The sequence below is a fragment of the Pyrgilauda ruficollis genome, unplaced genomic scaffold (assembly GCF_017590135.1).
Source record: "Pyrgilauda ruficollis isolate IOZ18807 unplaced genomic scaffold, ASM1759013v1 scaffold16, whole genome shotgun sequence".
Taxonomy (NCBI): Eukaryota; Metazoa; Chordata; class Aves; order Passeriformes; family Passeridae; genus Pyrgilauda; species Pyrgilauda ruficollis.
In genome coordinates this window covers 1,104,265-1,173,835 of record NW_024514764.1, presented here as the reverse complement: position 1 = coordinate 1,173,835, position 69,571 = coordinate 1,104,265, and the positions used below count along the sequence as shown (strand labels likewise).

The following is a 69,571-nucleotide window of genomic DNA, read 5'->3' as shown; positions in this document are numbered from 1 at the left end:
CCTGGTTGCATTGGAAATTACAGCGTCTTCAATAGGAGAATTCACAGTGTCTCGATTTTCTCTCTGCAGCATGGACAAGGACAGCCAGGATGTTCACCAGGTACTGAATGAGCTCAAGAACAAGTTCCAGGAGATGAGGAAGCTGATCAGCTCCATGCCTGGCATCGGGGTGAGCCCAGAGCAGCAGCAGCAGCAGCTGCAGAACCTGCGGGAGCAGGTCCGGACCAAAAACGAGCTGCTGCAGAAGTACAAGAGCCTCTGCATGTTTGAAATCCCCAAGGAGTAGGAAAGACACAGCTGCACTCTCTGGATCTGAGATACCTCCTGTCCAGGCTGAACAGGGTGGCAGAAGTTGGCATTTCTTTCTTTAGGTTTTGTGGTTACAGGGCTGTGGCGTTGTGCCTGTGTGGACCATGGGTGTGTGACACTGGGCCAGGACACCGTGTGCTCTCCGGGGACGATGGCAGCAGCACGTTCCCTTGATCAGCTGCAGGACTGTGCACTTACATATCCCATCTCCTGTTTTCTCTCAGGGTGGGGTTCTTCTTTTTTACGTTTAAACAAGCAGGAGACATTTTGCTTTCTCTTGACTAAGGGTCAAAGTACCTGCTGGTGAAAAAGGGGGCATTTCTGCAATATTTTTTTACTTAAAAATGGCCAAACATCAAAAGGGAACATAAGAGGGAAGCATGAACTGTTTGGCCCTGCTCCTGGAAAGTCTCTCTGGTACACTTTCCATTCCCTGTGTGTTGGAAGAGGAATGATTGCTTTCAGTTACTTCTGTATTTCTCTTTTCAAACAATTGGTGATTGTGTCTGAGATGAGTCAAATAAAGATTTATAAATTCCAAACTGCCCCTCTTGTGTTCACTGAGTGGATGTGGGCAGAGCAGGGGCAGGATGCTGGCAGCACGTGGGATTCTGGGCCCAGCTCCAACTTTCCCTCTTAAAACAGAGGAAGGGCAGGAATCAAAACAAAGGCCATAAATGATAAAAGCTTTTAGTTATTCCATACTAAAGTCAGGCTCAACAGGACGGGTAAGTTCCACATCCAGGGGCTTCCCACAACCACAAACATTTGAGCAGCTGGAACAGGTAATTCTGCTGGGTGGGATGGTTGCAGCTCACCTGTAGCTCAGATATTTACTCTGTCCCCACTGAGATACTGTACTAGTACTTTCTTTGGGAAGGTGCCAGTGTGTAAACTCTGAGTAAAGCAGAACACCGAGATAAACAAAGCACAATGTACACATTTTTTATTACTGAAATTGCCTTTCCACCAGCCATTGCCTGTCCCAGCTCAATAAATTCCTGTGTCTCATGCCTGGACGATGTTTTCCATTCTTTTGCCAGTTGCTGTTACTGTGAAATCAGGCATAGGCAGAGCTGGAAGAAACAACTTGTTGCCAAAGAAATGTCTGGCACTTAGCTCAGGAGCAAGTTAACTCTGTCAACTTGAATCCAAGTTTCAAGTGAAACTGAGAGGTTTTGCTTTGCAGCCTCTCTCCCCCACCGTTGTTTTGTGGCTTCAATATGATTTTTTTTTTGCCATTAATATGTACTAAACACAGATTTGTGCTGCTGCATGAGGGGAAAGCGGAGGTTGAAAATGAGCTTTCTTTGAAGAGTGATCCTGTTTCCCTTTCACTTCTAGCAATGATTACTGCAACTTGTTATTGGGAAGAGATTAAAAACCATCAGATGTAAAGGTGACCTTTCGAGCAAAGTACTTCCTTTACTCATATTGCAGAGTAAAAACAATCTCCCAGCTGGGGTGCCAATGAATCAGTCTGTGTTGACATCATTAAAGTGTGCTTAGTTAATCGGCAAAGAGCATGAAACACAATCAGCTCTTTATAACGGAGTGATGTCAGTTTGCTGGGTGACTGCAGGCAGTGACATGCCAAGCCCGGCGTGTCGTGGGGCTGGCAGCGCCGTCACTCGGCGTAGCGGAGTGAGGAAAGAGTGCTGCCTCAGTGACCCCTGGGAGCGAGCAACTCCTGCGTGGCCTCTCCTTACCCTGTGTGGCAAAACCCCGGCGGCTTGCAGAGGCGGGAACCTTTGCACTGGGAGTCGGAGAAAATGGGGCAATACAGGGCTGCAGTGAGAGGCTGGTTTTGTCTCCTCTGAGCTCAGGCCTTTTGTTGAGCAGGATTTGCTATGGGATAGGGTAAGGAAGCAAAGGCAAACCCACAGGTGGAATTTTTAAAAAGATTTTATTAATTTGTAGAAAAAATAAAACATCAAGTTTCACCCACGGTAGAAACACTTGAAGATTTTTTTTTTTTTTGTTCATGTCAATGACAAACAATACCTACATAAAGTGCCTATTATTTTATTTTGTAAAACCCTTCCCGCTCCCCCCACCCTCCCCAAATCTTGCAAATCAAACAAGACGAATGTAAACAAGAGTCAGTTTTTTGGTCCATCGGGGCTGTAACTCTGCAATGTCTTTTGCAACAGCTTAGGAGTGTCTTCTGCATGTGTTTTGCAGACACAGATGAACACACAACATAGAGCCAGAGTCCGTGCACAGCTTCTCAAGTTGGAAAAAAAAATTAAAAAATCAAGAACCAAGCCCAAAGCCCCAGGCAGGTGCTGGCTAGGCCCCTGCCTTCCCTCTTGAAGGCAGTGCCTGAGGCTGGGTGGTTTGGGAGGGAAAGAAACACCAAGGTCTGTGCCCTCCACACTCACCCTCCCACCTGGCTGCCCAGCAGCTCACCCTTTCCCTGTCTCTTTGCCCAGAGGAGGAGGCTGTTCCCAGTGACATCCCCTCCTGCCCTCCAAAGCCTCCCCCTTCGCATCCCTCGCTCCCAAAATGCACCCCCGGGGAGGGAGGTGATGAAAACGGGAGGAGGGAGGCTGGGGGAGAAGCGACGCCCTCTCTGCCCGGCTGGGCACCTGCCCAAAGTCAATTCGGAAACGAGCATCTTTTTCCCCCTCCTTTCCTTCTTTCCTTTCTTCCTTCTTTCCCGTGGCGAGCGGGGGCTCCTAGCTGATCACGCAGCGATCCTTCTCCTTGCCGTGCCCGCCGCCGATGGCTTTCTCCCGGATGTACATGAGGTCGCTGTGCACGCTGGGCCGCCGGGCGAAGGGGGCCACGATGCCGTACGCCTCCTCCGTGCCGCCCCGGCCGCCCTCCTTCAGCAGCTTTTTGCCTTTCAGCGCCTTCTTGTGCAGGATGTCGCAGTACTGGACCGAGACCTTGCGGTGCAGGTCGGGGCTCATCTCGCTGGGCAGCTTGGCCATGGCGAAGAGCGCCTGGAACATCTGGTCCAGGCTGCTGTTCCTCTTGGCTGAGATCTCGAAGTAGGCACATTTTTTGGGGTCCCCTCCCACCAGCTGCTCGATCTCCCGGGGCTGCACCTCCCGGTAAAAGTCCCGGTCGCCCTTGTTGCCGCAGATGACCAGGGGCACCTCTATGTTCTCCTTGGTTTTGTTCTTCAGGCACGACTTGGTCTCCAGGATTTGCTGCTTCAGGCGCTGCACCTCCTCGAAGGAGTCTCGGTTGTCCAGGCTGAACACAAGGATGAACACGTCTCCTGGGGACAAAGAGGGAACGTGAGATGGTTGCAGGGATGGGGACACAGAGAGCCCCACTCCTAAGCCAAACACAGGCTTGGAGAAAGAAGGACCAGGCAGCACCAAGAAGAGCTGCCCAACCACTTGAACACACAAAATCGTACCTCCCTCCTCCCAGGACTGCAAAAACATCCCCAAACTGAGCAGGAATCTGGCAGAGGGACCTCCTGACAAGTACCTGTGAGGATGGAGAGGCGGCGCATGGCTGGGAAGGGGTGGTTGCCCGACGTGTCCAGGATGTCGAGCTGGTACACCTCACCACGGATGCTGTAGAACTTGCGGTGGAAGTCCTCGATGGTGGGCGTGTATTGCTCCTCGAAGCGGCCGGTGAGGAAGCGCGAGACGATGGCCGTCTTGCCCACCTTGGAGGAGCCCAGGATGACCATGCGGTAGCAGTTCTTGGCGGGGATGCTCAGCTCGGCCTCGCTGGGACACATCTTCTTGATCATCGCTGCCAGTTTCATTGACGCCGGCAAAAGCGCAGCTTGCGCCGAGAAGGAGACGGAGGAGGAGGAGGAGGAAGGCGCTGCCTGCCCGGCTGCTCAGCCCCTCTTCCCTCTCAGGAAGGGTCGGTGTGAGCTCTGCACGGCGGTCGCCGCGTTATATGGAGCCGGCAGCGACCGCCCCTCGGCGCGTCACGGCCCGGGGCGGCGGCGGCTGAGTCAGCGCCCGGCTCCGCGCCCGGCCCGGCCCGCGCCCCCCGCCGGGCTCCGGGCTGCGCGCCCCGCTCCCGTCCGCAGCCCCGTCCGCACTCCTGGGGCTCGGCTGCCTGGTCCCGTTCACAGCCCGGCTGGGGCTCCGGGTTCTTGGCAGCCCCGTCCCGTTCGCAGCCCCGTTCGCGCTCCCCGGGGTGCACAGGCAGATCCCGCTCCCATCCCGGTTCGCGCTCCCCGGGATGCACAGACGGATCCCGTTCCCATCCCGGTTTGCGCTCCCGGAGATTTACAGCCCGGTCCCGCTGGCAGCCCGGCTGGAACTCGGGTGTTTCGAACTCCCGCTCGCGCTCCCGGTCCCTTCCACAGTCCCGTTTGCAAACAGATCTCTCAGCACGGGGTCCCTGTGCTTTGTACCCGTCCCGTTCTCAGCCCGGTGCGGGCTCCGGCGCCCCGCAGCCGGCTCGGGGCTCCCGGGGCTCGGGGAGTGGGGTGACCCCGAGCTGCAGGAACCGGGGGCGGGGGGGGTGCAGAGGGTCCCACGCCACTCCCTGCCGTGGTTTCGCTCCGGTTTACACTTGCCGGGTGCAAACGCCCGGAAAACGGGAGAAAAGACCCCTTTCGGTGTGAGCGCCGGTGCGCGGGGCCGGGAGCAGAGAGAAGCCTCGGTCACACCGGGGGCTGCAGCGCGGGCTGGGGGCTGCGCGGTGACACCTTCACAGCGGCTCTTAGCACGGCGGCTTCCCTTGACCCCGACCTCGACCCTGATTCCGCTCCCTGTTCCTGTCCCGGTCCCCGTTCCTGTCCCGGTGCCGGTGCCGGGCGCCGAGCGCCGCCGCTGCAGCGCCGGTTCTCCCCGCTAGGGGACAGGCGAGAGCCCGGCCGGCGGCAGCGCGGGCAGGGCCGGGAACGGGAACGGGAATGGGAATGGGAATGGGAAGGGGAATGGGAACGGGAACGGGAATGGGAACGGGAATGGGACTGGGAATGGGAATGGGAATGGGAATGGGAATGGGAATGGGAATGGCAGCGGTGCCGTACTGGGAGAACTGGGAATGGTCAGCCTGAGGAATGGAAGGCTTCAGGGAGACCTCAGAGCCCCTTCCAGTGCCTAAAGGTGCCCGAAGAGAGATGGAGAGGGACTTTGGACAAGGGCTGGAGTCACAGGACAAGGGGGAATGGCTTCATGCTGATGGCAGAATTAGATGGGATATTGGGAAAAAATTCTTCCCTCTGAGGGTGGTGAGGCACTGGAATGGGTTGCCCCGGTGCTGGAAGTGTCCAAGGCCAGGTAGGAGAGGACTTGGAGCAATCTTGTTTAGCAGAAGGTGCCCTTGCCTATGGCAGGGGGTGGTACAAGATGAGCTTTAAGGTCCTTTCCAACCCAGCCTGTTCTATGATAAAAATGAAATAAGAATTAAAAAAAAATATTTAAAACCCACCACTAAAAAGAAAAAAAAATCTCAGCAAAAGGTGGTGCTTTAGTAAAGTTCAGGGCAGCAAAGCCTCACCTATAACACAGAGCCAGAACACACAGACTGGGGCAGAGCGGTGCCTTTCATCAGCACCACTTGGGAAAGGGATGGTGCTGAGCTCCTCATCTCCCCTGAGTGTGGTGTCACCCTCGGATAATTTAATTAGAGAGGGACCTCAGGGACAGCCAGAACACACAGACTGGGGCAGAGCGGTGCCTTTCATCAGCACCACTTGGGAAAGGGATGGTGCTGAGCTCCTCATCTCCCCTGAGTGTGGTGTCACCCTCGGATAATTTAATTTAAACACCCTCAGAAGGCTTAGGGAGGGGTTGTGGTTGTCTGTGGCTGTCTGGAAGGGAGCAGCAGCTCAAACAGCCCTGTCCCTGCCTGCAGGGAAACATCCTGCCCAGAGGCACAAGGACACTTGGAGGAGAGAAAGTGGGACAGTTTCCTGTGTTTATTCATCTGTGTGTGAGACAGCGGAGAAGTTTAATAGCCCAACACAAAGCCCAAATGTATCACCCCAAATAACAAAAAGATCATTTAATTGAAGTGGTTGATGGAAAACAACAGGGGGAATAGGAAGTGGCAACCTCTGGAGGACAGACAAATCGAATATCTCAACCAGCATTTATTGCTGGCCGTACAACTATTAATAGAGTCAGGAACAGGTAAAAATAGCCTGCTTGAAACCTGCTCCTGGCTGACAGGAAAAAAATCCATTTGCTCCTTCTCAACAGTTCTTTGGGCAGAGCATGCCAGGAGACAGATGTGCACTGGGATCCTGTGGGCTTGGTGGAGTGGGACCAGAGCCAGGGACCCCCTGAGAGCAAGGACAGGCTGTCAGGGACCTGGGGTGGGTGCAGGAGAGCTGCTGCTGGTGGGAGCTCTCAGAGAAGAGGTCGTGGGCACTGCCTGTGCCATCCCAGAGCCCAGCTCCTCGTGGAGTCACGCAGAGCCCGAGCAGGGAGCACTACACAGCATTAGCTGAGTCCTCCCAGGCTCATCCAGAAACTCATCTCCTGTAGGAGCAAAGCACATTTGCTGGGAGCTGCTGCCAGTGATTGATGATAAAGGATCCACCTCGCTGCAAGGCAAAGCCTTCGCACAGTTATGACTCTTTTACAAATCACCACCTATTTCTGACCTGACTGCAAATAGCCCAAGGCTTAAAGCAGAGGCAGGTAAAAGGGCATTTCCCCCACGGCTGCCAGAGTTTGTCCCTGCTGTTTGTGGGATGTTTCGCTCCTTGCCTGGTTTTGGGGGATAGAATCTCTTTGATGCAGCAGCTCAGCACAGCCAGAGGCACAGGCAGGACGCTCTGCACGAACCCCAGCGACACCTTTAATGGAATCACCTTCAGCACAGATCAATCCTTGTTTCCTTGCTATTCCCCTCCCTGTTTTCACCCTCCTCGGTTTACCAGCCACCTGCCAACCAGCAAAACCCACCCTGTGTCCGCGAGCAAGTGGCTGAGGAAAGGAAATTCCACGAAAGTCACACAAACATCCCGGCGACAGAACACGCGGCTCCCCAGGGCCTGCCTTGGACGAACTGTGCAGCAGCAGAACAGAGCTCACAGCAGCAGCACCACGGCAAAAAATGTAGGAAGCAAAATGTTCCAGGAAGCAGGAGCGGCACCGAGGTGCCCAGCGCGGGGGGATACTCGGAAAAGGACAATTACATCAGAACATGAGTTTGGTTTCTGAGCGTGCTGCGAAGGATCATCCCCCCGGGGCCGGGCTGGCCTGGGTTCACGGCCGGGTCTGAGCGCTGAAACAGGACTGGGAGAGCCTTTTGTGTCCTTCCCACCTGGCACACGCAGAGCCTGCAGCTGTCCCAGGCTCGGAGAGGGGCACATCCCACAGGAGCTCCTTGTCAGCTGCTTCCCATCCCACCAAGGGCTCATCCCCAGTGCAGCACACAGCATTCCCAGGCTCTGGAGCAACCTCGCACATGGAGCCAAGCCCAGCTCTCCTGGCTCCCCAATTGCTGCTTTTCTCCCCCAGGGCTGTCCCTTGGACAGGGCCCCTCTCCCTGGGGGCTGTACAGCAAGCTGGTGTCCAGCTCCTTACCCTGCTCCCAAAGAACCAGCGTGGGCTGTGCATTTCCCAGCAGCAGCTGGTGAACAGCAGGGACTTGTGGGACCCCAAATCCTGCCCTGGCTGCTCCCCTGGGGTGGGAGAGGAGTGAATGGCCAGAGGAAGAGGAGAGCAGCTGGGTAGGGAAGGGAAGGGAAGGGAAGGGAGGCTTTAGCCACAGCTCTTGCTTGTCCCCCTGAGGAAAAGCATCTGATTAAATCAAGATGCAGAATCCAGGGTTGCTATTCATTCCCTATATTATTAGCTTGTCTCATTTTATTAAATCTCTTTAAGGCTTTTCAGAAGAAGCACGTAATTCCCAAAATATAATTTTTCCCAGATGAGATATGAGGCAGAAGCTGCTCCTTCTCTGGGGAATGAGGGGTGGCTTTATTTGTTTCCCTCCCCCACCCCCTGCTTCTTTAGCAACACTTTTCATATCTCTTGACTCCTTTTAGCACTTGGGATTTGATTAACAGAGAATCTGAAAGCCTGAGATGTCTCAAATCCCCAGTTCCTGGAGTTATCCAGGCAAGGAGTGGCAAGAGGTCCCTCGAGACGCCATCCCTGGGCTCAGCACGGTGCAGCTCTCAGCCAGGAGCACCCTGGAAATCCCCTGCTCCCAGTTTCCCCCTCCTTTCATCCCATCCTCTTGCCCACAGGTCATGCAACAACCTGCCAGCATGAGCAAAGGTGTCTCCATGTCCTGGACGTGTCCCCAAACTCCAGCACCTTCTGCTCCCTTCCAAGGAGCAGAGTTTCCTTCAGCTGCTCTGGGATTAGAGAGAAATGTCACCTGTGACCAGAGACAGGCACCAACTGGGCTTGGGATACAAGGCACAGGGGACAGGGAGGCTTGGTGAGCCCAGGGGATGCACTGCTGCGGATTTCAGCAAGGTTCCCATGGAAATAGCCATGGTTGGCAGGGCTGGCAGGACAGAAATGAAAGCCCAGGAGGAGGCAGGGAGCAGGGTGGGCAGTGCCAGGCAGTGCTGGGGGCTCAGAGCCTGCAGATGTTTCCTGTCGGGTCCCACATCTGCTGCTGAGGCTCCAGAGGGGCTGTGCAGTGATGGAGAGGCTGGGATTTGGGGAGTTGAGCTGGGCAAAGGCTGAGCCCGTGGCCAAATCCAGGACCCTCGAGGCTCCCTTGGGGCAGAGCCTGGCCCTGACATCTTCCCAGGACTCTGGTGGCTCTGAGCCCTCCTGCAGCCCTGGCTGGGAAAGGAGCTGCGCTCCGTAAACAGCTCCTCCCGACGAAAATGCAACATGGAAAAAGCAGCACATTCCTACCATTTCTTTCCTTTGAAACAGGATCCGAGGAGGATCCGGCTCACCGGGCCGTCTCGGGGCGGCTTTGGAGTGTGAAAATTAAAGAAAACAGCCCGGTAACTTGTCCTCTGCCTCGTGGCAGGAGCTCCGTGCGTAAGGGCTCCCGGAGTGAGGGTGGAAATGGGCTGGGAGGGGTTGGATGGAGCCTTCTCCACCCTGCCCTGACAGGGGTGATGCCTGGGGCAGGGGGACAGTGGCCGTGGGGTGCTGCTGCTGCTGCTCTCCAGCACTGGGGGAAGTTTCAAAGCTTTCCCTGGACACCAGTGAGTTGGGAGCTGCCTGTATCCCAGATCCCTGAGTGTGGATGTGCCAGCAGAGCCCACGCAGCTCAGCCCTGGGATGCCCATCCTGCCCATGGCATTTGTTTGGGCTCCAGCACTGGGGGTTTCCCACATGGGAACAGTTTCCCACCGGGGTGTTCTCCCCACTGCTTTGTGAGCAATTACAGTCCAGATTGTTTTCCCTACACAGCAAGGATAGAACAGACTGGTTTATTCCCCTACAAATATAAATTCTGTCTTGTCCCCTGTCCACCTTCTCTGGATTAAGGGATCCCCAATAAAGCAGTGCCCAAACTGCCCCCAAAGCTGAAAGCTCATCTTTGCTTTTACAAAAGCATCTTTGATTTTTTCAAATCCCAACCACTGGCAAAAAAGCCGAGGTTCTGCCTCAGTGTTGGGATGGGTTTGGGAGCCCTGAGCCCCTCATTTGCTGCCAGCTTCCCAGCCAGCCCAAGTGCAGGCTCAGCAGGCTGGAGCGGGGTGGGAATGGAGAATTCCCGGCGCTGCCAGTGCCACACGTGCCGCCCGATTGCGCCACGTGTTTATTCTGTGTTTGTTTGCCACGGTGTTTATTCTGTGTTTGTTTGCCACGTAAGGGCTGCTGGCTGTCCCTCCCCTGGGGCAAGGCAGAGCAGCTTCCCCGGGCAGGGCAAACACGGGCACGGGGTTACAGGGGGTCACAAGGGAGAGAATGGCCTTTGGGAATGTGTCCCTGCTCCTGGATGTCACCAGCAGTGGGGAAAGGACCGCAGGATGCAGCCTCCACCTGCTGAAATGTTCCTGGATGAAGCATCCTGTGAGCGTGGAGCTGGGCTCCCATCCCCACTGCTGGGGTGTTTATTGTGGATTATTATAATGTAATTATAGAATTATACATATAATTATATATATAATTATATATAATTATAATTATTATATATATTATATATATTATATATATGATGTATATATGATCCTCTCATCCCAAGGAATTGCCACTGCAGTTCCATGGAAGGGAGATGTGTGTGGGGGAGCCATGGAAGCAAGCACGCAGAGAAAACCTCCATGAGGGTGGGCACAGAGGTTCTCTGCTGGAATGGGGGCAGCTGAGGCAGCACAGAGTGATGACCTGGCTGACCCAGCTGTCCCTGCCAGGTAGGAGTTGAGATTTAACTAGTTTCTCCTTTCCTGCTGTTTGCTCTGGAGAAATACCCCAAACTTCAAAGGAAGTGTTATCTGTGGCGTCAGCACACGGCATCACGTGAAGCCATTCCCAAGGCTGCAAACAACCTCCCTGGCAGCTCCAGTGGGCCCAGAAAGATCCATCCTGGATTTTGAAGGCATGAAGGCATGACAATGGCCCCATGACCCCATTTCCAGGGACCCCATTTGGTCCTTGATGTCCCTGCAGAGCTGGATGCTCCTGCCTGTGCTGCTGCAGAGCTGGGGCTGCATCCAGCTGGTCCTGGGGGTCCCACAGTGCAGGTCTGTCCTTTGGAAGCAGCAGGACTCACCTTCTGACATGAGATCCACCCCTGCTTCCATGCAGGATGTGTCCCAGCTGCAGACAGCAAGAGGGGAAAGCTGTGACACCACCAGCACTTTGTGCTCAGCCTGAAGGTTTCACCCCCTCCCTGTGTAATCTCCAATTCTTGGAAATATTAGGCAATTGGAGAGGAATCAGTTGGGTTTCTTTTTTTTCCTTATAACCAAGGAGAGTCCCCTAATTCCTTGCTGTTAAATACCATAAAACAACATAAATAATGGTGTCTCTGTGTTTCCCTCCCTGCAGCCCCAGGGAGCAGCACAGCAACACCTGGGACTCACCCCCTGCCCCAGGGAGAAAGGTGGGCTCAGAGCCCATGAGATGGGCTGAAACATCAACTCCCAGCTCCTCACCTTCCCCCTTCAGGGAACAGAGCAGGTGCCTCTAAACTATCAAACTCCAACCTTGTGGCAGCCAGAACCAGTTGTGTGAAGGCAGAGATGTTTAATCCGTGCTGGATGCTGTGGGAAGAGCTGCTAAAACCAGGGATGTGTCTGGCATAGCCCCCCAAAAAAAACCCTTGTTCTGGAAGTGGCAGATCACGGGGGAAGGAGTCTGTGAAGCCAGACCCAGCACAGCACCAAACCCCCGTGCTCATGGGGGATGTGGGCATGGCATGGGAAGCAGCTCCATCACTGGGGTTTGTGGTGACAGACACACGTTTTAGGAGGCTGATATTGGCTGGGGAGGGGAATGGCACAACTGGGGTCCCTCCTGGCCTTGCAGGAGGGACTGGGAAAGGCACACATGGTCCCCAGAGCGGGAATGAGACAGCACAAATACAGCCCTCGCTGTGTTCTCATTAGGAATAATTCTTCCCGTATGAGCACGTGCTTCTCCAGTAAATACTGATTTCACTTATCAACAAATCCAAGTTTATTGACATCAGAGACTTTGAGCCAGGACTGGCAACTCTGACATAAATTGTCTGAATAATGCAATGTATCCTCTCCTCGATGGTTGCTATGGGTACTGGGCCGGTTTAGCCTCCCTCTATAAACATTAGCTGTGAAGGGAATGTGGAAACTTATCTAAAAATAAAATACTATACCCAAATCTTTGAGAGGAAGGTGGTTGAGATGGCAATAAAAAAATAAATCTACGTGTAATGGTTCTGAAGTGATGAAACACAAACACAGCATTTGTGAGCCCTTCCGGAGGAAACGGAGGCCGGACTGAAAAGAGACCAACACTTTTAATTCTGCTGAGCAATGCCCGGAGGGTGAGTTAATTACAACGTGTAAAAGCAAAAGGAAATGGAACCGTTTCATGGAGGTGACACTGAGAAGAGAGAGGACCCTCTGTGGAGGGGACAGTGTGGCGCTGAGATGTGGTGCCACATTCCAGTGCCCGTGTGGAGCTGGCAGCAGCACAGCTCCCTTCTCCAGCACCTGCTCATTTGGTCGTTTAGTTTATTTCTCAAACTGTTCTGGGAATCTGTGAAAACAGAGCCTGGGGCTGGAGCATCACCTCTGGAATCTTTCTGTTCAAGGCAGGATTCAGCACTGGACAGTTTTGGGGCAGGCTGGTGGCAGGGGCAGAGGGGCACATCTGTACCTGGCTGCTGCACGGTGTGGAAGGCAGAAACAAACCTTGCCCTCTCTTCCCTCCCTCCCACTGCCCCTGCAAGACCGTGGAAAACAGCTGGAAGGCACTGGGTGGTGGGAAAGGCAGCAGGACCCTCCTGTGGACCCAGGGAAAAGGAGGGGCTGGGGCATCAACATGGCCAGGAGTGGGATATCTGTGAAGTGCAGACAGGGATTGACTCTTCCCCTGGGTCTTCTCCATGCTGGGGCTTCCCCACAGGACAGCTGCCATCCCTCCATGCCCCTGGGCTCTGGTTTAGGTCATACATTCACACTCCTGTGCTTTTCAGTCAATTTTCTCAGAGCCTTTGCAATAGTGTGGAGAAGCTGCAGGGCTCTGCATGGATGAGAAACTGCAGCTCTGGATGGGGAGGTTCCTGTCCCAAAAAATAAGGGGTTGCTTTTTGGTTTTGCAGCAGGTTTTGCTGTTGTTGAGCTCACAGCAGCTTTCCCTGTTCCTTTCCCATCTGTGTTTGAATCCTCAGGGGCTCCTGAGCTCTCTCCACTGCTGGACCTGAGCTTTGTCTGCTTCTCGTGGCTCTCAGGCTGCACCTTCAGATGATCTTCAGGACGCGCTGAGCTCACTTATGAAAGGCCCCTGGTGTTTCCATCATTACTCTGCTTTCCCTCCAGTCCAAAGGGAATTCCTTTTTGCCTGCAGATCTCCAGTAATCAGTGTGGGAGAAGAGGTGGGGAGGTCCCACACTGTGGAACTCCCGGGAGCTGCAGTGACCTGGACAGAGCCCTGGGGACAGGGACCTCCATCTCCCATGGGCTGTGGCAGGGAGCTGCCACCACGCTCAGGCTGTTCCTCTGGTCACTTCCAGTGCTGCAGGGAGCTCAGCTGGCTCATTAAGGGTTGCTGGGTTAATTAGTAGGATACATCTCAGTAGGAAAATGGGCAAATCAGACAGTGTGGGGACCGGAGAGGCACGAGGTACGCCAGAGAGTGCCCTGCAAAAGACAAAGGGACGAGAGTCCATTGGGGACCTCAGTGGTGCCACAGCAGCTCTGTCACAGCAGCACAGTTCAGTAAAACCTCAGCAGTGCCATGGGACTGTCCCAGATCTCCAAAAACCAGCAGGCAAAAATGTACTGGGGGCTCCCAGATGGCAATGACCCCCCAGGAAAGGAGCCTGGCCAGGAGCTTGTGCTGCTGGAGAAGCTTCTGGCCCCCCAAACAAGCCTGGGCTGAGGTTTTAGGGTGAGCCCACTGGCAGAAATGTTCCTGGCTCAGGCAAGGAGCAGCTGGAGCAGGGAGGCCTGATTTCCCTGAGGGATGAGCAGGCACACATGCCCTCTCACACCATCCCTGCCACTCTCTGGAGCACCTGCCATGGCCAATAGTTGTATTTTTCTGCCTGATTCAGATTAAGCCTGGAGCCTCAAAGCTTCCCAGCAATTTTCCCTCGCACTGATTCTCAAGTGTATAATCAAAACAATTTGGGGGCTGCTGGTCGGGTGCCAGGAGGCAGACACAACTGCTGCTGTGAAAAGCTTCTCTGCCTGGGATTTTGCAGAGGCTTGAAGCTCAAATGCTTTGAGAAGTGTGGGAAGGGCTCTGGAGGAGCCAGGGAAGGCAGGACTGGGCTGGGGTGCTCGTTGGTGGGGGAGCCCAGCAAAGCAGCCCCTGAAATGCCCCCATCAGCAAACCTACCTGGGGCTACTTGCTCTTCACTCCCTTCTGCTTCTTCCGATAGATTTCCTCTGTGAAAGGCCTGCAGTTGGGAGGATGGGAATTTGAGGAGAGAGGGGGGCAGAGACAAAAGAGAGGGGCAAAAGAAGGGAGGAAGAATTAAAATCAAGGCTACTGAGTGCTCACCTTTGGGCCTACAAAATTTGTCCTTCACAGGTTGGCACAGCCTGACTATTCCTGGTCTGTGGCAATCCTGGTTTCAGCCTCCCTGGATTGAGGAGCAGCTACAGCACCATCCCTGTGCCAAGCAGGACAAGGCTCAGCACACACCCAGACTCCCCCTGATGCAGACCATGGCTCTCTGCATCTCCTCCTCCCTTGCAAATACAAAGACCTTTCACTGCTGAAGTGCAACTGCTACTTCTGGGAGTTATTTTGTGCTGCTCCATCCTGTGCTACTTCTGGGAGTTATTTTGTGCTGCTCCATCCTGTGCTGCTGGCTGGGCTATTGTAGTGCAAAACAGCAGAGAAGCCCATCCAAGGAACTACAAAATGCAAGTGCTTCTTGTAGGGGGCTCTTGTGAAGACACAATGAGTCCTCTCACTGCCTTCCTTATTGTTCTTCTATAGACAGAATCTGGCACCCAAAAGGAAAAAAGGCCTCATTTTGATAAAAATAAACATGCAAACGTTCCTAGAACTCAGCAAATAGCTTCAGAGTGGAATTTGCCCATTATCAAAACAATTGAAAAAAAAATCCTCTGTTTTCCTTCTTCCCCGCTGAACTAATTGGAAAAAAACCATCCCTACTTGTGCAGTTCTCTGAAACCTCGAGAGTTAAAGCTGGTAGAAATAATTAGAAGCTCTCCAGTTCTGCACAGCTACTCACCCCTCGTACAGCACAGCGATTGTGTAGGAAATTGCCACTACAGCTGTCAGCAAAAGGCCAGCTGGGCTGGCGTGCCTGTTTTGAAAGAGAAGGGAAAGATCAGGTAAGTACAGGGGCTTATGCAAGACCTGGTTGAGAAAGTGAAATGAGACACTGGGCTGCAGAGAGCTCTGCTCGCTCATTAAACTGAAGCAAACAAAAGGGTTGGGGTTTTTTTTTGTGCTTAATGTTAACTGTCTTGGACAGATGTTACTTGGCAAAGGCTCTCCCCCAGCCGACTTCAGCGACTTCTTTTAAGTCTGCTCTCTGCTGTGAGAGCTCCTGCTTTGATGCTAAATCCTGAGATTATGGGGATGTTTAAGGGCTGAGCAGCTGCTGACACACAGCTGCAGCTCCCAGCCCATGCTCCGAGGGAAATGCCTGATGTCCCAAAAAGGTGGGCCACCCAGGGTACAGGGGACACCAGGCAGCCAGAGCAGTGCATGGCATCACACACATCCAAGTGGTGATGGATGCACTCAGCCAGTGCAGGGATGGGGATGGGAAGGGATGGGAAGGGCCATTCCTGCCCTGGAAGGGTGCTGGGGTGGGTGCTGCACTGGGGCTGGGGGCTTGGTTCACTTTTAAACCTTTTTCTAAGTGTTTCAGGAATGTGTCCTCCAGGCAGATGTCACCAGGCACAGCACGGGGCACAGATGCCACCACTGCTCCTCACTGGCTGGTTGTGGGGAGACATGACCAAGAACTGAGGCACAAAGGAGATGGCTGCTCCTTTTAGCAGAGGCCACAGCTTGGGGACCAAAAATCCTCGTCACCTCCTGCTCTGAAGAGAGATGTCACAGAATCATAGAATCACAGAATGGTTTTGACTGGCAAGGATCTCAAACCTCATCTCATCCCACCCCTGCCATGGGCAGGGACACCTTCCACAATCCCAGCCTGCTCCAAACCCTGTCCTGCCTGGCCTTGCACATTTCCCCACCAAGGACCAGCTAAACACTTTATTTGCTGACAGCCAGCCCTCATCCCTCTCAGAGCTGCCACCAGCAGTTAAAGGCAATCACCAGTGTCCTAATTAAGGGGGACAATTAAGATAAGCTTTAAGGTTTCTTCCAAACCAAACCATTCTGTGATTTTATGAGGATAAACATCCCACAAGCCTGGTGCAAGGTGACTTGTGCTGCTGGGAAAACACACCTGCAGAGAGAGACTGAACTACCTAAACCTCACACTGGAGCCACTTTCAGGTACCACCCAGCCTCATCAGTCCCTGGAGAGGCACCCACAAATCTCCATTTCTTCACCATTTTCATTCTGCAATAACTTTTTCCCTCATTAGGAAGCTTCGGGCAACTTCCTTCTCTCCCAAGCCCCTGCTATTACATGCTTAGTCATGTCTCCTTCTTGATTCCTATCAGAGAGAACAAATTTACATGATTGTTTGTTGACAGCAAGACCTCTAATTGCATCATTTGGCTGCAGCTCCAGCTCTGATTTACACAGCCTGTTGCTGTGAGTTAGAACACTTCCCTAGCTGTCCCCACACAGTGAATGCTCCATTTGTCTGCCAGGAGAAATGAGGCTGCTCAGCACAGGTGATGAGCAGCATTTGGGTGAACTCTTCCTGTCCTCTTACGAGTCTGACCTACATATTGGGACACATCTGATTGCAGCAGCGATGATGAATCAGTCAGGAAGGTTTTGTTGTCCTGCTAGGACTTTTTTTTTGGGTAGGAAGTCTGTCTGCCCCCAGCCTTGCTGCAGCTCCCCATGGCTGTGGGTTGTCACCCCATTTGATGCTTTTGAGGCTGGACTGGAGTCAGAGGCCAGGCTGGTTGGTGTGATGTGTTTTCATCCCTTATGGATGAGAATGGATCAATCCTTTGGGTTCTGATGCCACAATAAGGAGTGTGATGCATCCCCAGGAGAGGACAAATGTGCTCTGTGTTTTAGGTCTGGCCACAATCAGACAGCTGGAGGATTCCTCCAGCATCCCTCCTGCTGCCACCAAGATGGGACATCAGCTCTGGCCTCTGAGGGCAGACACCTGACATCTTCTGAAAGCCCTGGGACCTCAGGAGAAAGTGTGGACCCCCCTAAAAATCAGCCAATGGAGAGTGTCCAGAGAAGTGAACAGAGCTGGGGATGGGTCTGGAGCACCAGGAGCAGCTGAGGGAGATGGGTGGGCTCAGCCTGGAGAAAAGGAGGCTCAGGGGGAACCTGCTCACTCTCTCCAACTTCCTGGCAGAAGGGTGAATCCAGGGATTCAAAGAAAAGGAAATGGCCTCAAGGTGCTCCACACGAGGTTTAGGTTGGATAATGGGAAAATTTCTTCCCTGGAAGTGCTGTCAAGCCCTGGCACAGCTACCCAGGGCAGTGATGGAGCCACCATCCCTGGAGGGATCTAAAAGCCATGTAAATGTGGCATTTGGGGACATGTTTTAGTGCTGATCATGGCAGTGCTGGGTTAATGCTTGGACTCAATGATCTTATAATTCTTTTCCAACCTAAATGATTCTGTGACTGTATGAACTGAGGTCCCAGGGAAGAGAAACAGCCAAAAACCACCTGAACAGAGCTGGGGATGGGTCTGGAGCACCAGGAGCAGCTGAGGGAGATGGGTGGGCTCAGCCTGGAGAAAAGGAGGCTCAGGGGGAACCTGCTCACTCTCTCCAACTTCCTGGCAGAAGGGTGAATCCAGGGATTCAAGGAAGAGGAAATGGCCTCAAGGTGCTCCACACGAGGTTTAGGTTGGATAATGGGAAAATTTCTTCCCTGGAAGTGCTGTCAAGCCCTGGCACAGCTACCCAGGGCAGTGATGGAGCCACCATCCCTGGAGGGATCTAAAAGCCATGTAAATGTGGCATTTGGGGACATGTTTTAGTGCTGATCATGGCAGTGCTGGGTTAATGCTTGGACTCAATGATCTTATAATTCTTTTCCAACCTAAATGATTCTGTGACTGTATGAACTGAGGTCCCAGGGAAGAGAAACAGCCAAAAACCACCCTGAGAAGGGTTGTGCTGAGCTTCCCCCAGGCAGGTGGGTGGTGTCTTGGTGCGACTCTGCACAGCTCCAGCAATTTGTTCACAGCAATTATTTGTCACGCCTCGCTGGCCTTAATGGTGGCAGCCTTTTAACGAGAAAAAAGAGGCAATCACTGCTGTCCTGAGCTGCCTGGAGCTGCTCCTGCCCAGAATTGTGCTGGAAGAGCACAACGAGAGGGGTGAGGAAGGGATTCTGCGACAGAAACAGCTCAGGGGGTTTCAGTGGATTCTGCAAAGGTTTTAGGAAGTAGTTTGATGCTGATTTTAAAACAAATAAAGGTCTCTTTCCAACTCCTGCTGGTCAAAACCCTGCTTCTGTGCTGCTGTGGGGGTTGTGGTGTGGTGTGGGGGGACTCATCCTGTCCCAGCTCTGCCACTCCCCACAGCAATATAAACATTTCCAGGGTGCTGCTGCAGACCCTGTGGCCAGCTCTCGTGCCCAGCACTGCCTCCCTTTGGCATCTAAATCCTGCACCATTTCCCAGAATTTAAACCCCATCCAGTGCCCTGGCTCTGCCAGGAAGGGAAGCAGCCTCATGCAGCCAGCCCTGCCAGCACCTGGGGGGATTTCAAGTGCACAACTTGCAACAACAACAGCAAGTTGGAGAATGGATCAATCCTTTGGGTTTTTTAACAGCAACAAGGCTCAGTGGAGACAGGAGAGAAACCATCAGCTTTACTTATTACCAGGGGCTGCACACATGGCTGAAAAAATAACCAGAACGTGGCAAAGCACTTCATTTTTCCCACCCAAGCAGAGGAGAGGTGGTCACAGTCAGCAGCACCAGTGCAAAACACCCAGTGATAACAGCCTGCAACACTCCATGGGCTCCTCAAGTAACACAGCCAGGGTTGTTTTTTTTTTTTTCTCCCGGGCAAATAAATAAAATGTGATATTAAATGAGAACCACATCAAACTTGTTACACTGAATAGAGTATATTGCTCATTTGCTGCTAAATTACAGCCTATTCATTTCCTCCTAAGCAGGCTATTAAGCTGTGTTGTATCACACAAGGAGCGTTTCGGAAGTGTTTTCACCGTGGGCTGGGGGAAAGGGTGGCTTGGCTTGTTTTGCTTTTTTCAGAGTAATTGCAGGGTCACACTGCTCCCCAGTGCCAGTGCCCTGCCCCTGCCGAGTGACACCCTGCATGAATTTGGCCCTGAGTGTTGATTTTTCCACGTGCAGAGCCTGCCAAGGGCCTCGTTCAGCTGCAGAGCATTTGCTGATGCCTCCTCTCCCCCAGCACTTGGCCGCTATTTATTTTTCTACAACAAACGCCACGAGTGTTTCGAGACAGCGCAAGATTTTCCACGCACAAAAATAGCCAGGGAGCCAGAAGTCAGGGCAGGCTGCACTTTCTCTGCCATCACAGAGTGTCTTTTAGGCCCCAAATGCACCCTGGCACCTCATGCCCTGCCAAGAGACCCCAGAGTGACCCTACAACCAGAGGTGTTTGTACTCACATGAGGGACCAGCCCAGGTAGATGGCTGTGCTGCCCCAGTACATGGGGTTATCCAGGATGCTGAAGGGGAAGCTGGTCACTTTTTCCTCCATCAGGATGCCAAAGTAATCACCTAAGAGCAAGCAGAGAGCTTCTGGTTAGGCTCCATGAAACGTGGGGGGCTTTGGCACACTGATACCCTGCTCTGAGCCACAGGGAATCCCTGGCAGGGATTCACTGCAAAGGGCTTCAGCACTGACTTCCAGGCTGAGGAAACAGCAACAAAAAAGCTGTTTGTTTACTCTGTGTCTATCAGCTTTTCCAGGAATGGCTCTTTGCCCACGAGGAAGGCTCCTGCATTGCAATGAGGTGGTGGCAGCCACGTCCCTCATCAGGACACAGCTCTCCAGGTCCCAACTGGTTAATTCTGGTTTTTTTCATTTGTAAAATAGCCTGTCAAATGCCACTCCACGATGAAGCAAGTGCATGGGATCAAATCTGTTTAATGTGAAAATAAACCCAGTGCTGTGAAATGGTGTTTGGAGCTGTTTTCATCATGACCACCAAATGCCCTCACCCATAACGTCACCCTTATCTCATAGTTCAGAGAATTTCTCAGAATTTCAGAAAATAGCACCTCTGCCTACAAAACACTCAGTTATTGGCACAGTGATGATGATGATAATGGGTGATTGTCATCTGTAATGAGGAAAGCTTTCAGAACTGTCAGCATCCAACCAGCTTCCCATCTACCTTGGAGCAATCCTTCCACCCTCCTGAAAGGAGCTTGGGAAAGAAATGACAGGGAGATGTGCAGCTTGTGAGCAACATTTCAGAGGGGTAAAGGGGTAAAGGGCCAGGATTCAGATTCTGGTTCTGTTGGTCTTACAGGTGAGACCACAAAGCACCACATCTAGATGACTTTTAAATCCCTCCACTGCCCTGGGCAGCCTGTGCCAGGGCTTGACAACCCCTTTGGTGAAGAATTTTTTCCTGACATCAAATGTCAACATCCCCCAGTACAACTTGAGGTCATTTCTTCTTGCCCTGTCCCTGTTCCCTGGGAGCAGAGCCTGACCCCTCTCTGGCTGCACCCTCCTGTCAGGGAGTTGTGGAGAGCCAAAAGGCTCCCCCTGAACCTCCTTTTCTCCAGGCTGAGCCCCTCCCAGCTCCTCCAGCTACTCCTGGTGCTCCAGACCCTTCTGCTCTGCTCCCTTCTGCACCATCCATGCTCCATGGCCACTGCACAAGCACTGATCCATCAGGAGCAGCCTGTCCCTCAGCCACCACCCTGGGCTGAGCTCCCAGCTTTGCTGCCAGCCCCTTCCCTGACCTTGGGCAAGTCTCCTCTGTCCCTCCAGGTGCTATTGTGCACTGATCACAACATCAGTCTTTCTTAGAGCACAGAGGGTGGTGAGGATTAATGTATGGTGAGAAAGTGCTCACAAATCCAGATGAAAGGCATAACAGGAGTGCAAACTATTCAAGGTTATTATTATTACCTGGATCGTAGTGTAATTTCTTTGACCTCACATGGTGCTAAAACATTTATTTCTAAGGATAAACAGCCCCTGCCCAATTACACAATGCTTTTGGGTTTTAACTGCAGGCCACTAAGTGAGATAATTGCCTTGTATTCATACTATATGTTCTCACAGTTACTTGGCAATACATCTCTGAGATTGTTCTGGTAGAAAGAACACATCACCCCCTGCCACAGCCCGTTTCTGTGCTTTCTTATGTGTCAAAATGCTTCATTATCCCCTGCCCACCCTCGCCCTTGAGCTGAACACCTCATTCCCCACATGGCCCTGGCACTGAGGAGGTTCACACAAAGCCCTGGGCCCGTGGGGCTGGCAGGGGCTTATCTGTGCCCAGCACTGGTGGGGCTGTGCAGCCCTCCAGGCACGCTCCCCACGAGCAGCAGCACACAGGCAGCTCCCCAGGAGCTTTTCCAATGTAATCTCTGCCTCTAAACCTGCACAGGTCAATGAACATGACCACCAGAGAGGTGGTTTCTATGTGTTTATGTTCAGAGAGGTGCTTAGGGACAGGTCTGTGTGCTCTGTGTTGTGTTGCACAGCATCACCCTGGGCATCTCCTGTGCCTTTGCTGAGCCCTCAAGTCAGGAATCAGCTCCGTGCCAAGCTGAGGCACTTTGGCACCTAATAGGAGCTATTTTTTGCTGGAGTTTTGTGCAGCCATCTCACTGCTCAGGGTGGGATCACAGCAGCAAAAGCCACTCTGCAAGGTCCCCCAGAATGCCTGGAGCCTGACCTGGGCTGGAGCACCAGCTCTGCTTCACCCCAGAGAGTTGTCAGCTTCTCCAGGCCCAGCAACAGACTTTGGTCAAGTCAGATTGACTTGACATCTTGGTCAGTGCTGGAAGAAATGTCACTGGGGTATGAGGGTATGAGGCAGATGGGCTCAGACAGGCAAAGCAGCCTCTCCACTCAGTCCTCAGCCTTGAGATAAGCCCAGCCCTCCTCACTGTGTTTTTTGGGAAACGGGGCAAAAAAGGAGGGTGCTGAAGTGATGCTGAAGTGATGCCTGAATCCCTCTGAGGGCACAGCACGGAGACAGGGCACCAGGGATGGTTCTGCCAGGGAGAGAGGCCACATCCAGCTGCTGCAAATGGCATCTGGAGCTGGTGCTGCTGTGCTGGAGATGGGGTGGCACAGCCAGGCTGCTGGAGAAGGGTGACTCACACAGCTCCCACTGCACCACTGAGCCCACACTAGAGAGACAAAGTGTTCTGCAGCTGCTCTGAAGCCTAAATGTGCTGTAAGGAATTCAACAGGAAGCCCTGTGCCTTGCCTGGTTCAGCTGCCACTGCTGTAGAAAAACCCACAAGAGTCAAATCCAGCTCCAGTGATTTTTGAAGTGCCTGTTGTCAGAGGCTCTCTCAAAACTTCTCTTGAGCTCTTGAGACGTCAACAGTGAGAAGAAGCTGAATTCCCCTCCTTGCCAAAGCAGTGCAGCCCTTTGCTATGTGGAGTCCTTGCTCCTCCTGCAGCACCAGGGCAGCACTAAAACCCTGCATTGATGTTGGAAGTACCAATCCTGAGAGAGTCCTGAGCAAGAGAATATCCCACATGAGATCCTCAGAGACCTGCAGACCCGCTGTCTTCACCTTGGCTGGGCAACAAACCACGCTGAGGGACATTCTCCATTAAGAGTTTGCTGACTTGGACTCATGGGGCTTGTGTGGAGTGGAGAAGCTGTTACCAGTGCAAGGATGGATCCTCTGTGGGATCTCCTCTGGTCAAGGTGACCCTGAGGAGTGTTAAAAAGTCTCTTTTCCCCATCCCAGCTGTCAAAGAAGGAGTCAGAAGTCTTCGGCTGCTGTTCTCAAGGCTGTTTATTATTTCTTATCTAAAACATTTTCTGTCTGGACTGCCAAGCTGTGCTCTGCAGGTCGGTCTGAGGCACACTGCCCACCCCTGGGCTGGTGTTGTCTTTTATTGACTGTGCTCTGCAGGTTGGTCTGAGGCACACTGCCCACCCCTGGGCTGGTGTTGTCTTTTATACTACAAACGACGTATTTGATATTTACAGTTGTGTCCCAATACCTGTCACCTATGTTAGACAGTGACTTTCCACTCTACACCAATCCCAAAGTGCCACCATCACCAAGAAGATGGAGGCTAGGAAGAAGAAGGGAGAAGAACAGGACAATGCCCAAATTCCTCCATCTCGTACCCTAGACCCCCATAGTAAAAACCTTCAAAATTTTACCTTTCACCCTGCGACAACTACTGTTATGCTATCCAAACTTTGTGACTTGTAACTCTTCATATAAAGTTGGTAATTTGCTCCATGGGTTAAGATCAAAATCCCAAGTGTCTTTGGATTCCTGCCAGGGGCTCCAAGCCCCTGCCAGGATTTTGAGCATCCAGAGGGATGTCCTGGGTTCCGACAGGGCTCCAGCTGGGCCGTGCCTCAGTGCTGCAGAGGTCCTGAGCCAGCCTGACTGCACTGGCATGTGTGGCATGTCCCCAGCCTGACTCAGCTCTGCCCTGGTGCCTGTCATGCCCTGCTAGCAGAGAGAGCTGGTCCTTTCCGTGTCAGAGCAGGGCAGGGAGGATGGAGCAGAAATGCCTTACATGGACCACGAGCACCCACCTCTCCCCTGCCCTGGGGATGCAGATCTGAGGGCCAGGCCCTCTCACCTCTTACGCTGAGCCTGACTCACTGGTTTGCTTTTTCCCAGCGGTTCAAGTCCAGTGGATCCTCCTGGTCAGATGAATCAGGCTTTACGTAAACAACTCCAGATCTGGCTGAACTTCAGGAGCATTCAAGCAGCTCTTGCTGACGGGTACTCCTGTGCCTGGCCCTTCTGGACATGTCTCCACAGGCACAGCCTCACTTCAGGGGCTGCTGGTGATTTTGGAGGATGCTGGTGCCCGGTGGCTGAGGGACAGGGGTGTGTGTGACAGGGGGCAGGAGTGAGGCAACACAAAGGAGGGTGAGGGCACATGTTTAGGAGTGCTGAGCTCTATTTCTGGCAGCAGGATTTCGGCCAACTCAACACATTTCTTTGCAACTCCACTTGAAACCAGGAAGGCTTATTACATCCCTCTCTTCTTCCTAGCGACGCCACAGGAGCTAATTGAATTTGGTTTGTAAAGCACTTGCAAAAGCACAGCCTAAATGAGGTGTCAAAGCTGGGGCTGTGATTATTTCAGCCAGCAGGAGCTGCCCCTTTCCTTGGATATTTATTGTTCCTGTCTCTACTTTATTTTTATGAATTCCACACATACTGGCATGTTTTCAAAGTCAACAATGCTAACAGAATTACGCTCTAAATGTGAAAGCAGGCACAGTGGAAAATGCCTTCTGCCATAAAGCGGGAGATAAAAGGATCTGTCAACGAACATCAGGTTTATTGCAGAGGGGAGAGCAAACAACATCCTGCCTCAGCACGTGTGATGAGCAGGTGGGTGCTCGGAGCAGGGCTGCTGGACAGCTCACACATGCTGTGCCAGTGCCACTTGTGAGGTCTTGAATTTGGGGTCCCTTTCTGGAGGGTGTTGGAGTTGGCAGATGAGCAGCTGTGCTCCAAACTCCAGGCTTGATGCTGGAGGTGATGGGATTTGCTGTATAAAACCACTGTGCCATCCCCTCTGTGGTAACAGCAGGATTGGGTCCTGCTTTGGTATCATAATGACAAATCTAACAGCCCTGAAGGCAAGGACGAGGAAAGTCCTACAGGACTCTGCCCTGGCAAGAGATCCCTGCAAGGATTAAATGCACCTTCTGGTAAAGCTGCTGGATTTTCAGTGCTTACCCAGGAACGTCCCGGTGAATCCCAGTGCTAAGAAGCTGGAGATGACAAACAAGGTCCCCACAGCCGAGATGGCCAAGCCTGAGTAGTAGGTCCAGTGGCAGTCCCAGCCCTCCAGCTTTGGCTGGCTCTTCATGGCTTCTGTGAAGCTGTTGGGGAGACAACAAGGGCTGTTAAAAGCAGCAATTCATAATTAACATCATTCGTGTCTCCCTGGGAGACGTGGAGCTTTGGGAAGCTGCTGACAAGGTCCCCTCTTCAGATCCCTTTTTCCTACTCAACCTCCCAATGGGAGAAGCAATCAGCTGAAGACTGCGAGGAGCCAGGGCTCGATCTGGGGCAGCTATTTCTACTCACAACCCTTGCTCACTCCTGGAAATACCAGTCCCACTGACTTGTGATATCAAATGCTTTGCCTTATTCACCAAATCCCAGTTTTCATCCTGACTGGGAGCTCTGGGACAGACGCCCTTGCAAATGCTGGAGGCTGCGATGCCTCGGCACAGGACTCGAAGGGCTGGGAACAATTGGCTGGATTATCTCGTGCTCCCACCCCCGTTCCCCTCCATCAAAATATTTTGCAGCTTTCATGTGTTAGCCACGTGCCCAGGAGTGATTCACGGCTGGAGCCTGACAGTCAGGGGGAGGATTGGAACAGCAAAAGGAAAATACGAGAGACGAGGCGTTCTCGAGTGCGAGCACAGCTCCTCCCTTCCAGGCTGGGGCAGGCATTTCGGGTCTGACCTTCCAAATACTCATTTATGATTGGAATAATGGTGACCCCTCCCTTCAGCCCCCCGAGCTCTGCCCAGGGCAGGGCTTGGCAGGCTCAGCAGCGCACAAGGCTCCCACACGATGACAAAAGAGACAATGCTGTGATTAAAAAAACACCGTTAATAATGCGGGAGGAGGTAACAGACCCGCAGAGCTCTACACGGTGTTTCTCCACATGTTGTTGACACATGAGGTAGGAAACTTTGAGCCTTTTTTTAATGAGCACCCTGGAGGCTAAAATTCAAGTGGAATAACAGCTCTCCTGTGCCTCTGGCCACCACTGTCTGTCAGGGCCAGGAGAGTTATTCCTGCCCACAGTCCTGGTCTCCTCAGCTGGAAAGTGCTTCCACAATGCTACATGCAGGGCTTAGGATAGCTTTTTTCCCTGGTGTCCATCTTCCTGAAGCCCTGCAAACCTCTGGATTTTCCCTGTTGCCCAAATAAAAGCCAAGAGAGACAGTCCTGCCTGCATGGCTGAAGGCCAGGCAGATGGAAACACATCTTTCAAAGGCTTGATGGCAAGTTCATGCACCAAGCAAGCCCAGGATAATACTTAAACTCTGTGTCTTAGGAACCTGGATGACATCCTTTGTTCACTTTGAGCTTGCTCCCACTAGGCTTTCTATTGTTGAGGAGTTTTTAGGATCCCAGAACAAGACATTTAATCATCAGTTTGGATTGGAGCAAGGAAACAAAACATGGAATAAATGTAATATGCTCGGAAGTGAGCAAAACCACAGCATCTGGGTGATTTACACTCTGGAAATTACAGGGAAATTCCTTTTCCCAGGAGCCAAGCACAGACAGAGGAACAACAGCATGGCCCCGGGCGATGTAGGCACAGTCCCCAGGGCTGGCCCTCCTCCAGTGCCCAGCACAGCTCCCTGTGCTCACCAGGCTCACACTGCCTTTGCTTAAAATCATTTCCGATGGGAAGACGCAAATCTGGCTGCACCGTGAAGCAGCAGCAGCTGCACACCCCTTTGCATCATCTCCGTGGTGGTTATTTTTAAATGACACAAGTCTCCTCTACGAGGAAGCCAAAAAATCCATGTCCCTGCTACCAGCACTGCCTGGGTTTGGGAGGAAAGCAATCCCCCTGAAGGGATGTGCCTTTCTGCCCGAGGAGTCCTGGCCTGGCTGTGCACTCCAAACACACTCTGACTTCCCTGGGGATGCTCTGCAGCTCTCTCCTCACACAGAGGAGGATGTGCTTTTCACAGCATGAGGGTTTGGCTCCATGTCTGGCCAGGACCCATCCAGAGGGCACCAGCACCAGGAAGGATTTTACAGCAATTTGCTGATCCTCAGGGAGGCAAACCTGGGACAGCAATGCTGTGCTGGAAGCCACTTGGATCCCAGGCATTGGCAGAGAGATGAAAAGCAGAAAGAGGTACAGCAAGAGCAAAGCCCTCAGAGCCTGCTTCTTGCTCTGGATGAGCTGCATTCACACCCTCTCACATCCCTGGGGCTCCTCTGTCCGATGCTGATGACCTGACTCGGTCTTGGAACATTGAACAAAGGTGGCTTCAAGAACACAAACTGGCTGGCTGGGAATCAGCACTGGAAGTTTTGCAACCACCACATGGTATGGTTTGTTTTGGCAAAGCTGTCTCTCCTGCTCCAGATGATCCCATCCTTCCTTTCCATGGTTGGACAGGCCTGCATTAGTTATTCTCATCAGCATGTCTTGCTCAGTTCCCTGCTGTTTGGCTTAGAGCTAGGGAGGGAGGTGTTTGCACGGAGACAATGGACTGCCTTTCCCTCTAGGAATGGTTTATATCTTCCTAAACACACTCTGTATTTGCATTAAACATGATGCGCTCAGGAGTTTTCAGAATTGGTAAATAAACCTTTTAAGCATTTATGACGCTGGGCAGTGACAAGCAGCACGGAGCCATCAATTATTGCAGCATCCACGATGGTGAGGGAGCCTCCCTGGCCGTGTTTTGCCCTCCCTGGAAGGCAAGGACAAGGTTCTGGGCATTTCCCTTGCTAGGGAGCTGGTATCCTGAAATATGACATATTTCAGTCTGTCATGAAGCCAGTCCCTTCCTTCATGTGCCTCTGAGTCACGTTGGTGACAACATTTATTTCAGGCTCACGACAAGGCGGCGGCGCAGCTCAGCATCCAAGAGGACAGCAATTAGAGCCAGGCTTTGTCCCAGTACCTGGAACTGCATTCTGTGCTGAGCTGAGCCATTGCCATGGTGAGGAGCATCCAGCCCTCCTCCAGCACAGGGGAGGGTGGCGAGGCTGAGACCTACTTTGGTCACATCCCTGGCTGCTGTCATGAGGATGGCTGTCCCCACGGCAGGGCTTGGAAGATGCCCCCAGCTTTTGCAAAGGGAAAATGGGGTAATGGGGCTTCCTCTGACATCTCCCCACACTTGCATGTTTGAAGCATGATGCCAGAGGAACACACTGTGCACGAGCTGGGAAAAGCCCAAATCCTTCAACTCTGCTCTGGCCAAACTGGCAGATTTGGATAATTCCTGGCAGGATAGCAGTAGCCAAGACAGTAGGCATTGTTCTGGTCACCCTTCCCAAAAACAGAGAGGTGCTTGCTCAGACACTCAAAAGTCTTATTTGTACTTTGTGGGAATCCCAGAAGGTTTGGATTGAAAGGGACCTTAAAGCCAGTTCCAAAATCCTTAAATCTAATTCCAAACCCTTCCACTATCCCAGGTTGCTCCAAGCCCCACCCAACCTGGCCTTGGACACTTCCAGGGATGGGGAAGCCACAGCTTCTCTGGACAACCTGTGTTTCCTCATAAAAAATGTCTTCCTTATGTCTAGTCCGAATCTCTCCTCTTTCTGTCTGCCACATAAAATACCACATGAACTGGAAAATCACTCAAAGTGGCTCTGCACTATGGGGATGGACATGTCACACCAGGGGGTTCACAGAAGAAAGTGGCAGTGAGGGAAAGGGGCAGCAGATCCTCTGGCTGGGACACGGACAGGATGTGCAGCCAGGTTTGCACATCAGGTGCTGATTTATTCAACCAGAAAACTTAACAAGTACGAAACACATCCCCAAAGGCCACGTGGAGCAGGAAGAAAACACAGAAATATTGTACTAAAAGAGAAGCTGAGGTTTCTAGGTCTTGTTGGGAGCATCTCCCAGTGGCCCCCACCAAGTGTATTTTGTCATCCCTCTCCTCCAAAGGAGGACAAAGACCTCGTCCAGCAAACTGGGTCGCTGCAGGGAGCAGCCCAGCAGTGCTCCCTGACTGATCCCAAAAACCAGCCTGGAAACTGGGGCTGATAAGCACAATTGGAGCAGAATTGGGCCAGGGGCCAGCAGGCAGCAAGGAAGCAGCAGTGGTACAGGCAACCGGGGTTTCGGTGACAACAGCCACCACTGCAAGGTGCCACAGTCACTGCGTGGGGCGCCGCTCTGTCCCCCGTGCTGGAGGTTTTGTTCTTCTTGGCTAAAGGAGGCAACAGGGATAAAAATCATCCGGCGGTGCCCAGCAGCACAAGCTGCAACAAAAGATCTTGTTCATTAGAAAACAGCAACCTCAACAACACTGAAATCATCCTGCCGATACCACTGGCAATTGTCAGCCCGGTCATCATCCTCACAGCTTCCTCTGCCAATAATGACTTTGCTTTTCTGACAGCACTGGGGTGAGTGTGTTATTTAGGTCAGCTGGGGGCTGTGGCAGCTTCTCCCCCTGCCTTACATCTGAGCTGTGAGGTTTCCTCATCTGGATGCCGTGGGCAGGAGGTGCTGTTGGCTCCCTGGGGCTTTTCCTGAACAGGTATCAGATATTTCTGGCACTGTGGCTCACAGGGGGCACCAGCTCTGTCAGGCCGTGCTCAATTCCCATCATCAGCCTCGGTCACTTCTGCACACAGGAACCTGTGGTTCTGGGATCAATGCCATTTACAGCACACTCATTCATGGTGCCAGCTCACAAAATTAAACAGGGTTGAGCATAAGGCGAGAGGCACTACCTGGCAATGACAAACAACCCCTTTTCTGTGCAAAATCTCATCCCAGGGTGGATTTATTTTCTTGGAAGCATCAGCTCCAAGTGAGAAATCCACACAGGAGGCAGAACCCAGAGTGTGGTATCAATGCAGGACTTGCTGCCAGCCTGCAGCACGATGCCACTGAGACACTGCCAGTGGCACTGGCTGGCACAGCCTCTGTGGGACACACACTGAGCCCCCCCAGTCAAGGTGTGCACATGGACCCTTCAGGAGGGAGGCTCAGAACCTCCCTCTGTACCTTCCCAAGGGTGGGGAGTGTGCCAGGGTGTGCCAAAGGCAGTGCAGGGGGGTTTGGAGGCAGTGCCAGTGGCTAATTGTGAATAAACTGGTGCAGGGAAAGATACCAACAACGTGGTGAGGGAGGGGAGAGAGATACTGGATGTGAGTATAGAGGACAGTGAAGGTTGTCACGTCCCATGTCACACAGATAACAGCCACAAACTGCACACAGTTCAAAAGTTCACGAGTTGTTTTCACAGATTAAAACCTCGGTGATGGAAGTTCCTTGCTTCTTGCAGAAAGAAACTGTTGTAATGAAAATAATCATTGCACCAAAGCAATTAAGGATGCTTGTCTTGTGCACTTGACTAAGCAGGTCCCCTCTGGTCACAGGTCAGTCTGGATTGCAAGCCAAGGCTGATAATGAAGCTGAGAGCTGGGAAACATCTAATTGCTTAACTGAGCACAAAGACATCCCTCTTCTTACAGGCAAAGTATCCTCTTGGAGCCAAGCTGGCACGAGAGCATCAGGGTGCTGGGCTGAGGAAGGACCCCAGCACAGATCCCGTGTGGGGTGGGTGGTGAAGCAGCCACACATCCTGGCCCCCAGGTGCTGTCAGCTAAAACGCCAACCCACTCCCAAAGTTCTGTCTGCTCTGCCCTCCCCTCCTCCGCCTCCAGCTTGGAGCCTTTCAAAAAACTCAGCTGCAAAAAGGAAGGAGGCTTTTAAAACCAAAAGAAACATCCCCTGGGCTCCTCATCGCTCCCTGGCAGCCCCCACCCACGTAACAAGTCCCCAGAGCAGGAAAAGAGGAGTTTTAAAGGCTGGATTACAGCACTGGAGGTGGAGGGACCCCTGAGGCTGCCTTTTTGCTCATTATCAGCAGCACTCACGCTCTGCACAAGCCACCCTGGCCACCGTGCCAGGCATGGTCTCCAAGGGAGCAGAAAACCTGCTCAGAGAATAAAATAAAGGGAAAAGCAAAATAGCAAGAGCAGGTTAGATATGTCTCTCCCAGCATCACTGGTCACTGAGATGACAGTGACTGTCATATGAAGCCCCTCTGGTCAGAGGAACCCTGGGCTGGCCCTGGCTGGTATCATCCTGCAAGGGTAAGGGGCAGGATGAGCCCTTGCCAAGCAGCAAAAGCTCTCCAGGCTGGAGCAATAAGCCTTGGGCAGCCCTGGAGGGCTCACTGAGCTGGGAATGGAGGCAGTGAGGCTCCCAGGTGTGTTTTGGGATAACTCCAGCAGTTGCTGCTCTGATGATCACCCTGGAACCACCCAATCCCTCCCACAGTTTGGGGCTTGCCTTGCCAGAAGAGCCTCCAAAGCCTGCTAGTCATCACTCAGGCCAGCTTCAGCACCAAGGAAAGGGGAGGCAATAACCCAACCACGTGGAAACATCTGAGCAAAATAAACTTTCCACTGCAATAATTTGAAAGGCTTTGGCCCATTGGGATGGGCTGTCTCATCTGTGTTCTGCTGGGGCTGAGCTGCCCCATCTTCTAGAGCCTCTCCTCCAAACCCAAGGTGCAGAGGGGGCTTTTCCAGCCCCTGGATCCACCTTGCTGTTTCCTTCAGGGCCCAGCTGCTGGGCTGCACAGGCAGAGCCAAACCCAGTGAGTCCCACAGTCCCCACAGACTCATGGCACAGGGCAGAGCCAGCCCTGGTGGGGCTCTGAGGGCTCTGCAGTCTGACACAGAGCCAGGACACACGAGGACACTTTGGCTCTCCCAGCAGCTCCCTCTCACTGCCTTGCTGTGACCCACGAGCCTCGCTGACCCAGGAGCCAGCAGGACCACTGGAAATGAAGATTGTCCCTCCACCAGCTGTGTTTTTAATTAAAGGCAAGGACAAGGCTTTGCATTGCTTCCCAGACAACAAGTGACTATGTAATTTGTGCAAGAGACTGTCGAGACATTCTCCAGCAAAATCTGAGCCTGCTGTGTCACTAAGACATCAGCAGCACACACACATGCCCTCTGCATTCGATTATAGCCTTGTTCACTGCAAGCTTTCTTTAGTTTCTGCCATCAGCAGTAGCTGGGACAAACACAGAAGGGCAAGGGCAGGTCCTGGTGTCATTTCCAGGAAAGCAGAGCTCTTAAATACATGTGCAAATTCCAACCTGAGAACTCTTCGCCTGGGAAATTACCCAGAGTACTAAACAACCCATTAGCTGTGACCCTGGTATAATTGAATCTGGGAATTTAGTGAGTCTGTCTCTCCTAACAGCAGTGGAGATAAAGCCAACCAGATTGCAGATAAATTGCTGGCATTGAGGAAATCTTCTGCAGTAAAACCTCTCTGCTGCACTGGGAACGTTAAAGGACATATTCCCATGGAGTATGGTCTATCAGTCATACAATACTATTAGCTAGCACAGGTAGTGTTTAGAGATAGCAGATAAGAGTTTCAAGAGACTGATTGTTAAGGGCACAGGTAATCCTGCTCTTCTGCACAGGAAACTGCGGCTTCTTAAAAGCACCTTTAATTTTGTTTATGATTTTTACAAGAAAACAAAAAAAAAATCTGCTGTTACATATGATCCACCCTATGTAAACAGCCCTGCCACCTGGGCTGCTCACAGGAGAGAGGAAACATCCCCAGGGAGCAGAGCAAGGTAACCTGTGACACTTAACGACCGGTGAAACGGATGGGTTTGCCATGCTGCTGCATCCCTCATCTTTATTACAAATCCTGCAATAAATCTGCTGCTGCCTGAAGTTACCCAACCATGGAAAAGCAATACTCTGGGGTTGGATTTAACACTGCTGAGCAAATGTCCCTTTCCCCCCTCACTCCAGAGGGGCATTTCTTTCCGTGGATATACAGCAGCAGGGTGAGCTCCTTACCAGTGGCTGCGCACACAGTTCAGCACCAGGATCACAGCACCCAGGCAGTAACAGGCAGCACGGGGAGAGCCGAAGATTTGGCTGAGTGCTCGTGTTTTGTGCTCCCATCTGGCTACCTGGAGAGACAAGGGAAAACAAAGTGGGTGGTTGGGGTGTCTGGAACACGCTGCCCCAGCAGCACAAATCCCACAGCCTTGGCCTCGCACGCTCAGAACACTTTGTCTGTGTGGCTTTGTGCAAGAAACAAGTGGAGGCCACTGATGGGACATGGCTGAATCAAGCCTGGGGATGGGAGCTCTTTCTCCCACCTGTGCCAGGCCCTTCTTGCATTGCATATGCCCTTGCACACGAGATCAGCCAGCAGCACCAAAAAAAAGAGGCTCCAACAGGCTCAACGGGCTCAAAAAAAAGAGAAAAAAACAAACCAGAAAATACCCTACACATCAGTTTTAGGGAATACAAGGCTTGTATTCCAACATGTGTCCAACAAAGCTGAGAGCATTGCTTAGGCTGTCCCCTGGCCATCAGAAACAAGGTCCCTGTTGTGGATCCTAGTATTGCTCTCCTGAAAGGAAAACAGATCCCTGAGTAGGGGATGCACCACAGGGATGCTCAGCTCTTATTTTCTGGGCTGTGGCATCTCCCACAGCCAGCCTCAGGGATTATACCTGTCCAGAACAACCCCTCCCTCTGCACGTCCAGAAAAGTTTGCAAGCCCTCCCTCAAGCTTCCCCACGACAACATCTGCCAGCTTTGCCCAGAGAACTGTTTCCACTTTAAGCAGCTTAGCCTTCACTAGCACTCAGCACTTGTAGCCATTCAGGTTTAGTCTGCCCTCCTCACCCACCCCAGCCTGGCAGAGACAGCCCAGGACTGACACATCCACACCCAGCATCCCTGGGGAGGTGTTAGCATCCTTCACAGCACACTTTTCCCTGGTTGCCATGTTCAGCTCCCTGCTCTGCAGATGCTGATGGGTCCCTTCCCAAACCACCCCAGGGATGAGGAGGTGCCCTCTCACCCCAGGGGCTGCTGCATGCAGGTGGCTGGAGCTGCTCCCAAAATCTGCAGAACCAGATCCACCCCAGTCACCAAATCTAGACCCACAATTCCCAGCTGATAAAAACCCTTACAGCTGCTTTATCCTCTACCTTTCCTGCATCCCTCGGAAAGCTGCCACTATATTTATGGCCCCTCTCAGGCTCCACTTTCAGGCACCAAGCCAGAGGTTTGGATCAGACATCAGACCTGAAATTCCAGCCAAGGAGAGAGAGCACACCTGGGCAATGAAGCAGGAAGTGGGAGTCAGCAGAACATCTCAGCACCAATTTGCTTCTCAGACATGGCTGGCACTTGATTAGCTTCAAATGCACTTCACTCCCTCGCACGGAGCCTGGGCAGCTTTCAGGGGCACCTGCAACCCAGCTCTTCATCTACTCTGAATGTATTTGGTAATTTATTGGCTCAATTTGAGCAGAAAAAGGCAGCTTTGCAGGTCTCGCTTTCTTCCCAGGCTGCTGCAGAAGCACAAAGTGCTGCTGGTGGAGGGGGACTGCTGCCTTCAGGAGGGGGGAACGATGAAAACCTCTGATAAGCAGGGGCACTGATTTCACATGCTGAGAGCTGATTCAATTAGTTATGCAATGATTGCTCTGAAATTACAAATCCACTCATGACAGAGAGAGCTGCTTCACTGCCTTTTGCTGGCTGGTATAAATAGTTTGTATTCTAAATTGAATTTAAAACACCGTGCGTCACGCTGCTGCTAAAATCGGAGCTGCTGTTTGAGTGCTGAGAGAGTGGAAAAAGAAATATAAGGTGCATTACTACCTTTGGAAAGTAAAAAGAAGTGACCATACAGGTGACTTGAGTCACAGATGGAAAAATGCAGCCACCTGCCAGTTATCTGTACCAGCTTCCTAATTCCCTGGAAATTATTCTGGCAGCGTTTGCATGGATGGCAGCTCCTGCCTTGCTCAGGGAGCTTTGAAGAGCACCTCAAGAGCAGCAGAGCTGAAGCAAAAGGAGAAGGCAGAGCCACTGGGATCAGAGGGAAGAGCTGGTGTGCTTCTGGGAGCTGGGGAGATGGTCACTGTAATTACCCTCACCTTTAGAAAGGCACATCTGGGCAGCAATTCCGGGATGAGGGGTCGTGCTCCCGAGCCCTTCAGGCAGCAGCTGCCACGGCTGCGATGGGATCACTCCCAGCACAGCCCAGTTTGCGCTGCATCACACAGCTGGGACTGAGATGCCAACTCTTATTTAGCTGTCACAGCCTTCAGATGGGACCCCAGGCTCCTTTTCAAGCCCACACAGGAGCCATCCCAAGCAACACTGGGAGACAGAGCGGGGCTGGAAGCGGCGGCACCCACCGGGCCCTGCGGTGATATTGCAGTAACAATTAATTAGTTCCGGTTCTGGTTCTATTCCTTGAACAACTAATTAGTTCTGGCTGGGTTCTAATTTTCTAATTTTAGTCATTTTGAGCTAATATTAGCACTCGATCGACCCACAGCTACGCAGCAGCCTTAATGGCTTTATGAAATCGTGAGCCGGCGTGTTATTATTTACTGTGTGGTGGAAGCAAAATGCTTCCAGCATCTTCCACAGCCGGGTGTGGGACAGATCAGGGCTGAGACCAGCAGTTTCCCAGGAGGCTGCACTCACTCCTGGTGGGCTGTTTGCCCTCCCAGCTAAGGTGGGCACTGTGCTGACCATAGGCAAGCCCCATGTCAGGGCTGTGCGCCCTGGAAAAGGAGAGAGAGGAGCATTTTTATTTTTCTTCCAACTCCATGTTTGGAAATGGAGTTAATACAAAGTTTCCTGACTTACCCAAGGGTCAAAGCAATAGAAAAAATTCCTCTTCCAAAGCTCCCAGCACTCTCCTTTCACTTTAGGATACTTGGTGAGGGCTGCAAGTAATTTTTTTAATGTTTCCCCCAATGCTCGTTATTGAAATAAATCAACGAGCGGATGTGGCTGCAAAGCCAGGGATGCTCTTGGGTCCCATGTTCTGCCTTTGGCAGGCCATTCTGGGGGCAGGCTCAGCTGGCTGATGTTCCCAGGGAATTGCTTCCTTCTAGACGTAAATTTGGGGCTGATTTCTACGTAACCGATCCAAGACATTTCCCCAACCTCTCAGGCAAGTGCGTAAACAAAAATGAAAGCACAGGCACACATCCCCAGTGCCTGCCCTGATAGAAAATGGAAAAGCAGAGCATTTCCATTTTCTTCTCTTTTTTTTTTTGGGTAGGCAAACCACGAGCCACCTCGAGAAAGGCCAGAAACAACCATTCAAAAAGCAATTTCATCTCACGAACCTGCCTCCGCAGTGATCAACGGGAAATGCTCTTTCCAGCTCTGTGTGCATGGCAGACCACGGCCTCTCATTAATATTTAGTATTTGTTTGAAGGAAATTGATTCTTTTTTGTCTGCCATCCAGGGAAGCTGCTTTCTGAACACGCTACATTTTAATTGCTCAGCCCCAGCTCTGAATTAGAGCCTTTGTGCTGTTTCATGTGACTCCATTGCTATATCTGGCTGGCCCCAGAGATGGGCAACGAAACCAGATAGCCCAAAGGCTCAGGACAAAGGGACACCTTGCATCTCGATGCAAATCAGTCATGTTATGTCCTCACATTGCCCCATCACCATGGTACCCAAAGAAAAACGTGCAGGGACTGGTGAATTTAGCCTTGTGGCACTCCTGGGAGCCTGGGATGGATTAGCAGCTCCTTTCAAATCAAGGGAAACTGAGGCACAGGAGGATTGAGGTGAATGTCTGCTTCCAAGCTTTCCAGGGAGCAGGGTAGAGGGGCTGTGTCTACATCCTGCAAAATCCCTTCATCCACCCAGGGAGATGCTCTGCACACTTCTTGGGATGCCCTTGCCCTGGACAAACTGATGGCATGGAAATAGTCAGTATCCAAGTCTGGGTTGGAGAAAAGATGACAATGAACAGGATGTTATCCCTTCACATACCTATCTCATAGTATTTGACAGCATGAAGGATTTTCCCCCCATCCTATGGGGTCTAGGATGCCTGCTGAGGGGTCCATAAGTCAGAAATTCCATGAAAAGTCCAGAGGAAGAACAATGAGCTCTCCAGGGTACATCTGAGCCCCAGTCCCAAGAGGATGCAAGTTCACAGGGCAAACCCTGGATATATGGCTGATCCAGCCCCAGCTCAATAAAAACCTTCAGACAAAACTGACCTGAGCAAATTTATTTTCATAGAATCATGGAGTGGTTTGGATTGGAAGGGACCTTAAACTCATCTCATTCCACCCCCTGCCATGGGCAGGAACACCTTCCACTGACCCAGGCTGCTCCAACCTGGCCTTGGACACTCCCAAGGATGGGGCAGCCACAGCTTTTCTGGGCAGCCTGTGCCAGGGCCTCACCATCCTTATAGTAAGGAATTTCTTCCAACAGAATAAATTTCTCCTTCAGTCTGACCTCTCCTAGGCCAGCCATGGGGTAAGTTCTCCCCTGGGGTGCTAGGGCAGGAGAATCCCTGACTCTGGGCTTAGGTGGCTCCATGTGAGCATCCCCCACTGGGAAAGACATGCCCCAGCTGGCTCCTGACCTGCTGAAAGAGCACAAAACCTGATATTACCCTTATTTCACCCACAGAGACCAGAGGCATCGACCTGTTCCTGTTACAAAAAATCCATTTTTCCCTTTCTGCTTCCCTGTAATCCCTCATTAAAGCATAAGGACATTCTCTGCTCTCTGACACTGCTTGGATGCTGGAAAACAACCCTGCTCACAGCCATTACATTTATCTAAAGACAGGGAGGAAAAAGATAGACCTGAGCACCCAGGGCCTGGCTGTGGTGCTCCCAAGAGCAGGCAGGGAAGCAGAGCTGGCTGGAATGGAAATGCAAGCACTGGGGCTGGCTGACCTTTGCCAAATGCCAGAGGAGCCAGCCTTTCTGGCTGTCCCAAGTGGCTGGGGAGGAAATGAGTATGGCCTGACCTTATCCCTGCTAACTCAGGGCTCGAGCCCCACTGCAGCCAGCAGCACTCAGAGCAGACAGGGCAGTGCCAAAGGGGAGCACCAGCAGCACCAGGTGGACACTGCGGCCACCCTGACAGCCTGCATCACTTTGGCTGAGTGTGTCCCTCCTAGGTGAGAAGAATTCTGCATTTCCAGAAGGTTGCAAAGCTTAGGAGAGGCAGGAGGGGAAACTGCAGGGCTGTTCCTGGGGAGGATCGTGCATGCCACCCCATGGGATGAGTGGGGGCTGCTCCTGCAGCTCACCAGGACAGCACTGAGCCCCTGGCACAGGAATGACACCACCCAAGGCTGGCATGTGCCCATGTGCAGCCACATCAGCCCACCCCAGCACCAGGTACAGGCTTTCCAAAGGCATGTGCAGAAAATGCCCCGGGGACCTGCGTGCCACTGGCAGCAGGAACATGATTAGCAGGAGCTCTGGGCAGCGAAGGCAGGAGGAAAAGAACAGAACAAACCACGGTTTTAATTTGTACAAGCTGGTAATTATAGTTGCTATCTGTCTGAAATCTCTATTGAGTTTATTTAAATATGTTCTCCGTGAAGGCCATTCAGACAGGAATTATCAAGGTGTTGCAGCAGAGGAGATAATGCCATGCAGTTTTCAACAGATCAAGGGCTGATTAGGAGGAATTAATTAGCTGCTTAAACAGTCCTTGACTCGCTGCAGCAATTAGCCGTCACCTCCCTGCAGTCACGTTCCCGGCACAGCGGTGATACCAAGCACAAAACTCCTTCCCTGTGTGCTGGTGGGAGCACCAGGCCAGCCCTGGGTGGGCACATGGCCCTGGGAAGGCATCCTCAACCCACAAGAGCCCCAAAGCCACCCCTGGCAGACAGGCAGGGCTGAGCTGGGCTGTGTGCCCACCCCAGTGCCCACCGCTGGTGGGAGATTCCCAACACGGGGCACCATCGGGTGTCTTCCCTCCTCCAGCCTTTAGCAGGCCAGTCCCTCAGGCATTGCCCACCCACCACCTCTTCTGTCCTGTGAACCACCAGCTCTCAGCTGTGCTCCTCCACTGGGGCCAGCAGATCATCCAGCAGCCTTTATCCCACCTTCTGTCTCTTTGGTGCAGTGGGAGCATCGCCTCTCCCCTCTGCAAGCACTAAACCATGGAAAGCTGACGCTGCAGAGCTGGAGGCTGAGCCACCACCACTGGACACTGCCCAGCAGGAGAAGCTGGCATTTGGGGTGACCAGGAGAGCACCATGAGGCTCTGAGCCCCTGCTGCCAGCACAGTGCCTTGAGGAGCTGCTCACAGCTGCCAAGCTCCTGCCAGCATCCCAGTGGGCTCCATTTTGCTTAGCTGCTCCCTGCCTGCACTAGGAAAAACTGTGGCAGCTTTGGACTACCTGTTGCAGAGACTGAGTTACTTCTCTGAAGGTTTCTCAACTCACAGGCTCTTCCTTACAGAGAGCCATCAGATGGTAATGCAGCCTGAAAGCTTTTTAGCAAATTATTAAAGCCTTGTGAAGTTCCCCCACGAAGTACTGGAGCAGCAGCTCCTAGTTCATGCAATTAAAACACTGAACTGATATGAGAAGAGACAAGCAGCATCTTAATGGATTCATGTGAGCTGTGAGGCAAAACAGGCTGAGGACTGTGTCCATGGAGCTTGTAAAGGCTTTTTCATGGTAATACCCCAAGAAAAGATTCACCCAGAGATGGCAAGCAACACGCACTGGGGACAACAGGAGACAGTTTGTGCCTATGCACATGGAGGCAGAGCATGGCAGGGACTCTGGCAGAGCCTGGAGGCTCCAAGCACCCTGGTTTGAAGGCACTGGGGACAACAGGTGACAGTCTGTGCCCATGCAGGTGGAGGCAGAGCATGGCAGGGACTCTGGCAGAGCCTGGAGGCTCCAAGCACCCTGGTTTGAGGGCTGGCAAGTGTCCCAAGAGATGGGGACAGGCTGGCTCATCCAGGTCTCCCCAGCAAGCTTTACCAGTTAAGTTTTTCCCCTTTCCCATTCCCTCCCTGGTGTGATGGCAGTAAGAGTTGTCAGTGAGCCACAGCTGAGCAGCACAGCTCAGCTCCTCCACGTCTGCCAAGGGCTTTCAGTTTGGAAAGGAAGGCGTTGATTTGACGCAAGGAGGATTTTTCCATTGCCTTCCACTGGTTCTGGATGGGGGGTTTGTTGTTTGTTCCAGCCAAAAGAAACAGGAGAGGGATTTTGGAGAGACAAGGAGATGTGTGGCCTGGCTGTGCAAGGACACTGAGGTGAGGAACAGCCAGCTGGAACACTGGGGCTGCACACCCAGGTGACAAAGAGCTGCACAGAGGGAAAAACCACATGTTTGCAGGCTCTCACAGTGGAACATGGGGTTTGGAACACACAAAGGGCTTCAAAAAAAAAAAGGAGAACATCCAAGTGCTGAAGAAGAGAACTACCTAGAAGCAGAGAGCAGGGTGGGCTGCTCTCCAAAACCAAAAAGCTGAAGTGAGATGAGACAGCATGGCAAACCCTCAGTGTCTACAGTCCCCATCATCCAAACCAGCAAGTTAAGAGGATGAAACATAAGCTGGAGTGCCTCTTCTAGTGACTCTGTCCTCATGAATGCTGCCAGCGAGGAGGTCAACAGGGTCCAGTCTGAGCACTTTGACACAGGGAGAAGAATAAAGTGACTCCACTTCTAAAGAAGCGGAAGGATATTGAAGTAACCCAGCCTGCCTTCACCACTTTTAGCCTAAAAAACAACCCTCCCTGCACCCATGCCTAGTGAAAGTAATTGGACTGAAATGGCACAGGTCACCTCAGCTAACAGCCTTGAGCTGGGGAAACAAAACAAGGTAAACAGATAAGGGTTTCATAAAGACTAGGTACGCTTTACCTCAGAGTTATCCCTCCAGATTACCTCTATATGAGCCTTTACCTTGAATCCACTCATGATAAAGAGTGAGATAAAAAATTTCATTTCTCTAATAGTGTTTATGTGATTTGTCAAAGTAGGATCTCATTAGCTGACTGCAATGAAAACAAGCCCTTGCTTAGTGTATGCCAAGGCAGCCTGGGTCCATCGATGTTCCGTGAGCCACATCCTCTCCTCTTCAATAAAAACAAAAATGACACAGAATATGGGCTGTATTTGCTAGCAATTTCCAACACAAAATCCGAACAGTTTCTCCTCAAAGCAAAGAGCTCATGATTTATGTCCAAAGAGCTGGAAGCTGAAGGCAGGTGATTTCAATAACCCAGAACGAGCTGTGTTAATTAATTCTGAGCGTGGGCATGGGGAGCCCTTATGATCAGCTCCCTGAGAGGGAAGGGGAAGGGCAAATGCATTCCCACCACAGGGAATCAGGCTCAGCCCAACCCGATTTTCCCAGCCAGCAAATCCCATGGAAAAACTATTTGTGAAATAATGATTTCTCCAGAGCACAGCACGGGATGGGGAAGGACCTTCCCAGGCCCAGCCTGGGCTGTGGAAGGAATGGCCCAACAGTGGGAGGGACACGGGCTGCATGGGGGAACAGGGGGCAGCTGGGACACACCCAGCTCTTCTAAACCAGGAATGCAACCAAATAAAATAATCTCCTGAGATTAGGGAAAGGCAGAAATTCCCTCTACACTAATATGTGGGGCTCTGCCGGAGCTCAGAGGGAAGGTAAGTGCTGCCAGATGAGCATCTCGTGAGCAGGACGGTGAAGCATTTTTCCAGATTTCTTTTCATCTTCCATGCCCAGATGACTTGGCCCACACTCAGCTTCCCACTGCACACAGTCCCCATCCAGAAAACCACAAGCCTTGTATTTTCACACGTTTCTCTGAAGCTCAGAGTGTTTTCCTTGGGGCAAACAGATTGGAAACAGGCAGCCCGTAGCAGCCACTTCCATAAACAAACCAGAAGCAAAGGTGTGTGCCAGCCTCCTGAGTGACTGAGAACATTCTGCCCACATCACATCCTGTATTTGCATGGGATTTTTTCCTGTTGCTTGTACTCATGCAGCCCTAAATAAAGCAAAGCTGAGGAAGAGCCTGAAGTGTTCTACACAGCTGCTTTCATTGAACCAGGCTGTCTACCCAACAGACCCATTTTCAAACAAAGCAGTCCAACAATAGCACTGACGATGTTTGAACTGGCACGGATTTAGGAAGACAAGCTCTTTGCTGCACCACACTGTCAGCAAGGACTCAGTACAAATGCCACGTTACAAGATAAACATTTCTTCGTTTTTTTTTTTTTTAAGACCTTTTACTTTCGCGCCTCCGTTGGGTTGTGTTATTTCCAAACGAGGCCCTGGATCCCAAAGGATCACAGTGCTGAGGTCAAGTCCCTCAGAATTCACTTCAGAGCCTCGGGTTTGGTTTAAAATGTGGAGAAAAAGCTTTATCTGCATCATGAAGCATCTATTCTGCTCCTCAAAGCTTCCCAGTGCTGCTGCAAACCTCTAGTTCCAATTGCTATCACTGTTGCAAATATGGTCAGCCTGATTAAAAAGCAGTTATTCTAGGTGGAGTGAAAATGCTCAGTCTTCAGCCAGAGTGTGCTGTGTAGGAAATATCCTGTTCCTGAACTGAAACAAGCCTTCATGGGCTCCAGGTAAAAGGAGATTGAGGTCACCTAACAACTGACATTACTTGCAGCCTCTGATTCATTGCAGGGACTGTGTAAAGCTATACTGGAGGTGTCAGCTAAATCAGGTGTTTCTTTCTCTCCTGTATGACCTGTATTTAATTGCAGATACAGGTTCAGGTACCACTGTGAGCAGCCAGTGTCCCCAGCCAGCCCAACCTGCAGATGTCACACTGCCCGCAACCAAAAACTAGGGCTGGATGCTGCAATATTTCAATTCAGGCAATTATTAAAGGAGCTGGGGCCCATGGGAGTGAAAATACTCTGGCTCTGTTGTCTTAAAGATTAAATCAGAAGCTCCAATTCACCCAATGCATGAGTAAGAAGGAGCTGGCAGGAGAGAAGGGATGGAGAAAGGCTGTGGGTGACAGCAAGCAGCAGCCTCCAGAGACACAAACCCAGCAGCACAAAAGCACCCAGCCTCACACAAAGGAAGATAAAGCAGCTGAGCCATCCCAGCACTGCCTGGATCCTGTGTTTGATGTGAAGGTTTTAAGGACTGGGCATCATCTTTGCAGTTTGCTCTCCTTAATAGGTTTGCTTGGATTCCAGCTCAGCCCAGCTCATTAGCCACACTGCCGAATCCCACACTAATTCTGCATCCCTTCTACTGCTACAGATAAATAACAAAATTGCCTCCACGCAGGGGTTGTTTTCTTCCTCTCTCCCCCTTATGCAGGTCTGGTAGCATCTCATGTATCTGTTAATGAAGTCCATAATATCCAGAGTTTCTCAGCAAGTAAAAATTACAATCATTAGCCAGTGAGTGATGAGACAAAAACACCATTTCTGCTGGGCTGGCAGTAACAGTACAGCAAGTACACGTCCTGGAGAGCTGAGCCTTGCTCTCCTGTAATGTGGTACCCAATGTTCTTCATTAGCACCTCTCCCTAATAGAGCAAGGCAGTGTCCTGCAGCAGGTCACAATTACACACAACAATTAATTCAGGGAGAAACAATGACAGGCAACGTAGAGGAACACTTTGCAGAGGGGTGTTAAAAAGATGAAATGGAAGAGGAATAGGAACATATTAAAGCCCTGCCTGAAACCAAAAACAAGTGGAGGCACAAGTGACAGCATGGTAGAGGAGCCATGGCTGGTTTCCTTGTACACGACTTTGTAATTTTTGTTTTAAATAGAAAAGAAACACAGCAATTACTCTTTTGGTCACAATACCCCAGTGACCAGGACCAGCGGGCTCAGACCAGGACTTCTTGTGCTATTTGCAAACAACACACAAAGCCTACTCAGCTTCTCCCAGAGCTGCAGCCTCTCTCTTGCTGCCCTTTTGTGAAATTAGGGTTTAATTCTCTAGAATAAGTCTGCTAATAAGGAGTCCCAACACACCCATCCTCTGGACAGAGTGTACCTGCTCATCGTTCCCCCAGGAGCTGTGATGGGAGGGGGACAGGGAAGGGGGGAGAAGAAAATAAATCCGCCTCAGAGAGCACAAAATGCAAGAGAAATCCAATACTCCTTCACAGAGGAGTGAGAAGTTGTTGGAATAGAGGTACTGGTTGCACTGGCCATGCTCAGCAAAGCACTGATTTCGTCTGGAAGGGCCTCCTGTCCTCTCCCAGCTGGACAGATCATGTTCCACGCTCCGTGTTAAGCTCCCCTGGGAACATTTCCCACTGAGGACACGCATGTTTGCGATGCTGCTGTCATGGCAGCAACAATAGAGAAGGACAATGTGATCTTTATGTAACACGGGCTCTGTTCCCCTCTGCCCAGGGATGAGATGTTCAACACACGGGCACAACAGGTAATAACAGCCTGAAGGGTTAAACACAACCACCAGACCCCTCTGGTGTCAGCACTGGGGTTCCTCTGGGTGTGGATGGGTGTAACCACGTGCCCCATGGTATTTGTTCATCTGTTCAATGCAAGAAAAGGAACCCAAAAGCCGAGTGAACACTCAGTCATGCTCAGACCCAGTGATCTGCATCCCAGGGGAGCTCCTTCCTCTTCCTGCAGCCTCAAAGCCCAGTGCTGGGATACAGCCACCAGCCCTGCATCCAGTGCTCAAAGATTCTCACAGCCTTTTGCTTCATTAATTTCTACTAGAGGCCTGCACAGAGCTGGAGGAGAGAGGCTGATAAAGTCCTTCCAGATATGGATCTACTCACATCTGCACCAGTGGCCAAAGCTCAATGGATACAGGAAGAAAAGTAATGTTTCTCCATTGGGCAATGCATCCGCTTTGGCTTCTGAGTACATCACTCTCTGGAAAATGATTGTACAACAAAATCTCGGAATGAAACTAATTCAGTGCTACTCTCCAGCCTTGGGAATGAAATGAGTAAGTCTGCAGTCATTACAACAATGTCCTGGTAAAAATAAACAGGAAAGGGCACTTAGTAGGAATGCTTCATAGTTAAAAATACAGTATCTCATCTGAGGTCATTCTGGCTTTTTTATAGGAACAGGCATGTGGTCCTCAAAGTGATCAGATTTGGTATTACTTCCTGTTACAGATGGACACCTCAGTCACAGACTGATGGACAAGGATCTCTTCCCCAGTCCAAAACCTTACCTGGGATGATGCAGATTGAGCATCTGCTACTGGCCTGGCAGCTCTGAGGGAAGAGGCAGGAATTGGAACACCTGACTACATGGGGGGATTTGGGATCTGTCTTCCCTTCACTCAACAAGACTGACAAGGAGGATACCCAACTTTTTCTATCTGAAAGGTGCAAAGAAGAGGTTTGAGCCAGAGGTGGTCACGCTGAGCAGCAGGCAGGCACAGAGACGATGCTGGACAAAGGGCAGGAGGCAAGAAAAGCGGGCAGAAGAAGTACTGTAAAGGATCATAAAAGCTGCATGTACACTTTCCTTCACAGAAAATGTCTTTCTGCTTTTATGGCAAGGAGCTGCTACAATTACAGCTTCTTTTATAAGTGAAGCAGAAACCAGATAATGAGCAAACCTCCCACGGTACAAAGGAGGTGACGAAGGCGTTCTGGGAGCCCTGACGGTCAGGCTTCCCCGCAACAGCCAAAAGCACAGAAAATTGCTAAAACCCATTTCCATTTCACCCTCTTCAGGACTGTGAGCTGTTCATAGCCTTTTTTTTCCCCAAAGTACAAAAAGGATCATACCAAAAATGTGCCTACACAGATAGCAAGTGAAAACCCTTCAGCCAGACAAAGCAGAGCTTGCAGATGCGGACCTGCAGAATGAGCCCACGGCTGCATCATCCCTGGTCTGGGGGAGTAAAAAGAGGGAACAAAAAAAGGTTTCACAAAGTAAAAAACCAAGTAAGATATTGTCCAATCCAGGTGAGTTCGTACTTCACCACAGAGGTTCATGATTTCAGTGACACGTGGGAAAATCAAGAGTTCCCACCAGTCTTCCTCTCCTTGACCTCAATACCCACTGGATGAGTAGGGCAGTTTCATGAAGCCATGTGCATGTGCAGGTGTTTTCTGAAAACCAAGTTTTTAAGTTCCTAAGAAAGTTGCATCTCATTCCTGCATGGGAGCAAGCACAGAAGTTCAGATGGTTTGGTAGGGAATAGGAAAATTCAGGTAAATTCAGACAGCAACTTCCCCTGGGTTGGGGTCACCCTCCAAAATCAAAACTCCTTGCTCTGTACAGACAGTGCACTGCTGCTCCCATCCCTCTGCCACATATCAACCAAGCCAGGCACACTCTTGTGTCCACAGCTTATGTCTTCCATCAACGAAATACATCAGCACCAACTTCCAAACATCAACTTTTTTCCCCTGGGTTTGGGTGCAGAGGTTTTAGAGCTTTGTCAGGATCCCTGAGGAAGGGGAATGTAAGGGGGGTGATGCAGGCAGGCAGCCTGGGAGGCTGCACATGCTAGTTTGCTTTAATTAAGATGAGGTTCCCAATATCTACAAGGAACCAATGTCCAACAAGCACTGCTGAGACCAGGCTGCTGAAGTATTTGGTGCCACACTCAGGAGAGCAGAGATGTGGGATGCTCCTGCCAAGAACCATTTCCAGCTGCACATGTCACTGAGGTCATTACAGAGGTGGAAAACACACGGAGGGCTTTGCTTTAGTGATTTACTAATTTATTTCCCACCCATTTGCTGCTTCCATGTGAGTAACTGGAGATGTGTCCCCTCAGAGTTCATCCAGGAGGGAAAAAATAGGGAAAATGAGGTGGCATTTTCTTTGGGGTGCCACCAGCCTGCCACAAGCCAGAGTCAGCACCCCCACCATGAAACCCCAAGGAATTCCTCCCCACCAAGAGCCTCCAGACATGCAGAGGATGCAACTGATGGAAGCACAGCAGCGGAAATAACATCCCAAGAGCACCCAGCACACTGCATGTCTGCACTTCTCCACCAAAACAGCCTATTTTGGGAGATCACATCCTTCTGGGAACTGGGCAGGCTTCTGCTAAGCAACCTGTGACACAGCACAGCTGGAATAGACCCAGCTCATGTCTGTGATTGTGGCAGGCCCCTGCCCAGCCCCTGGATCACTGACATTCCGGGGGTGGCAGTGAGTTTCTCCCCTCGGGGCTCCAGCAGCTCCCAGTCCCCAGGCACAAACAGCCACAGCCCAGGGACACGCAGGAGGAGCTGCCTCTTCCACACCTCCCTATATGGGCAGATAAAACCACTTTTTTTTTTGCTTCCAGCTGCACCTTTTCCCTTGTCCCGTGAGACACAGGTGGCCACAGACTTGCACGTGAGAAGGCTTAGCAGCAGGATGGCAGGAGAGGGATGGAGTGGGATGGAGAAGAAAGGGTCTCTTCCAGCTTCCAGGGTCTAAAGATAATCCTCTGATCCCATATGGAAACAAGACTCTTGGCTTAAATATTTTTTTTTCATCTTTTGTGTGTGTGCTGACTTACTCCAGCGGGGCTGCCAGAAGCCTGCAGTTTATTTTTAAAATACTAAACAAGAGAAGTCCAGTATATACAACAAAGACCCTAAGTTTTCAGAGAAGCACTCCGCAGATGCTAAAAAAAGGAGGTTGCTTATCAGGTCAGCTGTGAGGTGAGAGGCAGATTCTGACCTTGGTTTTAAGAAATGCTGAGCTGGCATGTTGCACACCAGCTGGATCCCAAATTCACTCTAGGAACAGGCACAGAGATGGCTCAGCTTCCCAAGCACAGCCTGCCTTGGCAGGTACCCGTGCACAGTGGGTGGGCAGCTGCTGGAATGACTGTCACCACCTCAGCCAGAGCCCTGAGACCGTGCCCAGCTCGACACACAGACAAAGCATCTCAGCTCACAGCTGCCTGGCCAGGCTGGGCTCCACCATACCCCCACCACAGGCAGCTCAGCCTGCAGGGACATCATAAAAACACATTGCACAGCTTCTTCAAGAGGATTTAGATGAAAACACCACCACCTTCAGCTGTGAGGCTGTGGAAAGCAGTGCTGGGATGAAGGATGCAGCCCTCCCTCAAGGTGACAGCGCTCCTAATTGTGCCAGTCCAGCCGGCACGCCGGAGGGTGCGACCCAGTTCTGGTGCTTGTTATGAGGCTCACAGCGGTGCTGACACGCTGGAAAAGCTAAATTTAGGAGACAAACAGGCCTGGTGTTACACACCCAGGCAGGACTGGCTCTGTTACGAGAGCTGGAGAATCGATGCCATCCGCTTCCATGCGTTACGGCAGCGCTGCGAAGCCCTCGCTGCCGGAGTGAAAGCGTTACCAAGTCACTTGGAATAAAATTGCCACTAAATGCTATTTGGGAGATGGAAAAAAAAGAAAAAAGAAAAAAAGAAAAAAAAAAAGGCAAATCCTCACTCTTTCTCAGCTATTGTAGGAAATGAAAATGGCTATTGCTGCCTGGTAGAGAGTCCAATTATGAATAATGTGCGTTCTCTCCCTGCACAAAGGATGAAAGGCATCAGAGCTGGTGGTGACATTTTAAGACCGGAGATGTAAGAGCGGATCTGAGCCTCGTTGCAAGCCTAGCTTTACCCCAATAAAGAAACACTTTCTGCAGTCAATTGCCTTGCAGCGTAGCTTGAAGCCCTGCTATTGATCTAGCATCTGTTATAAGCAGATAATCATCGCCGCTGTGCCATGGCTGCTATGATGGGGTCTAAAAGCACTTTCCAGAAGCTGGTTGAGGGCTGTTTTCTGCTCTCCCCTGCAGCTGCAGGAAGGGAAAGGTTTGTGGGGGAGACCACAAAAGTCTCGCAGGTTGACAGAATTTGAAGGCCGGAAAAAAAAATATTGAATCACCCCAATTCATTCATCTCCCAATCCTGTAAACTTTAGGTGACTGAGGTGCACTCCCTGAAAGGCTCTGCTGCCATCCCAGCCCTCACACAGTTATTTTATACCCTGCAATTTGCTTTCCCCAGGGAGGTGCTGACACACCACCATCAAGCCACAGCTCAATCCTCTCCTTCTCTAAGACAGGCAGTGAGAGCTGCTGAAATCTCCCAGCATCAGGCTTTTTTCTCCTGTGCCCAAAAGGTTTCTCAGGTTTTGGCTCACTGAGGTTTGAATCCTGGCAAGTCCTGAGCTTCTATCTACTTCCCAGCAGTGTGGGGATGTTTTGGGCCAGGCACCTTCCTCCAAGTTTAGCAAGAAGTGGTCAGAGGTAGGTGAAATCAGACTGCCAGTGCCTGCAATCTCCCCCCTCCCTTCCAGTGCAAACACTTCTTACCCACTGGGCAGATTCCTCCAGTCTCCAAAGAAGGAGAAAAGGATGGGAAATTAAAAATAAATGAACCAAGAGATACACATCCATCAGGAGCCAGGCGTTGTCAGCCCAGGTCCCTGTGCAACTACTTCTTTAATCAAAACCTCATGCAGCTTAAACGCTTGACAGAAGTCTAGAACAGAGATCATGTTACCCTGAACAGGAAAAGCTGCAACCTTGAAGAATAAAATCACTGTCTGATGGGGTCTATTTTCTTTAAAATCACGCTAAATTACGCCAAGCCCGTTCCTAGCTGTGACATTTGAGGTTTCACCCTGCAGATTCCTGTGAGACACACGGGTGTCTCTCAGGGGTGACCAGAGGTGATGGGAGGAGTGAGGGCGCCAGCTGAAGATGAGCCATTTCTAAATCGGTCCATGACGCCAGACCTAAATTTTTAAGAGGTTCAAATCAAGAAAAGATTGCTGATGGATGCACTCCCCACTTAAAACTCACTTGCGTGGTGATGGACGTCAGAGTGCCGGCCTCATGGCTATGCCTGGTTGCTACTGGGAGTGACAGAAACCTTCCAGCTTTCTAGAAAGTCCTCGCCTGCCAAGGCTCAGCCAGCTCCTCAGAGCCTCCTGCATGCAGGTTATCTGCCTCTCTTGGCTTGAAGATGTTTGTCCCTGAGGAGTTTTTTATTTAATGCCTTCCTTAGTTACCAAGGGACGAGAAGCTTCTCCCATCGTTCTGCGGCTTTCCAAACACAGATGGGATTTATTGAAGTTCCTGCTGCTCTGGCCTCATTAACGTTTTATGGCACAGCTCCAGAGATGTGCCTGCTCCTTGCTGGGTGCCCCTCTACAGCCCCACTGTGGCTCAGGTCTCCTGGCTGCACTGAACATCCTTGGGGAGTTTTAAGTGATTTCATTCCCAAAACAGCTCTTCTGCTTCCTTTTGAGACCTCACCTGCACCCTGCCTCCTGTGGGACCACAGCTCCCAGCAGCTCCTCTCATAACAGACACAGTGGGTGGGAAAGCAGAGACAGCAGAGCAGGAGAGAGGAAAATATATGAGAAAAACTAGAGAATAGTGCAGTAACACATTCAGGCTGTGCCATGGACAATATAACCTGTCCAGGGACAGACAGGATTTTAACTGGCACAAAGGGGGGGGAAGCAGAAGAGGGGGTGCAAGCCCAGGGTTTGGTGAGGAAATGCAGCCGGTGGCCCTGGGGAGACATTGCTGGTACCCTCCTGCACATGCCTGCAAGGAGGAAGGTGGGAATTACAAGTCCTGAGGCCCTCTGGAAGAGCTTTTCTCCCCTGTAGAGAACAGGAGGGAGCATCAGCACAGCCCAGCTGGAGTCTGCAAATTGCCCCATTTAGGCTCTGGTCCTCAGAATTGCTCTTACCCAAAGTGCATCCACCGACCTGACAAGCACCACATTTTTCTCCGGAGGCCACACTCCTCCACAGCCTCCAGAGTTCGTGTTTCATCCCCATACTCTACAGGTTTTGTCCCAGAGAAACATGCCTGGTGCTCACCAGGTCACTTGCTGTGTTCAAGGCCTTGGGAGGTGCCTCTCCATGACCCAAGCACTGCAGGGAGCCTGGGTTTCCCCACCACATATTTATTCAGAGGCACTGCACAGCAAGGACAACCCGGCGCCAAACTTTGGAAGAGGCAGAGCTGGCTGGAGTTCAGCAGAAACAGGGAATTAAGACACTGAACTAAATCAATGCATCCCCACCCAATTTCTATCCAAATCAGGAATTTCATGCACAGGAGAGATTTTGACCAGTGTCCCATGTTAGTTATTGAGCAGAGAGAGCAAAGAGTGCTTGGCACTGTGCAGAATTCCAGCACTAAAGCTATTGGAAACACAGAGTAATTCAGATGCAGAAGCAATCTTAACTGCTGGGAAGGAACTCAAACAGCCAAGGAGAGAGAGAGTCTGTGCAGGGATGTAGGGAAAGAAAGAAGAGCTGCTGGCTGGGTGCAGGGAGGGGACAACGACCACATGGACAAAAGGATGGGGAGGAGGTAAAGGAAGGAGGTCAGGGAAAATCCACGGACAGCCAGGGCCACTCTTGCTGAAATGTACCCAACAGTGGGGGCTTGTTTAGGGCTGCAGGACCCACAGATTCCCTGCAAAAGCCTTCCAGCATTGCCTGGTGTGAGCCACACACTGGGACTGCGAACACCAGGGAGATGCTGGGGGCTTGGGCAGGGCAAGGATGGAGGCACATGGACTGCAAGACCCACCCGGCCCATTCCAGATGGAGAAACACGGGAATGCCACGCTCAGAGCTTTCCCCAACACCCAGCCCAGGCTGCTCACTCAAACCTCCTGCTCGTCTGGCTTGGAGTGCCACCTGCTGCCAACGGTGCCGCTCTCCAGTCCCTGCGAGGGGACAACAGCAGCGCAGAGCAACAAACTTCCTGCTCTTACATCGGCTTTCCCTGTCCTTTAACAGCAGCCAAACTCCTGAACCAAAAAGCAACGCTATTTCCCAAGCTGCAGGCGTCCCACGAGTTGCAGGCATAGCAGCAGATGCTAATAAAGTACTTTTTTTCTTTGCCTTTCATGCAGTTTCTCGCTGGAGCCAGCCTCTCCCCCCAGAGACCACATCCTGAATCTTCTTGTTCATTGGTTCTTTATGCTAAATGATGACTCTGCAGTCGAAATAATGTGGCATATTCCAGCTCGCATTTCAGACACCGTGAGACTTTTTAATAATGAGTTGCATGAAAAATCTGAGAGGCTGCAACAAAGAGCTCCGACAGAGGTTTCCAAAGTGACTCACAGCAAGCAGAGCCTCCCTTTTCCAAAGCCCAGTGTGAGACAATCTCAAGAGCCCCCGCACTCAAGAGAGAGAGGAGTCCTTCCCCTCTGGAAAAATAAGGCCTTTTTAAGGAGAATTCTCCAGGGAGAGAATCCCTGCGGGGAGGTTTGGCAGGCGGATCTGGGAGTCGTGGCTGAGATGACATCCCATTCCCAAGAGTGCTCTCAGGGATGTTTCACCCCACACCTCAGCTGTGCTGCTGAGGGTGCTGCAGGGTGGGAGTCACCTCGCCCTGCAGCCAGCCTGGGCTTCCTGCTTGGCATATTGGCTCTGGAATGCTCCAAACGGGGCCAGCAATGACTCCTGCAGGTTTTGCAAGGAGGTAGCAAACCACAGCAGTAAGAGGCAGTGGAGGTTTCTCCAGCCTTGGCTCCCAAAGCACTGTGGCACCCACAGCCACAGCAAACATCACCCATGCACAGGTATCCTGCTCCTCCTAGGGCTGGCTTGCTGCCAACCCTGCAGCTCTCTGCCAGGCTTGCAGCATGATGGAGGAGAAATTTTTTCAGGCCAACTTTTGGCTGACTGTTTTTGCTTCCTGCCATCCACAAGAACAGCTGCCAACATATTTCAAGGGGAAGCAGCAGGCAACATATCCAGTGCAGCCACCCTGATGGGGATTAATGCCATTCATTCTCAGTCCCAGTAGTGAACAGTGCCTGGCTGCTGGGTGGGACATGTGGCTGAAGGATGGGCTTGATTGCTCTGCTCCCTCTCCCAAGATCAACTCCAAATTCCTTCTGTATCCTGAGCTGGCTCCCACCTTCACCTCCTCTGTGACAGCCCTCACAGTCACCCCCAGCCCCAGGAGCTGCAGCACAGCTCCCAGCTCACCCACTCCCAAGATCTAATTGAGCACGGTTCCCCCCACCCAGCCCAGCAGACTTCTCAAAAGAGTTTTCTCCTCCCAAAGGAAAGCTGAGAGTAAAGGAGCAGCTGGCACAAAGGCAGTTCTTACCACATTCCAGAAGAAAGGGTTGAAGGCGATTGAGAGGACAGCCACAATGAAGCCAGTGTCGGTGACATCCACGTAGCCAAAGAGCTGCACCATGGCTGCCACATCCACCTGTGGAGGAAGGGATGGTTACTGCACCTCACCTCAAACCAAACCCACCAGCTGCCCCAAGGGTAGATGAACCTTTTACTAGCCCTAAGCAACGTGCTGCTACAGCTTGCAAAGTGCTGTGTCAAAGTGCAAAGCCCAGAAGGAGGAGGGGGGATTCTCCAAGCTGTCCCCCCAAACCTCAGGGGCACTGGGCGCTCCGGGAGCCCCACACTCACAGCGTGCCCAAAAGGACACAGGATCAGAGGTGACACTGCTGCTCTGAGGATGAGCACCAGTCCTCAGCTGCCAGCTCATCAGTGTTTTAGGAGAGGGAGCACCATTCCACAGCATCTCAGCATGCCTGGGGACACAGGTCCCAGGGATGCTGGTCTGCATGGAATCCCCTAGCAATGAACTGTGGCAGCTTCAAGCTCATCTCTCATAAAGTCAGAGTGATGCAAACCCCCTCCACAGCAAGGGGGAATGCATTTGCACTGTAAGGAGCTGCAGAAGTATTTCCTGTCTTAATGACAATAACAAAAACCCCTAAAACTCGCTGCCCTCCTTTTTAAAAAGATATTTTTCTCAATACAGTTCCCTGACATTGTCAGAGCCTTTACGTGCAGTAAGCCATGCTGCTTCTCCCTCCACACTCCCTCTCCCTGTGCTGGTATTTGGATGAAAAACAGCCAGTGTCCTTTTTTTTTTTTTTTTTGGTCAAAACCTCTGGAAACAAAAAACAAAATAGCCCATCCCAAGCCCAGCCCTCACTTGAAACAAAACCAACATGACAACATTGAGACGTGGAAGGTTTTTGCTTCCCCAACACAGCTGTGTTTTCACGACCAGGGGACAGGCACAGCTCGAAAAGGTACTGGCTCCACCTGCCCGTTAGGGAGGGAGGGAAATGCCCACTGGCTCCTCACAGGCTCTTGGGAAGAACTCCAGAGCCACAATGTCATCCGTGGAAAGGGGCTGGTAAGCCCAGCACCTCTCCTAGCCCAGAGAAAAGGCTGTGAGAACAGCTCCTGTGCCGGCCCAGGGCACATCCAGTTGCTCCAAGCGCCTCCTGCCCAGCCATGACTGCCCAAGGTGCAAAGTGCAGGAGCAAAGACCACACAGCCCTGGGGAAAGGGGGATGGATCCTCACTGGGGTCCACAGCTGCCCTCAAACCACCACTGCCGCAGGTCCTCCAGGCTCCTTCATCCGAGCCCTGGGGACACAGCTGCTGGCAGGGAACAATGGGAACAGCCCCCATGGCCTGATCCAGACCATCTCCTCCTATTCCCACCCTGCACAGCCTCTCCTCCCCTCCCTTCACCCCCAGCAGCCCTTCCCCACCAGACTTCATCCCTCCAAACTGCCAAGCCACAACCCAAGCAGCTGCTGGCACCGGGGCCGAACTGTCTAATCCCGCTTCAATTGCAATCCCGTGGGACCAGGACAGCTTCTTTCCTCTCGTTTTGTACGGTGCTGAGCACAGTGCTAGCACGGGCTGAACAAAAGCTTCTTGACCTACTAACTCCTGGCAGGCACCATCGTTAACATCGCACTCACCTTCTTTTCTCCTGCTCAACAACCAAATTCGCGGCTGCCAGCGTGAGGCAGATTGGCCTGTGCCTGGCGTGTGCTTTTCGGGATAAAAGGGGAGCCCTAATGGGATGAGCTGTCTCTGCGAGCTGCTGGGACAGCCACGTAACAGGCACAGAACATTCAACTTTGCCCTCTCCTCCACGCTGGGGATCAATGACCGTGGCAAGCGGTGCCCGCTTGATCAAAGCCCCGAAGTCAGGGACGGTGGGAACAGCACGGGCAGCTGGGTGAGAGCTGTACAGGCACCCAGGTGACAGCTGGGCCACCTGGGCGAGACCTGAACGGGCACACGGGGCACAGCCGTGCAGGCACTTGGGGACAGCAATACAGGCACCGAGATGAGAGCTGCATGGGCACTTGGGTGAGAGCTGTATCGGCACCTGAGTGACAGATACACGGATACCTGCATGAGAGCTGCATGGGCACTTCAACAAGAGCTGCAGGGGCACCCGGCTGAGCCGGTGGCAGCACCCCCGGGCATTCCGCGCAGTGCCAGCGCAGCCCCTCGTCCTGCTCAGACCGTGCCGTGCCGGCTGCGGTGGAACCGGGCTGGGGAGGGCGGTGGGCGCACCTGAGGAACCGAGCACCCCGAGGCCTGCTGCACCTGCGGGCACAACCGGGGGGCGATTCCCAGCGGATCTACCGAGCCCCGCAGCGGCACCGGGGCGGCGGGGGATCCATCCCCAGGCTCCCCTCACTGCCCCAGGCCGGGCCCTCCCCGGGGCCCTCCCGCCCGCGCCCGGCCCGCCGGTACCTGGCCGTAGTCCAGGCCGCCCAGCCCCTCGCAGCACTCCCGCGGGAAGCGCCGGGCCCCGCCCGCCGCCGCCTCCCGCCGCCCCGCGCCCGGCCCCGGGAGGAGCCGGGCCTGGAGCCGCGGCGGGCCCGGGGCCTGCGGGCCGGGGGCAGCACTGACCTCACGCCGCGGGTGCGTGATGGTGTCGGGCCGCGGCCGGACGGAGAGCGGCCCCGCGGCCGCGGCTGGACTTCCACCGTGCCCGCGGGAGCAGCGGGAGCGGGCGGGACGGACCCCCCGGGGCCGCAGCGGGAGCTGGAGAGCGGCTGGGAGTGGGACGGCCCTGGTGGGAGAGGGAGCGAGAACCGAGTGGGCACCGCTGCTGCGGGGGCAGAGACAGGCGCTGCCTGCCCTCATCTGTCCCCTGCCAGCCCCTGCCCCTTCCCTGCCAGCTCTCTGCCAGCTCCCCTGCCTGCCCCTTGCCTGATCCCTCCCCATTCCCTTTTGCCCGGAGAAGCTGTGATTGCCCCTTGCCTGGAAGTGTTCCAGGCCAGGCTGGACTGGGCTTGGAGCAACCTGGCCCAGCGCAAGGTTTCCCAGCCCGTGGCTGGGGGTGGAACGAGATGATCTTTAAGGTCCCTTCCAACCGAAGCCGTTCTGTGATTCCATGGTTCTGTGATCCCTGCCCATCCCCTGCCCTGTCCCAGTTCAGTGCTCACACCAGCGCCAAGAGCTGGGAAATAACTGCGGTGGCTCCCTGGCACAGGAAATTAAATGTCACTTGTCCAATGTTACTCATTCAAGGGCAAAATCTAAAGCCACCAAGTCTAAATGTATTTTAAGGACAATTCATTGCAGCCTTCTCCCTTCAGCCTATGAAGTATATAATTTTTTATTGTTGTTATTATTACTACTCATGTTGTTTTTTTTTTTTTGCTTCAGTCCTCTCTATGATGTTTCAGGTTGGTGTACCTCATGGGCTGCAGTCCTGGACCTGTCTGGAAAATAGGGTGGTGTCATCCCTGTAGACCCCTGAGGGTCTGTGCTTTTGCAGATCCTGCTTTGCAAGGAAATAAATTTTCTTCAGAAAGGAATTTGGTGTGAATGAGCTGCAAGTGTCCCTCCCAGAGGTCTCATGGGAGCAGGAAAGGGACAGGATATCCGAGTACTCATGTCCTGGCAGGCACCGAAAGTGTGCATGAGTGATGGCTCACTTGAAGCCTTCCCCGGGAGAATGGCATCTCTGGAGGATACACTTCAGCAGGCCCCAGGGATCCCAGTTTGGCTCCACGGGAAGCCAGCCTTCCTTAGTTCTGCTGCTCCAAACCCCTCGGAGCACCAGCACATCCCAGCCCCGGCACTCGGGGTGCTCACACGGGGCCCAAGGAGCACATTCACGGCATGAGCTGGGCTGCTTTGGGGTGAGGCACACACCGAGGCACTGTGGGTGGGAGCAGCGTTCCCCATGGATGATCTCCAGCTGCTTCCAGCCTCTTCTCCCCCGCGCTGGATAATTTTGCTGTGCCAAGTGTGTAATTATCGCCTCTGCCATCTCCCGGGCTGGGCCGCGGGAGCAGGTGGGAGGATGTTTGTTCTCAGTCCCACCAGCTGGGTGCTGGGAGCAGCAGGAAGGGCGATGGGGATGCGGTGGGGGCAGCGATGGTGGCTGGGATGTGTGAGATGCTAATGTCCCTTTCCAGGAGGAGTCAGCAGGGAGAAATCTCCAAACTATCTTCCTGGCTGCAGGGGGAAGGTGATGCCAGCGCTGCCAGGAAAGGACAAGGGTGTTGTGGCACAGTGGGAGGAGGAATGGGTCTGGCTGAGGGATGGATGGTGAGGAGGTGCAGAGGGATGAAGTGTCTCACTGGCTCCTCATTTAGGGTCAGCAGAGCTGGGCTGTCATGGAAATGTCTCTCCTGTCACCCCAGTGAAGGCACTTGCTGCAGAACACAGTGTCCTGCCACCAGCTCAGTTGTGTTTGGGGCAGCGAATCACTCTTGAGCCTCCTCGCGGTTTCCACTGCCAAATTCCCTGTCCATGGAAGTTTTTCTGTGTAAGAAGGAAAGATGTTTGTGGCAGTAGGGCCCCTCCGTGCTGGCCTTCATCCCATCTTGGACACATCCCTGCAGCTGTGAAGGAGACAAAGAGGGCTTTCTGCAAAGGTTGGATTTTATGTGCCCATCCCTCCCCTTCTCCCCATGGCATGCCTTTAATCCAGCTCTCCCTTTCTGAGCACCGAGCTCAGGAATAGGACATTGCCCTCAGCTTTCCCAAGTCCTTTATCAGCATGAACTCCCTCAGTGCCCCTTGAAATCCCACCACGGTCCCAAGAGACCCCGATGAATATGGAATTGCATCATGGCAAAGGGTGCTGAATGTGTGTTAGCAGGACACTGTGGCTTGGCAAGCTGCAGTTTGTTCAGAAGCATTTCAGATTTCAAACACAACCCGGGAAATTGCCCACATGTGGAAATCTAGGGCAGGGAGTGCTCTTGGATGGTTTTCCCTTAGAAGTGGGCCATTGATTGGGAAACTGCAGTCCGGTAACTTCAGCACAGAGGGACAGCTCTCCTTGCAATACCAGGAAAAAGTTTCCAGGCCAAATGATTGCTTTCCTTGCTGGGAAAATAAAAGACAAGTCTTATTCCCATTCCTTTTTGTCCATGTCCCTGTGTCATGGTCCTCATGTTCAAACCTGCCCTGAAATACAGCTGATCCCTGTGGCTTTGGCCCTTGCAAACCTGCGAGGGCCTATGCTGATGGGTCATGGAGATCAAGGACAGAGCATTGAAACGTGTGGTGAAGAACAAGAAATGATGCTGCAGCACAGAGCCGAAACCTTGGGGAAAAGCAGCAAAACTGCAGATACTCCTGTGTCCTCCATCAGATAATGTACAGTTACCAGCGTTGTAATGCTGCAATCCAGACCTGCAATCCTAGTGGAAATCCTCTAGTGTTTGTGCTGGAGGTTAGTTCTATTTATTTTCTGATGAATGATTTACTTGAGTAATTGGCACACAGCTCCCCTATTACAGATCATAAAGAATTAATCACGAGATTTTCAATGCTCCCCTATCAATTTTATTAGGCTTGATTGAGCGTAGTGGATTGGGAGCATATGGTATGTGAGGCAGACTCTGCTCCCAGTTACACCCTGGTTATGCTGAGGACTTGCTCAGCTGCTGATCCCTGTAAATCCAGAGAGACAGCTGCTCCTTTCCTCCTTTCCATGCCCCCACTGTTCCTTGAGTTCCCTTAAATACCCAGGGATACAGAGAACAACCAACACCACCTCCACGTACCTAAATTCTCCAAAAGCCTGAGATGCTCCCAAACTGGAAGCCAAGCTGGGTAGAGGATGCTTTGCTTCCAGCTCGTCCATGTACCAGCAGGAGCCAGAAACTGGAGCCAAAAGCTTGGGAGCTCAAGATCTGCCCCTGCGAAGGGGACGTGTCACGGCGTGGGAGGATTGTCACTGATGAAAGCTGAGGATGCCTGTGTTGGCGTCAGAGAGTCCTGCCAGCCAGGTTTGCCCACGGGAGATGTTTTCTTGGAAGAACTGGCAAAAAGGAGTCCTAACACCTGCAGGAGCAGGATGACACATCCCTGCCCCGAACCAGCAGCACAGCGTGATTCCCTGGAGCAGAAACCTTCTTAAAAGCCACATGCCCTGCGTGATTCCCCTCATGCAGAGAACCAGGAAAACCTTCAAAATTTCCATGTGGAAGGCTCACAGTCCTTCCCTTGCTTTGTGCCTGTGGGTGTTGTTACCATGCAGAGTCGTGATTTCAGGGAAGGGGATGGTGCAGGGCCCTGCTCCAGCTTATGGGCAATGCTCACCTCAGTAAAACTGCTCCCAGTAACACCAGTATCTCAATAGGTATTTACAGGAGAGAATGGGAACTTTGGGAGTAGATGGAGCTACTTGCATAAGCCCAGTTTATCCTGAGCTAGCTATCCTTGCAAAGCAGCCAGTCTGGCTCAGCTTCAACCCCCATCCCCATCTGCTGCCTCGAGCAGCTGCATTGAAGGGCACCGAGAAGTTATTGCCAGTAACCATTGGCAGGAGCCAGTGTGGAAACCTCCCTCTGGGAGAGCTGACCTGGGGAGGGAAAATCAGGAATGCAGCAGAGAACAGAGCAGGATCTGGCTGTTACAGTCAGAACGTTTTATATGCACACGGTCGTGGTTCAGGAGCAGAGCGAGCAGGACTTTGCACAAGGGTCTTGCCCAATTTCAGCGTGCCCAGTCGATGGGGCTGCCTCTTTCTGCCCTGCCCCTGCTGCCTGCACCTGAGCCAGCTCTCCAAGGCTTTGTTGTGTCCACACTTCTGGGTGAACATCCCTCACAGACCCCCCAGGCTCTGGGAATTCCACGCTGACTCCAGGGGAACCTTGTGTTGAAGCTGGCTCTCACCCGGGTGCTCTGCCCTGGCACAGCCACAGCTCTCACCGCTTCGAGCCAGGGCACCGTGCCCTTGTCACACTTCAGTGGGGAGAAGCACACAGGGAAGAGGCACACACAGAGGCATAAAGGTGCATTTTTCCAGCCTCAGCATTCCCAGGGAGCTCCGGTGCCCCTCAGAGCCTCACATGTGATGGGCACAGTGGGATGGAGCAGGCTCCCTCCGGAGGAAGCCATCCTGTCGGAGGAGTTTCCAACACCTGCCCTCTGAGCCTCGTGGAGATAACATTTAGGGAAGGATTCTCACAGCTCCCCTGCTCCCCCAGGCCGCGTTCATCACCAGCATGTCTCTAATGAAGCGGAGGCTTTGCTTTCTGGGATCAATGAATCCACCGATCGTGACCTGTCTGCTAAGTGGGAAATCAGGTCTCTCCCTCCCCAAACCCGTCTGAGCTGGGCTCAAACAGCAGGTTCTGTCCCCAGGGTTACTCTGTGTCGCTTAATTGCAATCCCTGAGTCTGATTAGAGAGCAGCAGCCAGGGTGTGCAGAGTTACCAGCGGCTGCTTCCCCAGCCTGGGAGATGGCTGCAAAGAAGGAGGACATTTTGAGGCTCCAGGTGGGTGGAAATGACCCAGATTTCCCTTTTCCAAAAGGTCCTAACTCCAGCACAGCTGGTTCGAGGGTTTACTGCCAATCTGCTCTCCCCCAAAGCCCTAAATCCCTCCAAAGCACTTTTCATGGGGACAGATGCTTTAAGAGAAGCTGAGGCTCCCCAAAGCAGAAGGCAGCTGAAAAGGTCACTGCTACCGTGTTCCCTGGCCACAGGCACGTCCCATGACAGACGTGGGAGCAACCCCCATTGCCCCTGGGTCCACCCAAAAATGCTGAACAGCTTTCCCTGATGCTTTCTGCCCCTACACACCACCCTGTGCGCCCCCAGCACCTTTTCCTGTAAGGTGCAAAGGGCTGAACCAGCCTCCAAAATAATTCCCTGCACATCAGCAGCCCAGGGGTGAGGTGCATTGCTCCAGACACATCTAATTAGGGTGTCCCCATTTAGCTGAGCCATCCAGATGCCCAGCATCAGGGAGGAGTGGGATGGATCCATCGTATGGAGGGGGCTGAGTCACAGCACCAAGCATTCCCTCTGTGGCCATCTCTCATCCCTCGCTCTGCTGGTGCCTGGCTTTTCCCAGGCAATCAGCACTGCTCTCAAATGTGAGCCCCAGGAGGGCTGTGGGGAGAAAAAGCTCTCATTGAGGACTTGGCAGGGAAAAAAAGCCTGGAAGTGGAGGCTGCTTCGTGCCAGGTGTGATGGCCCCTACAGCAAGTGCCACAGAGAGCTGGGCTCAGAGCCTTTTCAGAGCATCAGCCTTGCCCTGAGTGGTCTCTAAAAGCTGTGGGGATGTGCTCTGCCCCCAGGCTGAATCCACGTGGAAGACTCCTGGGGAAGGGCTGACTGCAAGGCAGGGACACAAACATATGCTTGTGGGGGCCAGGGAAGAGGCTCCACAGGAACACACTGGTCTATCCTGAGGAACCACAGAGCCAGCTATAAATACCTCCTCAGAGCATCACTCCCCCTCCTCTTTGATGTTTTCCTGCTATTTACTTCAAACCCACTCCTGCTGCTGTTATTTTTATCTTATCTCTGCTTTCCCCCCTGCTTTTGTGTCTGTTTACGAGCTGCATCACAGAAGGGTTTCAAAAGGAAGATGGAAAGACGGCCAGGGACCCTGGGAAGAAGGTCAGGGACGCCAGAGGAAGGTTGGGGACCCTGGAAAGAAGGTTGGGGACCTCAGGAGGGCAGAGGCTCTCCAGCTGCCAGCACGCTGCTCTCCAGCAGGACACGATGGGAAATGCAGAATGTCCCTATGGGACTGCTGTGGTGGGTGACCCAAACTACTCCTCGCTGTGGGGAAGGGGCAGATGCTCTCCTGCTGCTCTCCAGCAACCCACATCTGTCAAATTTGCAGGAAATTGGCCTCCCTGTGATGCCAAGCCCCTGCCAGAGCCAGAGGAATCCAGGCAAGCAGCTCAGAAATTAATGAAAGTGGAGGCCCTGTGACTAGTCAGACACAGATGAGCTTAATTCCCTTAAACAAATTAAAAATACATCACTCCTCACCAGTGTGAGCCTGGAGCCACAGCAGCAGGAGGGGAGTGTGAGCTGTGAGTGCCTTGGCCCTAGGACACCCCCAAACTGGGTAACCAGGATTTCTGCCATGGTCCTCCCATAGGCAGGCTGGGAGCTGGGTGCCTTTGTTGGGTCATGATTCAACTCATTTCAACAAAGAGAAACTGCTGGAGCCAACTTTATGCTTCCCTTCCTTCAATTTTTCAGCCCAAACTGATCTTTGATTGTATAAAATGGCACAAAGCCGAAGTTCTGGGGTTTCCCCACCCAAGCCAAAGCAGACTGTTTACCTTGTTTCAGGTTTAAGATGTTTAATCCCTTTAGTGCTAAAGAAAGATGCTGTCCCCATTCCCTTCTTCATGCATCTCCCCTTCTCACACCCACCTGGAAAGCACCAAACTCCAGACATTCCCTTTGCCTGGGTGCCTTCCTGTAGCATCACCCACTTGCCAAGAGCTGGGGTATTTTTGCGGATTCCCATAAAAAAGGAAAGCAGCTGGGATGTGGGTCAGTGCCCAGGCAGGGGGTGGGGGCTCCCTGCCAGCCCTGTCCATTGGGATGGATGTTTCTGCTGTGGTTTGTTTCTGCTGGTGGAGAGCCCCTGGGACCCTGTTTGGACATCAGCTAGCAGGGACAAATTGAATCCAAAGGTCAGGGAAGGAAGGGGGAGAGGCTGGAATGAAGCTGGGAGCATGGGGTGGCACCAGCACCCACTGGCCACAACCCTAGAGCAGAGTGTGGGGTGTGGAGCTGGAAGTCTGGCTGGAGCAGGAATGAGGAGGCTTTACCAGCAGATGGGTTTAGTGGGGGCTGCCATGAGTTCTTCAGTGTGGGCAAAACTTAAAATCGCAGCAGGCTGCTCCTCTCCAAGGTCTGCTGCTGCCCAGACGGGCAGGCATCCAGGGCAGCCTCCTGGCCAGGACTGCACGGGAGGCCACGGTGTCCCTGCGGGGTCTGTGAGCTGGTGAGGATGGAAACCACAGCCAGGGGCTGCCGTGCCTCCGAGGGCACGAGACCCTCCCTGGGGGCTCCCTCCCTGCTCCAGGAACACTCCAGGGGAAAGCAGCTGCCCTGGGCTGGGGAAGTCCTGAGTCACTCTGCCCCTGCACCCCCAGAGACCCCGCTGCTGGCACTGGCCCTGGTACTCAGCTGCCTCTCCTCATGCCTTGGAGCTGGACCGTGTCTGGCTTCGCTCTGGGATCAGTGCTGAAAACAAATCTTGGCTGCATGGAGAGTGGCCGTGTCCCAAGGCTGGTAGGAGCACGCAGGACAGCCCTAACTGGGGAGAGAAATCCCCTCCATCCCCTTGTGCTCTCCTTAGAGCCAGGCCTGGCAGCGTGCTCTCCCAAGTGGGTGCTCAGTGGGATGGGTGCTCCCCTGGCCTCTGGGGACACACACAGGATCCTCCAGTGCAGGACCTAAGAGTGCAGTGGGTGCAGGGATGGGGTTTGGGGCTGCAGCAGCTGTCAAGGTGCATCTTGGGGTTCCAGGATCGGCCCTAAACCTGTCCCTGCTGAGTTCTGGTGCAGGGAAGCTGCCTGCAATCCATCACTTCTCGTGGAGAGGAAAATAGGCTTGGGGGCATGCAGTATGGGTCCAGGGCACGCTCTCTCTGCTTGGCTAAAATGACACTAATTAAGCCCCTTGCAGTGTGTAAAAGCTATTCCTACAGGGCAGACAATTAACCTTGAAACTTGGCTTTTAGTGCTTGGAGGGGAGCGAATTTTTCATCCTGTTATTTCCCCGTGCTATTAAGCTAATCCTGGAGACCGTGAGGGAGAAGCCGTGTGACACGTCTGCAGCTCCCAGCCTTGCCAGGAGCACAGTGTGTGGCCAGCAGCCTCCTGCCCCATCCCTCTCTTATTTTCACCCACGGTCTCCAGCAGCATCATCAGCCCTGGGGAACGCCAGGAACCAGGGATGTGACCAAGGGCACACGGCAAGGCTGTGGCATTACATGATTATTATGGTCAGAAGTAAATCCAGCCTCCTGTGAGTGTGCTAGACACAGAGCCAGCCCAGCCTTGACTTTTCAGGGAGTTCCCTGGGAGGGACAGCGTGTCCCCAGCTCTCCAAGGCTGTGGCTGCTGGCATGGCATTTCCTTGGCCCAAGCTTTGTGTGAGAAGTTTTGTTTTCCTGGAGGAGAAAGGGAAAGATGAGAGAGGTGGAGAAAGTGGGGAGATTTCATCTGTGAAGGTCAAACCCTGCTGTGGGGCTGGGGGTGTCCCTGGGATGCCCTGTGTCCTCCCCAGAGTTCACAGTTCCTCTCCCCCCAGGCTCCCCTCTCATCCCCCTAACACAGACAGTCACAGTGCTGAGCCTGGGGACACTGGGGACAGGAGCTGGTGGCTTGGTCTGATCCTGCCCTCTGCAGAGGGGAGGGAAAAGGGAGGATGGAAAACCCACAAAACCTCCTCCACGGGCTGCCACACAAGCACCAGCACACACAACATATTTAAGCACTAAAAACCAGTCTTGGGATATTTCTTACAACAAGCTACAAAAAGGAAATGAAATGTTAAAAAAATTCCTCAGGAAGAGAGCACTGGGAGGGCCCTGCAAGGTGAATAGTGGAGGGAACTGGGGGGTCTGTGAGTTTCCCCACTCCAGGAGTAAGGATGGAGCATCCTTACTGCCAAGAAGCAAGGGAAGGTGTGGAAGATGCACTGCTCCTGGCAGCAGTGGTGCCATGAGTGCATAAACCAGCCTTTGGGTGCCCAGAAAATATGGGAGAGGCATCCTTTAGAAAGGTTTTCCCTGTTGTCAGCAACCCCTTTCCCACTGGTGGGACCTGCAGACCCTCACACCAAGCTGAGCATTGGCTGCTCCGAGCCTCACCCCAAAAGAGCAGCAAACCTCCCACCTGAGCACTCCCCTGAGAGCTTTTTCCAGCTCTAATTGGCTTTTCCATGGCAGCAGGGGAGGCTGCAGCACCCCTCGAGGAGCAATTTTCCATGTGGGAGCTGTTTCTCTGCAATGGCCTGGTTTTAAACTGCTTTCCTGTTTTTTTCTTGAGGGGGTGTTACATTATGGAGGCTGGATAAAGTGACGGAAGGGAGAGCTGTGCCATAAAAGCCAGGCTGCTGCTAAAGCTGGTGAAAAAAATGATGCTGCAAAGTGCCTTTGCAGTTGTTTAGTCATGTGTTAGCCTGGCTGAGGGGTGATTTGTGTGGCCAAGCACCAGCTGCAGAGCATCATGTAGGGCAAAATGCCCTGAGACCAGAGGAAGGATCAGGAAAGGAGCACGAGAGGTACTGAGAGATTTTTGTTTTCTAGGTGATGTTTTTGGCTTGTCTGCCTCATTCTCCCTCTTACAAAATAACCCTCATCTTCCTCAGGGCTCCCATGGAGGTAAATTCAGCTCCTGTTGCCTCACAGCTCTTCCCTCCACAAGAACCCTGCCCATGGAAGTCACTTTTCCTGCTGCCCTGTTGTTTCTCACATTAGCTTTAATAAAAAAAAACAGAGTAAGTGCCCGGGGTAGCAGATGGACTGGCTTCTCCTGCCTGCTGTAAATCACAGAGGAGGTTTCACCTTCCTGGGATGAAGCTCTGGGAGCACTGATCCTGCTGGAGTCAGCCACAGGAACGACAGCACAGCTGGCTGCCAGTGCCACCACTGCAGGAGGAGAAGAGAAACCACCCTCCTGCACCTTTCCTGCACAAGTGGCCAGGTCCTAATGGGATTTATAAATCACCACTGAGCTTTGGAGCATCCTTCTGCTGGCATAAATCAGCCTGGCTGGAACGGCCAGTGCTGTGCTGATTTACACCAGGGAGCTGTGGGGGGAGAGGCTGGAGGGTTCATCCGAGTGTCCCTGTCCTCTGAGCAGTGGCAGGAGGCCACAAATCATCTGGGGGCCATGGAAATAACTCAGCAGCCTGAGACTGGGTGTGGGGGTGAGGTATGTGAGCACAAAAGGGTTTCAAGGTGGATGTGGGAATGAGTTTTAAAATTAGAATAGAATAGAATAGAATAGAATAGAATAGAATAGAAGTGTTCCAGCTGGAAAGGACCTACAATGATCCTCTGGTCCCACTGCCTGACCACTTCAAGGCTGACCAAAAGCTAGAGCGTGTTATTAAAGGCATTTTCCAAATGCTTCTTGGACAGGCTTGGGACATTGAAGGAAGGAAGTCTGTTCCAGGGTTTGACCATTCCCTCCAGAAAGAAAGAATTTCAAATATCCAGTCTAACACCCCCTACAACACAACTTTGCACCGTTCAGAAGTTGGACTTGATGATCTTGGAGGTCTTTTCCAGCTTTAATGATTCTGTGCTTCATTCCCACACATTCCATCGCTTGATCCCAGGGAGAAGAGCAAGCCTTGCAGACCTCCCAGGCCTGCTGGAGGCTGGGTTTCTCCAGAATTTTGGGGTGTTTTAGCACATATCTCGTGGTTCTAGCAGGAGAAGGAGCCTTCAGGCACCGCGCTCGGCCCGGGGCTGTTCGCATCGGGCGGGCGGTTCCGAGCGGCTGCTTGCTCCAGAACTGGAAGGGATAAATGTGGAGTGGAACGCCTGCCAGCCCACTCAGCTGTGATAAACCCGGCGTGAGCGCTGGGCCGTGACAAAGCAGCGGCACCGAGGGGCTCACACGTGGGCCGGGATTTATCGGGATTCGCAGCTGCCGAGCGGCCGCGCCAGCTCCGGGCAGCGGGGCTGGGTGGGACCGGGTGCTGCCAGGAGCCACCGTGTCCTTGGCTGAGCATCAGGTGTACCTGCCCCCAGCCCGGGGGAAAAAAGCTGGATGGGATCTGTGTGCTGCCAGGAGCCACCGAATCCTTGGCTGACCATCAGCTGTACCTGCCCCCAGCCCGGGGGAAAAAGCTGGATGGGATCTGTGTGCTGCCAGGAGCCACCACATCCTTGGCTGACCATCAGGTGTACCTGTCCCCAGCCCGGGGAAAAAAAGCTGGATGGGATCTGTGTGCTGCCAGGAGCCACCACATCCTTGGCTGAGCAACAGCTGTACCTGTCCCTAACCCAGGGGAAAAAAGCTGGATGGGATCTGTGTGCTGCCAGGAGCCACCGAGTCCTTGGCTGAGCATCGGCTGTACCTGTCCCCAGCCCGGGGAAAAAAAGCACCTGCAGCCTTGCAGGTGGCATGCACTCCTGTTGAGGTGCACGTAAATTACAGCCTGCTGGGTCCCACTGAAAAAAAAGGCTGAGTTAGATTAGATATAAGGGAGATATTTTTACAGTGAGGGTGGTAGAACACTGGCATAGGTTGCCCAGAGAATCTGTGGATGCCCCATCTGTAGAAATATCCATGTTCATGTTGGATGGGGCTCTGAGCAACTTCATCTATTTAGAGATGTCTCTGCTTATTGCAGGGGCAGGACTACATGACCTTTTAAAGGTCTTTTCCAACCTAAACCAGCCTGGAATTCTATTTTATAAAGTCCATGCAGGACTGCACTGCCTGAACGTGCTGGGGTGGGCTGGGGCTGGGGAGATCCTGACCTCACACACAGCATTTTGTGCCCTGATGGTGCAGGACAGGCTGTGGGACCAGCTCAGTGTGGGAGCGAGGGTTCCTGCTCTGCACAGGGATCGTTTGGCAAACTGGGTGCTATTCCCAAGGTTAAAATTTGTCATCGTGCCAAGGACAATGCCTGGGAGGGAGCAGGGGCTGCCCTGTGTCATGCTGCCTGTCTCTTTGATCTCCTACGCTGGTTTGAACTGCTGCCTTCCACCAAGCACCCAGGATGGTCATTTGACCTATTTTCATTTTACTTTCCTCCCATCCTGCGCTGCAGAAAACCCAGAGCAGCCTTTCCCTGAAGTGTCAGCACTTTATCCAGCACAAGTCCCAACGTGCTTCCCTAATCATGGACACACTGACATGCACACAAGCAGGATTCAGCTCCCAGGACTCATTTCTATCCCTGTGCTTCTTGATAGCGCTGCAAATCCTCACGGTGGGTTCTGGGGTCATAGCAATACCTGCAGCAGAAATACCTCCTTGCCTTAAGCAGCACGTTTTTATCCCAAGACAGTGTTTGTTTAGTGGATTGTGATTCTAATTCAGCATATGGTGCCAACAGCTGCCAGCCCCGAGCCTTATCTCCCTCCTAGCAGGCGGCACTGACCCGATCTGACCCTGTGCAGGGCCCAGCCTGGCACCCAGGGCTGGGGGGTGAGGGTGTCCCCTGGCACGACCCTCTGTGTGCTTGGCACCAGGCAGGTCTTGGCCAGGTTGGGAGTCCTCTACAGCATCCTCTGGGAGCCAGAGGATGCTGTAGCCCTCCCTGAGGGGGCTGAAGCCCCTGTGAAGATGCTGAAACCCCCTGTGAAGATGCTGAATCCCCTCCGAGGATGCTGAAGCCCCCTCTGAGGACGCTGCTGCCCAGACTCCGCTGCCCGGGCGCTGCCAGGGGCTGCCCCAAAGCCGGGCAGAGGCTGCCACTTAGTGTTGGAAGGGAGCACGGCTGCTGCAGGGAGCTGGCAGAGCGCCGCGGTTGGGGACAGGCCACTCCTATGCTCCTTGGAAGGTCCCCAGGCTCCTGCTGAGCCTGAGCATCCCTGGGTGAGGGTGGCCCCATCTAACGATGGCTCTGCTGATAATTGCTGATGGGGCTGATGGGGCTCGTGCTCATGCATGCCCTGTTTGTCCCCTTGGGGTGCTAGCAGAGGTCACCCCCCCAGCCCTGCACCCCCAGACAGCTGAGCTGGTCCTCTCCCGTGCCCAGGCACTGCCCAAATCAGCCTCATCACAATGCCCAACACAAATCACAGAATGGTTTGGGTTGGAAGGGACCTTCAAGTCAACCCAGTTTCACCCCGCTTCTACTATGCCAGGTTACTCCAAACCCTGTCCAGCCTGGCCTTGGAAGCTTCCAGGGATGGAGCAGTCACAGTTTCTCTGCTCATCCCGTGTTCTAAGGTCTCCCTGGAGTCTTCTGCTCCAGCTGCTCTCCTGAATGTGTTATTATTTAAACAATATGACTTAGACACCTTTTTCCTGGAGAATGTGTTACCAAGGCATCCAGGGGAGGTAGGATTCTGCTGCTGTCCTTGGCAAGCTCTCCTCTGCCTCAGTTTCCCTTGACTTTACAGTGGTTCAATGAGAAACAAGCCCTTCAATGAGCTCCTGGGGTCCCCTGAGTGCTGGAACCCCTTGGCCATCTGGGGAAACTGAGGCAGGGCACAGCCAAAGAGGTCCTGAGCAGCTCCCCCCACCCCAACCCTTCTGGCTGCTGTCATCTCCTGCTCCTTCCCCTCATTCCAGCCTGACTCCCCGGAGACGGCGGCGGCGGAGCGTCCTTCCCGGTGATGTTATATTAGCTTAATAGCATTTTTCCACTCCATTTGAGAGGGGAATTTACAATGATCTCCGATTAGGACTGCCTCAGGAATGTCTCTGATTAGCACCATCCGCTCCCTGGCCACTTGGGCTCCCCCTCCCCACCCCAGATCCAAGGGCTGCAGGTGCCACTGACCCCTGGCCACTCACCACCCCAGAGAGCAAAAGCTTCTCTGGGCACCCTGTGCCACAGCCTCACACCCTCACAGGGAAGAATTCCTTCCCCATAGCCCTCTGTCAGTAAGAAGCCATTCCCCCTTTTCCTGTCACTCCAGGCCCTTGTCCAAAGTCCCTCTCCAGCTCCCCTTGAGCCCCTTTAGGCCCCCCCCCCCTTTAGGAGGGGGCTCTGAGGTCTCCTGGAGATTTCTCTTCTCCAGGCTGGAGAACCCTCAGCTCTCTCATCCTGTCTCCAGAGCAGAGATGCTCCAGCCCTTGGCCTCCTCCGGACTTTCTCCAGCAGCTCCACATCCTTCTGCTGTTGGAGGCCTCAGAGCTGGACGCAGATCTGCAGGTGGGGGTCCCACCTGAACAGAGCAGAGGGGGCAAATCCCCTCCCTTGACCTGCTGGCCACGTTGCTGCTGCTGCTGCTCCCCAGGACACAGATGGCACCCAGGAACACATCCTGCAATCCCTC

The 69,571-nt window shown here is 52.7% G+C and overlaps 3 protein-coding genes across 4 annotated transcripts in view; 1 reads left to right on the top strand and 2 right to left on the bottom strand.

Annotated features, from left to right (window-relative positions):
• Positions 1–851, top strand: part of MED9 (mediator complex subunit 9) — a 4,514-nt gene extending 3,663 nt beyond the window's left edge. The window contains exon 2 of the mRNA XM_041462696.1: positions 70–851. Within this exon, the coding sequence (XP_041318630.1) occupies positions 70–286 (217 nt within the window). The 3' untranslated portion in view covers positions 287–851. The remainder of the gene's footprint in view (positions 1–69) is intronic.
• A 1,348-nt stretch (positions 852–2,199) lies between these two features.
• On the bottom strand, positions 2,200–4,236 carry RASD1 (ras related dexamethasone induced 1). The gene is made up of 2 exons (XM_041462809.1): positions 3,760–4,236; positions 2,200–3,541 (listed from the first exon to the last, which is right to left on the bottom strand). The coding sequence occupies exons 1-2, from the start codon at positions 4,043–4,045 to the stop codon at positions 2,991–2,993; spliced, it is 837 nt and encodes a 278-aa protein (XP_041318743.1). The 5' UTR covers positions 4,046–4,236; the 3' UTR covers positions 2,200–2,990.
• A 7,865-nt stretch (positions 4,237–12,101) lies between these two features.
• On the bottom strand, positions 12,102–55,195 carry PEMT (phosphatidylethanolamine N-methyltransferase). 2 transcript variants are annotated; one of them, XM_041462716.1, is made up of 8 exons: positions 55,106–55,195; positions 52,671–52,778; positions 32,672–32,787; positions 24,818–24,963; positions 19,549–19,660; positions 15,037–15,111; positions 14,169–14,229; positions 12,102–13,465 (listed from the first exon to the last, which is right to left on the bottom strand). In XM_041462716.1, the coding sequence occupies exons 2-7, from the start codon at positions 52,761–52,763 to the stop codon at positions 14,175–14,177; spliced, it is 597 nt and encodes a 198-aa protein (XP_041318650.1). In that variant the 5' UTR covers positions 52,764–52,778; positions 55,106–55,195; the 3' UTR covers positions 12,102–13,465; positions 14,169–14,174. The 2 variants fall into 2 exon arrangements, with proteins under 2 accessions (XP_041318650.1, XP_041318649.1); XM_041462715.1 differs by lacking the exon at positions 55,106–55,195 and adding an exon at positions 54,755–54,776.
• Positions 55,196–69,571: the final 14,376 nt, after the last annotated feature.

Excerpts from the sequence above, each read along its gene's own strand:
- RASD1 (XM_041462809.1), bottom strand. The coding sequence starts at position 4,045 with ATGAAACTGGCAGCGATGATCAAGAAGATGTGTCCCAGCGAGGCCGAG. Across the intron at positions 3,542-3,759 it reads CCGCCTCTCCATCCTCACAG|GAGACGTGTTCATCCTTGTG; the intron begins GTACTTGTCAGG and ends CTTTGTCCCCAG.
- PEMT (XM_041462715.1), bottom strand. Across the intron at positions 24,964-32,671 it reads AACTGTGTGCGCAGCCACTG|CTTCACAGAAGCCATGAAGA; the intron begins GTAAGGAGCTCA and ends TCTCCCCAACAG. Across the intron at positions 19,661-24,817 it reads ATTCACCGGGACGTTCCTGG|GTGATTACTTTGGCATCCTG; the intron begins GTAAGCACTGAA and ends GCTTGCTCTTAG.